We start from the raw sequence: 72,041 nt of genomic DNA, 5'->3' as shown, positions 1-72,041 counted from the left end.
GCATTTGAGATACGAATATGATAAAAAATACGATGTGTGCAAATTTATAAAGTAATTTTGTAGGCTACGGAAGCAGAATTTGACTAATGAGGCGATTTGGCGATAGATAAAATTGTTTTTATCGGCCCTTGTTTTATGCAATCGTCAGGCAGATTATCCGGCAGATAATTATAAAACAGTGACTTATCGTGCACATTTTATCCGGCAGATAATTATAAAACAGTGACTTATCGTGCACATTACGTGCGAACTGGCCATGTAGCTTAACGACCAGATACCCCATTTCGCTACATTCGGTCGTTTCGCTACATTCTTCGGTCGTTTCGCTACACTGTTTTTTTTTCGCATTTGAAATACCAATATGATAAAAAATACAATGTGTGCAGGTTTATAAAGTCATTTTCGTTTCACTACATGGCCAGTTCGCTACCAGCCATTTCGATACCTTGCTCGGTCGTTTTGCTACATTCTTTGGTCGTTTCGCTACATTGTCTTGGTCGTTTTGCTACATTGCCTCGGTCGTTTCGCTACATTCTTCGGTCGTTTCGCTACATTCTTCGGTCGTTTCGCTACATTTTGCTACATTCGGTCGTTTCGCTAGTCTTTCGGTCGTTTCGCTACATTCTTTGGTCGTTTCCCTACATTTCGCTACACTGTTTTATATCGCATTTGAGATACAAATATGATAAAAAAAACACGATGTGTGCAAATTTATAAAGTATTTTTGCAGGCTACGGAAGTAGAATTTACCTAATGGGCGATAAATAAATTTGTTTTTATCAGGCCTTGTTTTATGCAATCGTCAGGCAGATTATCGGGCCGATAATTATGAAAACAGTGACTTATCATGCACATTACCAGAGCTGGGCGCGTTCCTAGGTGAGTTCCACTTTAGTTTGGCCGAGGTTAGCGCTCCTAAGCTATTAAAGCAACATAGGTGTCGGTATAGTATTTGACCTACGAAAAATTTCTTTTGTATATTATGTGGCCTACCGGACTTTTATTTCGGAACGCACCCAAGAACGCGCCTAGTTCTGTACATTACTGTTAGAATGCCCGTTCATTTCACGCACATGACACACACACACACACACACACACACACACACACACACACGACTCGGTGGCGCAGTTGGTAGAGCGCTGGACTGGGAAGTACGGTGGTGCTCGCAGTACCCAGTTCGAATCCTGCCCAGGGCCGGAATTATTTCGGTATCGCTGTGCTTCGGGTCGTTACTCTGACTCTCGTGGGCGGGGAGTTGGGTGTATGTGTGTGTGAAAGGTCATAGCATTACCCATAGATCGGTCATACGAGCTCTGAGCTCTCTTCCGGGAGGGAAATAGCTGTCGATCACGAGTCCAACACGAGTCCCATACAGGGTGGCTGGACGTGGGAGGTTTGGCAGGAGGTGAAGTAAACACTTACCAGTTTCTGATTTCCTAAGAATCCTCCTGGCTGCCTTAAGGAAGTTATTTGTCTCGACATCCACTTTCGCCTGGGTGACTTTGACTTACATAAGATGACTGACCTCCTCAGCGATGAAAGCACTTACACCAAAGTCACCCAGGCGAAAGTGGACGTCGAGACAAATAACTTCCTTAAGGCAGCCAGGAGGATTCTTAGGAAATCAGAAACTGGTAAGTGTTTACTTCACCTCCTGCCAAACCTCCCACGTCCAGCCACCCTGTATGGGCTCCCAAAAACCCACAAGCCCAATCTACCCATGAGACCAATTACATCAGGGATCGGGAGTGCGCCACACAAACTGGCAGGTGCGCTGGCCAAACATTTGTCTCGCCTTTTGGGTACCATCAGCGGTGCTCATTTGAAACACTCAGGGGACCTATTGAATAGAATTAAGGACGTTCCTGTTCGCAACAAAAAGCTGGCCAGCCTGGATGTGACCTCGTTATTCACACGTGTCCCGACCCTTAAAGCGATTGACCTCCTTAGGGCTAAAATCACTAGTTCCCACACTGACCTCCCTATTCCCCCCAATGACTTTGTGGATTTAGTACAGCTTTGTGTCCAATTTAATTATTTCAAATTCCAGGACCAGTACTTTCACCAAAGGTTTGGCATGGCCATGGGCTCTCCTTTGAGCGCTGTCCTTGCCAACCTGTTCATGGAATTTTTAGAAGCAGGGCCTTTCTCAGATATCGTTCCTGGCAACGTAGTATGGCTTCGCTATGTGGATGACATACTATTAATTTCCCCCAGACGGTTTGACATCCCCAAACTCCAAGCGGCTCTGAACGAGGTTGAGCCATCCATCCAGTTCACCTTGGAGGAAGAAATCAACGATTCCCTTCCATTTTTGGATACCCTTATTATCAAACATGATAATTTTTTTTTTTTTTTAATTTACAGTCTACAGGAAACCAACCAATAAGGACGATTTGACTCACTTCCTATCCCACCATGACCTCAGTATTAAAAAAGGTGTAGTCATAGGTTTCTACCTCAGAGCTCTCAGAATATGTAGCCCTGAATTCTTAGAGGACGAGTTTAGGCACATAAAGGAGGTTTTTCATAAATTAAAATATCCAGAGTGCATCATCCACCAGTGTAAGAAAAAGGCACTCAAAATAATGGAAGGGCGGGAACCAACAAAAGATCCAGCTAGGAGGCTTATCCTTCCAGCCAGCAGCGTCACCGCCACCCTCACCCGGACACTTGGGCGTTGCAACATTCAGGTAGTGGGCCAGTCCAGCAGAACTATCAAAGAGCTCTCAAGAAGGAGTGACAGCCAGGACGAGATGTGGGGAAAAAACGCTGGTGTCTACAGCATACCCTGTGATGGATTTTATAAAGTATACATCGGCGAGACCTCCCGTGACCTGAAGACCCGGATCCGGGAGCATCGCTACGATTCCCGGAACAACATCACCACCAACGCCTGTGTTATCCACCGGAACACCAACGACCACCTGATGGATTGGGATAACGCAGAACTTCTGTTTAGTGAACCAGACAGGATGAGGAGAAAATGCCTCGAAGCGGCCGCCATTCAAAGCTTCAAAACCATTGAGCAGAACAGAGGCATGTTTAACATCGCCCCTCCTATCATCCATCTGTTACCCGCATTAAATAAATGTATGAAATGTCCCCCTTAGTCCACTTCAACAAACTGTCCGAAATGTCCTCCTTTGTCTCCTCCAAGTCCCACCCGTCCCCCTCCTCCCCTTCCACCTACCACCCACCCCTTCCTGATAACCTCTCCCAGTTCCTTCCCTGTTGGCTTATATGTGCTCAGAGTGTGTGTCATGTCTGTACTTGAAAAAGCTGTAACAAGCGAAACGTAGTACCAATAAAGGTTTCGATCTCACAAGGTGTTTATTCTCACAGACCTTAGAATATAAGAAAATATATATCACAATAATTGAAAAAAAATTGTGTGTGTGTGTGTGTATGTGTGTGTACGTATGTACACGTGTGCGTGAGAAACTGTCCTCAAGTACTGGCGAGTAGTAACACACAAAGCGTTTGTGTACATCTCATGACGTCACCACGTGACTCGCCAATGAGAGTGACTATCTAACCATGAATGACGTTATGGCAACATCGTCGTGTTGCCATATGACAAACAGATAAGAATCTAAATAATGGTTCAAGAACCCTTTATGATTAAAGGGTCGACCTTTTTATACCCATTACAAGCCTTTGTGGACCTTATTTGTTTATTTATTTATTTATTATATATAGTTATTTTTATTTAATAATCTATTCTATTTATTCATTTATTCTTATTTATTTATTTATCTATTGTTTATCACTTTTGTGCTGTTGTCATTATGTTGCCATTAATGATATCGTTATTGATATTAATGTATAATTATCTAATTATTATTGTTTATTATTGATTACATTATTACAGTTATTATTATTATTATCGTTATTATTGTTGTTGTTATTATTATTATTATTATTATTATTATTATCATTATTATCATTATTGTTATTACTATTGCTATTATTATTATATATATCATTATTGTCATTATCACTGTTTTTATCATTATTATTACAATCGTTCTAAATTACCTCTAACCTGAACCATGTGCTAGGAGACGGGGATGACCTAAGAAAGGGACAGCGAATGTTTGTATATATGCAGTGACACAGCTACCCCGCTTATATCAAGGGGGAATAGGCACTTTTAGTACATACTGTTATTCATGTATTTATCTATTTACTTTTTATTATTTGTTTGTTTTTCATTTATTCATGTTTATTTATTCTTATTTATTTATTTGTTTTTCTATTTATAATCTATTTACCTATCATTTGTTTATTTACTTATTTATTTATATGTTTATTATATATATTTCAATTGTCTATTTATCTATAATTTATTTATATACTATTTGTTTATTTATAAATTTCATTTATTTACTTATTTCTCTAATTATCTTTAATTATTTATTAATCTATCTATTTATCAAATTATTTATTCATTTATTTAGATAAAAAGGTCGAAGTAGATTCTCCACTCTACCCACTTCCTCATTGGTCTCTTAGATTTAATAAATGAAATAATAAATGATAAATAACAAATGATAACGTAAAGTTTATATGTACTTTTTTCTATATTAATCTATATTAAAATTTCGATCTATATTCTACATATTTTTGTTTTTGATTGATGTACATATACTGTATATCTTATGAATGCAATTTGTTTTATTAAGTTTATTTCATTTAATCATTTTATTTATTCATTTACTTATTTACATTTGTTTTATGTATTTTAATTTTTATTAATTCCTTTATTTTGTCTTTATCAATTATATTTGTATTTTTTTATTATTATTATTATTATTATTATTATTATTATTATTATTATTATTATTATTATTATTATTATTATTATTATTATTATTATTATTATTATTATTATTATTATTTATATTCTCAAGGGACAAAAACACCTTTACGGGTTTTTGGGGGGGAAATATCGACTGTATTTAAGTCGATGTGAGGAAATTACTACAGTATTTCTTTCCCGTTAAAGGAACTGAATGTGGGATTTTTTTTTTTTTTTTTATAAGACGCGAATAGAACAAAAAATTAACGATTTTTCTGCCAAATGTGAAGGAAAACATCGACATATAAAACCAAAATCGACGGCATTTTGCCTAGTGTGAAGATGGAAATTGACAGCATTTTTGCCGTCGATTTACATGAAAATCGACGGTAATTTTGCTTAGTGTGTAGATGGAAATCAAAGGAGGAAAACGACGGCATTTTTGACGGCTGTTTGCCCTGTGTGAAGGAGGAAATCGACGGCATTTTTACCTTGTGTGAAGATGGAAATCGACGGTATTTTGGCCTAGTGTGAAGATGGAAATCGACGGTGTTTTTGCCTAGTTTAAGACGACATGAAAGGTAAAGATGTCATGGTATTAGGGAGCGAAATTTTCAGGTCAGCACGTGGCCTTACGTAACAATGAACGAAACATTCTGAGAAAGCCGTGTAGAGAAAAATGTTTTAAGAAGAAAAGACGATGAATTTTGACAATTGTGTTCTTAATTAAACTGAGCTAAACATTCTGAGAAAATCCTTAGATTTATGTAGAGAGAAATATTTTAAAAATATAGAAGAGACGATGAATTTTGACAATTGTGTTGAACGAAACATCTTGAGAAATTTTTTAAACACGTGAAAAAAAAGATGGATTTTGATGCGACATGACGTCATAACGTTGGCATCAGAGCGCGGGAAGATTTTTCGATCCTTGTGTATGGTCATGGCGAATAAAACAAAAAATAAATGTGAAGCAGGACGTCGACATAGAAAACCAAAATCGACGGCATTTTGCCTAAAGTGAAGATGGAAATCGACGGCATTTTTGCCTAGTGTGTACATGAAAATCAACGGTAATTTTGCCTAGTGTGTACATGAAAATCGACGGTAATTTGGCCTAGTGTGAAGATGAAAATCGACGGCATTTTTGCCTAGTGTGTACATGAAAATCGACGGTAATTTTGCCTAGTGTGAAGATGAAAATCGACGGCCTTTTTGCCTAGTGTGAAGATGAAAATCGACGGCATTTTTGCCTAGTGTGAAGATGGAAATCGACGGTAATTTTGCCTAGTGTGAAGATGAAAATCGACGGCATTTTTTTGCCCTGTGTGAAGGAGAAAATCGACGGCAGCTTTGCTTACTGTGAACATGGAAATCAACGGTATTTTTGCCTAGTGTGTGATGGAAATCGATGGCAGTTTTGCCTAGTGTGAAGATGAAAATCAACGGCAGTTTTGCCTAGTGTGAAGATGAAAATCGATGGTATTTTTGCTTAGTGTGAAGATGAAAATCAACGGCAGTTTTGCCTAGTGTGAAGATGAAAATCGACAGCAGTTTTGCCTAGTGTGTACATGGAAATCAACGGTATTTTTGCCTAGTGTGTAGATGGAAATCGACGGCAGTTTTGCCCTGTGTGAAGGAGGAAATCTACGGCATTTTTGTCTAGTGTGAAGATGGAAATCGACGGTATTTTTGCCTAGTGTGAACATGGAAATCGACGATATTTTTGCCCTGTGTGAAGGAGGAAATCGACGGTATTTTTGCCTAGTGTGAAGATGGAAATCGACGGTGTTTTTGCCTAGTTTAAGACGACGTGAAAGGGAAATCAAGATTTTGTCATGGTATCAGGGAGCACGTGGCCTTACGTGACACTGAACGAAACATTCTGAGAAAGCCGTGTAGAGAAAAATGTTTAAAAATGTATAAAAAAGAATATAGAAAAGACGATGAATTTTGACAATTGTGTTCTGAGCGAAACATTCTGAGAAAATCCTTAAATACATATGGAGAGAAACGTTTTAAAAAAGACGATGAATTTTGACAATTGTGTTGAACGAACATTCTGAGAAATTTTGAAAAACGTGGAAAGATGATATAGAAAATATAATGGATTTTGATGCGACGTGACGTCATAATGTCGGCATCAGAGCGCGGGAAGATTTTTCGGTCCTTGTGTATGGTCATGGCGAATAAAACAAAACAAAAATAAACGATTTTTCTGCCAAATGTGAAGGAAGACATCGACATAGAAAACCAAAATCGACGGCATTTTTCCTAGTGTGAAGATGGAAATCGACGGCATTTTTGCCTAGTGTGAAGGAGAAAATCGATGTTATTTTTGCCTGGTGTGAATATAGTAATCGACGGTATTTTTGCCTAATGTGAAGAAAGAAATCGACGGCAGTTTTGCCTAGTGTGTACATGAAATCCGACGGTATATTTGCCTAGTGTGTAGATGGGAATCGACGGCATTTTTGCCCTGTGTGAAGGAAATCGACGGCATTTTTGTCTAGTGTGAAGATGCAAATCGACGGCAGTTTTGCCTAGTGTAAAGATGGAAATCGACGGTATTTTTGCCTAGTGTGTAGATGGAAATCGACCGTATTTTTGCCCTGTGTGAAGGAGGAAATCGACGGCATTTTTGCCTTGTGTGAAGATGGCAATCGACGGTATTTTTGCCCTGTGTGAAGGAGGAAATCGACGGTATTTTTGCCTAGTGTGAAGATGGCAATCGACGGTGTTTTTGCCTAGTTTAAAACGACGTGATAGAGAAAGCAAGATGTTGTCATGGTATCAGTGAGCGAAATTTTCAGGTCAGCACGTGGCCTTACGTAACAATGAACGAAACATTCTGAGAAAGCTGTGTAGAGAAAAGTGTTTTAAGAATATAGAAAATACGATGAATTTTGACAATTGTGTTCATATTAAAACTGAGCGAAACTTTGAGAAAATCCTTAAATACATGCAGAGAGAAACGTTTTAAAAATACAGAAAAGACGATGAATTTTGACAATTGTGTTGAACGAAACATTCTGAGAATTTATTTAAACACGTGGAGAGAAAGATGTTTTAAAAATATTTAGAAGATATGATGGATTTTGATGCAACGTGACGTCATAACGTCGGCATCAGAGCGCGGGAAGATTTATCGGTCCTTGTGTATGGTCATTGCGCGTAGGCAACTTTTTCCTTGACTTTTGGCGATGAAGACATATTTCTGTATTTTGGGGACCAAAAACTCGATGGAGATAATCAGGAAACTTAATATATACATATATATACAAAAATAGCGTTTTCTATCGACGTCACGAAAATAATGACGGCAATGGAGCGCGGTGCATTGTGGGATTAATGACGTCTTTCCCAATGTGAGAATCTATTTTTTTTTTTTTTTTTTTTGGCATGAGCACAGTTGTATAATTAAGCAGTTGTTACACATAGATTATATTTCTGACAACAACATATTTCCACCAAAATGTAAATATTTCTTGTCCAAACTCACCCTTTTTGGCGCATTCCGTGTACTGCAAAGTATATACATTAAATACAATGTCTTCATTTGATTTCTTCTTCCTTAAAGAACCTAATATTGCAAATTAATCGACAAAAGTAATTATAAAGATACCAAGTATCAAGATGATATAATGTTAATCGTCAAAATTAGCAAACACAATAGCAAATGTACTTCCAACCTCTATTTGAATAACAACAATATGACTTCCGTTGCAGACATCTAGACGTCTCTAAGGACATATTCAACAGCATATGACGGAAAGATAACTTATTGTTTGGAACTTTGAAAAAATTGAAATTTGTAACCATATATCAAAACCCCACGAATCGAAATACCATAGTCAATATTATCCCATTGTTCATAATCACACACATAATATTCCAGGATGTTGATAGTATTAATAAACACTATATGTTAAAGTATAATTTCATTGGATAAATTTATTAATGAATATAGGCCTAGGTTAATTGGCGTGGGATTTTTGCCAATGGGATTATGACCTTCTGGGACTCTGTCATGGATTCGACACAGGCAAGGTCATCATATCAAGACAACAGGTCAGGACTCGCAGCAATGGACAAATTTAGATTAAGTTGTTTTAAGAAACGGTTAGACAACTTTATGCACGGGGATGACAGGTGGTAATGGACATGGAACTGCCTAGTGTAGGCCACATGGTCTCTTGTAATCTTCGTTCTTATGTTTTTATCCCACTGGGCGCCGACGACCGTTGAGAGTTTTTCCGAGTCAGAAACGACTTCGGTGCCAAAATTCAAATTTTCAAATATTCAAATAATATTTCCGTTACATCTAGCAAAGATGAAGGATGAACGAAGAGATTGTGTAAACCTAGATACGGATGTTAGACATAGTGTTGAATTGTTCTTAGGGATGTCTAGGTTTCTGTAATAAGCGAAGTCATATTCTAGTTATATTCAAATGTTGGAGGTTGGAGGTAGGAGGATGTCGGAGGAAAAATAGCCCAGTGTGATAACCTTCCTGGAGGTCAGCCATATTGGATTTGCAAGTCTGTTCCTAGATGCTACGCAATATGATAATATCGACGACAATTATTAAAAGATCAAACTATTTGTAACGAAAATTCCCTTAACGATAAGAAATATAAAATAATGAAAATAATAATATATATTTTGGCATCCGGCGAATTCACCGACAACAATTCATCGACACGCTCAGTTCATCGATATACACAATTCATCGAAAAATAAAAATAAAAATATTCTAATTTGAAATATATAACTAGGTCGTGTTTTCATCCTTGATTTAGCATAATTTTACTTTTGATAATTAAATAATTACTTTCATAACCTTTATTTAGGATAAGAATTTCTTTTCGTAGTATCTATCAAGAATAATTGAAATTCTATGACTGAACTATTGAAAATGACAAATTAGTTTAAACTAAACTTACAAATTGGTTTACTTAAAATGATAAAGCTAGGTTATGGGCTATTGCCCGCAAATAATCAACGACGTTGCTATATGAAGGATATCTCTCTACAATGTTTTTTTATCCGTTCAGAAGTCACGATATTTCTTTCTTTGTGGTTGAGATGAAGTACCAGCCAAGTATTGATCGACTTTGACTTCATTATAGTTTTGTTCTTTCTTCAGGCAGTAGAAAAAAAATCCAAATATTAGGGACGTGGTGTCCAGCAACCTGTGTCTCAAATGTCCTATGCCATAGTTTTATGCACTAATTTGTCATTTTCAATAGTTCTGTCATTAAAGAATTTTAACTATTCTTAATAAATGCGAAAAGAATTTCTACCTTGTTTTTGTAGTGTTCTAAATAAAGGCTATGAAAGTAACTATTTCATTATCAAAGGTAAAGTGTGCTAAATCAACGAACAAAACTATAATGAAGTCAAAGTCGATCAATACTTGGCTGGTACTTCATCTCGACCTCAAAGAAAGAAATATCGTGAATCTTCTGAACGGATAAAAAAAAATTGTAGAAAGATATCCTTCATATAACAACGTCGTTGATTATTTGCGGGCAAACATGTTTGTCAAACGTGTATGAAGTGATGTTTGACCGTGTGAATGGTTGTCAGACGGTTTGTCAACGTATTTGAAGTTATGCTTGACCATGGGAATGTTTGACAAACTGTTTGACCGTGTGAATGGTCCTTTATACGTAAATATCTCCCTACGACATGTCGATTTGTGCACAAACATTTCACGTCGATACGTTTAGTCGACACATTTAGTCAAACGGTTTGTCAAACACGTTCGACAAATGTGTTTGAAGTGACGTTTGACCGTGTGAATGCTTGGCAAACGGTTTGTGCAACGTGTTTGAAGTGATGTTTAACCGTGGGAGTTTGACAAACATGTTTGTCAAACGTGTTTGAAGTGGTGTTTGGTCGTGGGAATGTTTGACAAACATGTTTGTCAAACGTACTTGAAGTGGTGTTTGACCGTGAGAATGTTTGATAAACCGTTTGACAAACCGTGAATATCTCCCTTCGACAAACATTTCACGTCGACACTTTTGTCAAACATTCCCACGGTCAAACATAACTTCCAACAAGTTTGACAAACATGTTTGTCAAACGGTTTGTCAAACATTTCCACGGTCAAACATCACTTCAAACACGTTTGACACACGGTTTGTCAAACATTCCCACGGTCAAACATCACTTCAAACACATTTGACAAACCGTTTGACAACCAATCACACGGTCAAACGTCACTTCAAACACGTTTGTAAAACGTGTTTGACAAACCGTTTTGGTTTGACAAACGTTTGACAAACGTTTGTAAAACGTTTGTAAAACTTTTGTAAAACGTTTGTTAAACGTTTGTAAAACGTTTGTAAAACTTTTGTAAAACGTTTGTTAAACGTTTGTAAAACGTGTTTGACAAACCGTTTTGGAAACCATTTGACTAAACGTGTCGACTAAACGTATCGGCGTGAAATGTTTGTGTACAAATCGACATGTCGAAGGGAGATATTCACGTATAAAGGACCATTCACACGGTCAAACTGTCAAACGGTTTGTCAAGCATTCCCGCGGTCAAACATCATTTCAAACATGTTTGAGAAGCATGTTCGACAAACCGTTTGACAATCATTCACACGGACAATCATCACTTCATACACGTTTGACAACCATTCACTCGGTCAAACATCACTTCAAATACGTTTGGCAAACCGTTTTACATACGCGTTAGACAACCAAATACTCCATTCACACGGTCAAACATCGCTTCAAACACGTTTGACAAACGTGTGTTTAAGAGCCACCATTCACACCAGTGCTACACTTGTACACCATCTTACTTAGGTGTTTATCTAAAGATACGGGAGCGCCATTATTCGTACCAAATAATCAAGCCTGAACAAATCAGGTACGCAGCTGTAGGACATCCATTGTGATCGTTTTCTTCCATGCCCTGAGGCACTCAAACTCCTGCATACAAGGTATTCCTTGTCAATTAAATACTGACGCCGTGCGAACTCTAATTATCTTTTTTCGTCAGATATGCAATGCCGAACCTTGTGAGTGGATATATGATTCACTACCATTGTCTTGGATCACGTGTTGGACTCGTGATCGACAGCCGTTTCCCTCCCGGAATTGAGCTCAGAGCTCGTATGACCGATCTATGGGTAATGCACGCACACCCACACACACACACAACTCCCTGCCCACGAGAGTTGGAGTAACGACTCGCGACGTAGCGATACTGAAATTATTTCAGCCATGGGCGGGATTCGAACACCGGACCACCGTAGTGGCGGCTGGGAACTCTATCACTGCGCCACGAATGTGCTACAGAATTAGTGTGTGTGTGTGTGTGTGTGTGTGTGTGTGTGTGTGTGTGTGTGTGTGTGTGTGTGTGTGTGTGTGTGTGTGTATCTACCTAGTTGTATTATACGAGAAGGGAGCTATGCTCGTGGTGATATTCACGTATCTTTAAGCATAATTTTTTTTTTCTTAAAATCTTGAATGGTTTCTTTGTCTAATTTGTTCCAGGTATCTATCACTCTGTGTGGAAAGCTATTTTTTTTTTTCAGATCTCTTCTGTAATTATCTTTTTTGAGTTTCTTTTCGTGTCCTCTTGTTTTTCCATTGTCCCATTTCAATAAATCATTCTTATCTACGATTTCCATTCCTTTCATAATTCTATAGATGGTTAGTAGGTCTCCTCTTTCCCTTCTTTGTTCCAGAGCTGGTAATTCCAATTTTGACAGTCTTTGTTCATATGTAATTTTGGAAAGAGTTGGTGCCAGTTTTATTGTTCTTTGTGTTCTTTCTATTTTTTTTTTTTTTATTTATTCTTTTTGGTACTAGGTGTCCATAGTGTTGCTACGTACTCGAGTTTTGGTCTTATTAGTGTAGTTATTCATTTATCTATTTATTTATTTTTATTTTTATTTTTTATTATTATTATTATTATATTTTTTATCATTTCCTCATCCAAATAGACAGATGCCACTTTTATTGACCTCAATAAATTGTAGATTTCTCCGACTATTTTATTAATATGTTTGTCCGGTGTCATGTCTTTGCTGATCATCACTCCAAGGTCTTTTTCCGAGTTTACGTTTTTGACCTCTTCTTCACCAATTTTATAATCTCGATATTCTGTTTTTACTTTTTCTAAATTCCATTATACTATATTTCTTGATATTGAATTTCACTTCCCACTTTTGAGTACATTTCTAGATCCTGTCCAAGTCTTTTTGTAATGAGTTGCAATCCTCCTCCGTTCTTACTTTCTTTAGTATTTCTGCGTCGTCTGCAAAGAAATTCAAATAACACTCTACTCCTTCATCCATGTCATTTATGTATATGGCAAACATGATCGGGGCCAGTAATGATCCCTGCGGGACACCACTTATCATTTCTTTCCAATTTGAGAATTTATCTCTAATTACTACTCTCACTTTCCTCACAGTCAGGAAGTCTTTCATCCATTCCAATAATTTTCCTCTGATGCCACCTATTGACTCTATTTTCCTTATTAGTTTCTTGTGTAGTACCTTATCAAATGGCTTTTGTAGGTCCAGAAAGGCACAGTCTGCCCAAACCATCTCTCTCTTGAATTATATCTATCAATATCGAGTAGAAGCAGATCAAGTTTGTTGTACATGATCTTCCTTGTCTGAATCTAAATTTATTTGGATTCAGTATAGTTTTTTCTTCCAAATGTTTAACCCATCTATTTTTAATTACATTTTCACAAATTTTTGCTACTGTGCTTGTCAGGAGACCGGTCTGTAATTTGATGGATCTTCCTTGTTTCCTCCCTTATAAATCGGTACAATATTTGCATTCTTCCAGTCCGTGGGTTAGGCCTAGGTCTGTGTTTTGTTTTTAAATTCACCAATATCTTCAAATAAGTCTCTGTATGATACTAAAAGCTTAAAAACAATGTAAAAACGTGTGAGCGTACTAAAGAATAAATGCAAAAAAAAAAAAAAAATCAAACTAAAATGTCTGTAAACGAAAGAAAACAAAGTGATTGTCGTTTACTAACTGTCCTACCCACGTCTAAAAAAATGATAAATCATTCATTTACAAGAGTGTCTGTTTTTTGTAGACTCCCATGTCGTTTTCTTGAATATATGTAATATAAAAGAAAATGTGGAGATATGACGCCACTCAGTGCTGATCGCACCCATCGTTGTTTACGGAACAAAACCGGTAAAAGATGACCGCAAAGACGTGGAATATGTTTATGGGTTCTTCTTTTGCCAAAGCTCCTTTTCAAAATGGTGTTGGTCGGTACGTTCAACAGTTGCAACGAATTGCTTTTAAATTTTGTAAAAACCATGGAGGAAGGAGAGAAATTAGGTAAATTCACAGCCTATTCGTTTTTATACTAATTCTTAAGCAAATAATATAGGTCGTTTCGCTACATTGCCAGTTCGCTACCAACCAGTTCGCTAGATTCTTTGATCGTTTCGCTACATCCTTTCGGTCGTTTCGCTACATTTCTTCGGTCGTTTCGCTACATTCTTTGGTCATTTCGCTACATCCTTTCGGTCGTTTCGCTACATTCTTCGGTCGTTTCGCTACATTTCGCCACACTGTTTTTTTTCGCATTTGAGATACGAATATGATAAAAAATACAATATGTGTAGGTTTATAAAGTACCTGTAACCCATTGGACGTTTCGCTACATGGCCAGTTCGCTACTAACGATTTGCTACATTCTTCGGTCGTTTCGCTACATTTGGCTACGTTGTTTGGTCGTTTCGCTACATTCTTTCGGTCGCTTCGCTACATTCTTCGGTCGTTTCGCTACATTGCCAGTTCGCTACCAACCATTTCGCTACATTCTTTGGTCGTTTCTCTACATTTGGCTTCGTTGTTCGGTCATTTCGCTACATTCTTTCAGTCGTTTCACTACATACTTTGGTCGTTTCGCTACATTTCGCTACACTGTTTTTAAACGCATTTGAGATATGAATATGATTAAAAATTACGATGTGTGCAAATTCATAAAATAATTTTGTAGGCTACGGAAGCATAATTTGCAAACTGGCCATGTAGCGAAACGACCTGTAACCGCTACAATCTTCGGTCGTTTCGCTACATTTGGCTACATTCTTCGGTCGTTTCGCTACATTCTTTCGGTCGTTTCGCTACATTATTTGGTCGTTTCGCTACATTTTGCTACACTGTTTTGTTTTGTTTTCATCGCATTTGAGATACGAATATGATAAAAAATACGATGTGTGCAAATTTATAAAGAAATTTTGTAGGCTACGGAGGCAAAATTTGACTAATGAGGCGATTTGGCGATAGATAAAATTGTTTTTATCGGCCCTTGTTTTATGCAATCGTCAGGCAGATTATCCGGCAGATAATTATAAAACAGTGACTTATCGTGCACATTACCAGAGCTGGGCGCGTTCCTCGGTGCGTTCCGCTTTAGTTTGGCCGCGGTTAGCGCTCCCAAAATATTAAAGCAATATAGGTGCCGGTATAGTATGTGGCCTACGAAAATTTTCTTTGGTATAGTATGTGGCCTACCGGACTTTTATTTCGTTATGAACCTGTCTCTTAACCCATTAAACTCCGATGACAAGATGTCTTGTCATTTGGTCAAATAAAACAAAAAATCATAAAACACCAAAATGTTTGATCAAACACCAGAAAAATATGACGTCAATCCTCGCTTCGCTCGCAGCGAAGCGAGGAGTGACGTCATATTTTTCTGGTGTTTGATCAAACATTTTGGTGTTTTATGATTTTTTGTTTTATTTGACCAAAATGACAAGACATCTTGTCATCGGAGTTGAACGGGTTAGGACGTTAATTGTGTGGGAGCGCTAACTGCGGCCAAATTAAAGCGGAACGCACCGAGGAACGCGCCCAGCTCTGGTAATGTGCAGGACAAGTCACTGTTTTATGATTATCTACCGGATAATCTGCCTGACGATTGCATAAAACAAGGGTCGATAAAAATAATTTTATCTATCGCTAAATCGCCACATTAGGCAAATTCTGCTTCCGTAGCCTACAAAATTACTTTATAAATTTGTACACATCGCTTTTTTTTTATCGTATTCGTATCTCAAATGTGAAAAAACATTGTAGCGAAATGTAGCGAAACGACCAAAGAATGTAGCGAAACGACCGAAAGAATGTAGCGAAACGACCGAAGAATGTAGCCAAATGTAGCGGAACGACCGAAGAATGTAGCGAAACGACCGAAACAATGTAGCGAAACGACCAAAGAATGTAGCGAAACGACCGAAGTAATGTAGCGAAACGACCGAAGAATGTAGCGAACTGGCCATGTAGCGAAACGACCGAACAATGTAGCGAAATGGTTGGTAGCGAACTGGCCATGTAGCGAAACGTCCAAAAGGTTACATGTATTTTATAAACCTGCACACATCGTATTTTTTTTTATCATATTCGTATCTCAAATGCGAAAAAAAAAGAGTATAGCGAAAAGACTGAACAATGTAGCCAAAGGTAGCGAAACGACCGAACAAAGTAGCCAAATGTAGCGAAACGACCGAACAATGTAGCGAACTGGTCATGTAGCGAAACGACCTAGCAATGTAGCGAAATCGTTGGTAGCGAGCTGGCCATGTAGCGAAACGCCCAAAGGGTTACAGGTACTTTATAAACCTGCACAAATCGTATTTTTTATCGTATTCATATCTCAAATGCGATAGGAAAAAAAAATGTATAGAGAAATGTAGCGAAATGAAAAACAATGTAGCGAACTGGCCATGTAGCGAAACGACTGAACAATGCAGTGAACTGGCCATGTAGCGAAACGACCGAACAATGTAGCGAAATGGTTGGGAGTTAACTGGTCATGTAGCGAAACGCCCAGAGGGTTATAGGTACTTTACAAACCTGCATACATCGTATTTTTATCATATTCATACCTCAAAGGCGAAAAAAAGTGTAGCGAAATGTAGCGAAACGACCTAACATGGTTACTAAGTTTATTCCATTCGTCGACCACCCTATTAATGAACCAATTCTTGCCTATTTCCTTAAATCTAAATTTGTCTAGTTTAAAACCATTACTGCGAGTCCTGCCCTGTTGTTTTAATATGATGACCTTGTTTGCATTACCCTTGATAAAGCCTTTGATCCACTTGAACACCTCTATTAGATCACCCCGCACTCTGCGTCTTTCCAGAGAGTGTAAGTTAAGGTACCTAAGCCTTTCTTTGTAAGGCAAATTTCTGAGTCCATGTATCATTTTGGCCATTCTTCTCTGTACTGATTCTAATGAATTGATGTCCATTCTGTAGGACAGAGACCAAAACTGTACCGCATAGTCAAGGATGGGTCTAACTATCGCTAGATAGTTTAATAATTACCTCTGCACTTCTATTTGTTACCGTCCTAGCAATGAAACCTAATTCTCTGCACCCAGGGTCTTCCTCCAATCTCGGGTCGCGTCGTTAGACCCTGGAGACACAATCGGTTGAACTGCAAGATTCTTATGACGGCGTTACGGGGTCGGTACCGCAGTAGTATTTACCAAGGTATGTATGTATATATATATATATATATATATATATTATATATATATATACATATTTATATATATATATATATATATATATATATATATATACAGGGTGTTCGAAAAAAATTTACGTCATTTTAAATGCCAATATCTAGGAAACTACTCAGTGCATCTCAATGGAACCGCACAAACTTTATGTTGAACATCATAAGTTTTATTGGTTGACATTTCAAAGAAAAATACAAAGATTTGTAGATTCTATGACCGATTTCACAAATGTTCAATATGAGCGCCGCCTGTGACTCTGCACACGTCAAGTCGGTACTCAAACTCGTGCCAAACACGCTGCAGCATGTCTTTGGTAACATTCTCCAGTGCGGCAGTGATTCTCTGCTTGAGTTCTTCAACGTTAGCAGGAAGAGGGGGGACATAGACGAGTCCTTTCACATATCCCCAGAGGAAAAAATCACACGGTGTCAGGTCAGGTGATCGTGGTGGCCATTTCAGCAGCAAATTGTCTTCCTCACCACCACGCCCGATCCATCTCTCTGGCAGATTCTCATTGAGATAGGCCCGTACAGTGAGCTTCCATGTTCATTTTCAATGAGCTGATCAAATAGCCAGTTCTGAAGCATTTGCAGATAAACATCCCCGTTCACATTTCCTTCAAAGAAAAACGGTCCATGAATTTGATTCTTGGAGATGGCGCAGAACACATTCACTTTTGGTGAGTCCCTCTCGTGCTCAATTGTGGCATGGGGATTTTCTTCGCCCCAAATGCGAACATTATGCTTATTGACTTTGCCATTCGTATGAAACGTGGCTTCATCACTAAAAATTAGACGCTCATCGAACTCGTCTTCTTCAAGTTTCTCTAGCATATCATAGCAGAATTCTTTACGTTTTCGCTTGTCATCTTCCTTTAAAGCCTGAAGGAGCTGCAGCCTGTAGGGTTTCATTTGCAATCGTTTCCTCAGAACGCGCCAAACTGTTGTTCGAGGAATCTGGGTTTCCACACTTGCTCTTCTTACAGACTTCCGGGGACTTCGCAGGAATGTTTCACGAACTTTCTCGACCTTCTCTTCCGATGTTGATGGCCGTCCAGATCCTTTAGCCCTGCATAAGCAGCCTTCCTCTTTAAATTTTTGGTGCCAGGTCCAAATTTGTTTACTAGTTGGTGCATTTTTGGCAAATTTTGCAAAGAAGGCACGCTGCACGGTCTTGGGTGACTGTGTTTGAGCATATTCCAACACGCAAAATGACTTTTCTTTTGAAGTGAACGGCATTTCTCAACCTGAAAAAAGATAAATGTCAAAGATTAAACATAAAATCTTGAACTGTTTCTATGCAAACTGTGAAAATTTGAGGTCGTTTCAACGAAAATTGCCAAAACTATTGGCTTGCGAAATGACGTCAATTTTTTTGGAACACCCTGTATATATATATATATATATATATATATATATACATATATATATATATATATATATATACATGCATATATATTTAACAACCACAATGAACTTTAATTCTAAGTCATCAACCTCGGGAGACCCAATGGAGGGCACAACTAGAAATTGAAATGTGGTACTGCCCAGGACTCGAACTCAGCTATCACATGACTTTGCAGTGCCACATTTTAATTTCTGGCTGTGGCCTCCATTTGGGTCTCCCGATGTTGATGGCTTAGAATTAAAGTGCATTGTGGTTGTTAAAATGTATCTCTGATCACTGGGACCCATTCAGTGTTGTACACACACACACACACACACACACACACACACACACACACACACACACACACACACACACACACACACACACACACACACACACACACACACACACACACACACACACACACACACACACACACACACACACACGCGGAGACAAGTTGGGTTTGTCTCCTTTCACGTGTAGCCCCTGTTCACCTAGCAGCGAGTAGGTACGGGACGTTAGTCAAGGAGTTGTGACCTTGCATTCCCGGTGTGTGGAGTGTGAGTGGTCTCAGACCTACCCAGAGATCTGCTAATAACGAGCTCTGAGCTCACTGCCGTAGGGTGGTGTCTGGCTGTCTCGAAAAGAGGCTGCAGCAGATCCGAGGTGAATACACACACACACACACACACACACACACACACACACACACACACACACACACACACACACACACACACACACACAACAGAAATACAAGAGGACACGGAAAGAAAATAAAAAAGACAGCTATAGAAGAGATTTGAAAAAGAACAGCTTTCCTCACAGAGTAATAGACAGTTAGAACAAGTTAGATGAGAAAGTGGTGTGTGCAAAAACAATACATGAATTTAAAAATAGTTTAGATAAAATGAGATATGAAGACGGGACCCCACGAGCATAGCTCCCCTTCCCGTAAAATACAACTAGGTAAATACAACTAGGTATATACAACTAGGTAAATACACACACACACACACACACACACACACACACACACACACACACACACACACACACACACTTGCTGTCCCGGTGTGTGGTGTGTGAGGTGGTCTCAGACCTACCCAGAGACCGGCAAATAATGAGCTCTGAGCTCACTGCCGTAGGGTGGTGTCTGGCTGTCTCGACAGAGACTGCAGCAGATCCGAGGTGAATACATACACACACACACACAATACATCAATTTAAAAATAGTTTAGATAAAATGAGATATGAAGACGGGATACCACGAGCATAGCTCCCCTTCCCGTAAAATACAACTAGGTACAACTAGGTAAATACACACACACACACACACACACACACACACACACACACACACACACACACACACACACACACACACACACACACATATATATATATATATATATATATATATATATATGTATATATATATATATAAATATATATATATCATATATACATATATATATATTTATATGTATATCATATATAATTCAAAAATAGGATATACAAAAAAAAACTAGGGGGCATCCCCCCCCCGGCCCCCTCCTAGAATCGCCACTGTCAGATGGCAAGTAAAGGGGTAAAATGCAAAAAATAGATTGCCATTATGGATGTCTATGATAAGTTAATTTGGTTAACATACAGCATGTTGTTCTTTGAAGAGTAAACATTAATAAAAAAAAATCTTTCAGTTCTTTATTTATGCTGTCTGAATGTATGTTATTGTATGTAACGTGTACAGTGCGCTTGAAAAATAGCCTTCATTAAATTACATGGTTGACGAGTCAATACTTTTAAGTATATTTTGTATGTTTTACAAAATATTATACATCCTCTCCTCGTCATACATGTTTAATATAGGCTAAGATATCGACAATATTCAAAAAGACATAATTCCTTTATTTTTTGAGAATTGCAAATGGCCACTAGTGAAGAGTTAGATGTGTGTATCCATTTTGTTTACATTTCTTAGAGGACTACCACTTAGTCTTCCTCGGAACGAAAGTCCAAATTCAGAACTGCATTGCCTAATCTATCAATTCAATGTGCACTGAATGTAATATTGTAACAAATTCTATGTATTCACTCTACAAGTCCACACATATATTAATTGGATACAAACAAGTGGCATAGGAATGGGTAGCACAACCGTTGTGCAGGTAACAAGCGTTATTATGGACACACGTCAATTGTTTACATGTATTTATAGTGTGGATTAATGAGGCATTGTTGCATTGGTGGTCATTAATGCACCCTTTATCCTACGTCGTTTTGTTTAGCTACCATTGGTTCCGTTTTCATCATTGACTTTGCATGGTTAGTGTAGTCGTAGGATAAAACAATATGAATATAGACCGAATAATCGTGTAAATGTATTTAATATTTATTGATGTATTATAGCTTCAAAATTAACATTTAATTTTCTAATGCTATATCGCATAGGAGTGCACTTATATAAAAAAAACAGGTTATTTTCTTTACCTGTTCATTAGTTGATGTTGCCGACCAATTTTTACGAAAATTTCTTTGTAATTTATTTTAAGTGACCGAATAACCATAACTCAAGAAGCTATTCCCACCATACCCCTTATTATAGTAGATGATGAAACTGAGGATAGGGGGGAGGGGAGGTGAATGTAACCTAACCTAGGTATAGGTAATGTTTGGTTAGCAAGGTTATCTTTTCTCACTCAAAGATGATATACATTTTTTTTTTTTTCAGGCCTTTGTGTGTAGGGGAGGGGAGGTGTTCCCTGACAAATCAAAACTAGTAAAGGGCTAAGCAAGGATCATAGAAACATCAATTTCCAACTTCATTGATTGTTGGGAGGGTGTGGACCTTGGCGAAAATTTTACTAAAATTTCTCATTTCCAGTTATCTGTGTTATTGTATCCTTCATCATACTCTGATTTGACTATTATTATCATACTTGGGTGCAAATGTGGCAGGAAATGGAAGAGTGGAATTGGAGGTAGAATGTAGATTGAGAGTAAGTGACTAATTCTTTGTTAATTTTCACTTTATCAGTCTCTGTTTTTCTAGTTTCTATGCCATATAATTTTGACATTTTTCAGTCGTCCATTTTCTTCTTCTTTTTCTTCCTTTAAGCATGTTTGGTACAAGCTGTTTGTTCTCATACAGTGCTGTACTTTGGTTAATTCCTCAGTGTTTTTGTATATTTGCATCACACTTCTAAAATATTAGCAAGTAATATACTTTACATCGGAATGTTCTAGCAATTGTACATACATACATATACCAAGGCTTTTTTCCCCCTTACCAGGGGGGTAGCCAAAAAGGACAAGGCACAAAAACATTCCCACCCATTTCATCCCCGAAAACACTCCACACCCCTCCACCCTCCCTCCCATCTTAGCACCTCCTAGATGATGGGTCATCCCTGCACCCTGTCCACTGCCCTGGGTCAGAAGCAGTGTCGCAGGACACAGCACATCCACAGCAAGGCCGCTTCATTAAATCGGCGACCCCCCCTCTCCGTCCCCCCATATAAAGGAGAGGACGGGGAGAAATCCCTTCGGGCTGCGTCAAAAAATTTTTGCTCATACACACACTACCTCACCCCCATTCCCCCGTCCAATCCACCTCATGCATCACAACATTTTCCATATACAACCATTCTCTATTCACCCCTGTCTTCTGTCCTTCCTCAACCAACATTCCCCTCTTCCCCAAAGCCCCCTTCACCCCATCCATCCATCTCATCCTAGGACGTCCCCTCATGTTCACTCCCTCCACATCTGCCTTCCATACCTCCTTTACTAGTCTTTCTTCACTCATTCTTTCCATGTGTCCAAACCATCCTAATACTCTTTCGTCCACCCTATCTCCCAGCTCCCTATCCACCCCTGTTCTCCTCCTCACTTCCTCATTTCTCACTCTATCCAGCCTAGTAACCCCCATCATACTTCTCAGACACTTCATCTCAAACACATTCAAGTTCCTTCTCTCTTCCTCTCTCATGTTCCATGTTTCTGCTCCATACAGTGCTGTTGGCACAATCACCCCTTCATACAGTCTCCTCTTAGCATCCATTCCCAGATTCCTATTCCTCATTACACTTTTTAAACCACCAAGGCATTTACTCGCTTCTCTCAATCTACATTCTACCTCCACCTTCACTCCACCCTTTCCTGCCACATTTGCACCCAAATATCTACAACTATCCACTTCCTCCAGTTGCTCTCCCTTAATGCTCACTTCCAGATTACTGCCACTTTCACCCCTTGTACATCTCATCACCTTACTTTTACCCACATTTATCTTCAGCTTTCTTCTATCACACACTCTCCCAAACTCTGTCACCAGCTTCCTCAATCCCTCCTCCGATCCTGCCACAAGCGCAGTGTCGTCCGCAAACAACTGGTTCACCTCCCACTTTTCTCCATTTTCCTTAGCAATAGTACTATATTAAAATTTTGTTATTTTGTTGATTTATTTGTAAGTTTGCTATGAGTCACATAGATTCACACAAGCTACTTATAACTCATTTGGACTGGCTGTTTTTACTGAATAAGTATAATTCTAACCATATGCCTTGTTTTAGTATTTGATGGAAGGGAGGGTGTCCTTGGTGTAGTAGGGACATGTTAGGATACATTGACTAGAAGTTCTCACACACAAATATAAAAAAATGAACAATTTATATTTTTTCTGTATGCTTCTGGTGGTATTTCCACAGAATATAATTTGTTTTCCCTCCAACCCTGGCATTAGGGGGTAGGGGTTCACTGCAAAATGGAAAACAAGTTAATTTCTGTAGAAAGAAATACCAGATTCTAATGAATCTCAGATGTTGATTTATGACATCCTTCATTGTTGTATGTATGTGTGTAGTGATCCTTAACAAAATTTTGACAAAAATTCTTATTTTTATATCATTGTATTCTACATTATACACCAATATCTTTTTCGTGTCCTCTATCTCTTTGCAGTATTTATTGAACTACATCAGTGTTGTTATTTGCTCAATTTTCTATTTCATTCTTATTCCTTTAATGTTCTTCTTTGGTATGAGTTGTTTGTTCCCTTCCCCTACTGCATTTTGGTCAATACCTCACTGTATTTGTATACGCTCGTGTTACTCAAAAAAGTTAGATGTCAAACTTGTCATATATTTTCTTTCAGGATGTAGGGTAAACATCAGCATTTAATCAGGAAGGGGTATCAGAAGATTCCTCATATTTGTCATATAACAAAGAGAATCCTGTGTGGCGTCTGCAACATCCCTGTCTCACAAGTCATCTTAAATATCACATGATGACCCATGCTGAAAAGGAACTTTCCGAATATGACTTTTGATGCAGCTTTCTCTTGCATTAGTGTTCTTGAATAACAAGTGATGTCCCACACTGGAGACAAGCCTTTCAAGTGTGACCTGTGTGATGCAGCCTTCACACGAAAGAATAATCACAAACGACACATGGTGACCCACACTGCAGAGAAGCCCTTCAAGTGTGACCTCTGCGATGCAGCTTTCTCAAGAAGGACAGGTCTTCGAGATCACATGATAACCCACACTGGAGAGAAGCCTTTTAAATGTGATATGTGCAATGGAGCTTTCTCAGGAAAGGGTGCCTACGAACGACATGTGACGAGCCACACTGGAGAGAAGCCTTTCCAATGTGAGTTTTGTGAAGCAACTTTCTCACGAAAGAGTTCTCTGAAATATCATATGATGACACACACAGGAGAGAAACCTTTCAAGTGTGACTTGTGCAATGCAGCTTTCTCGGGAAAGAGTGCTCTCAAATATCATGTGACGACCCACACTGGAGAGAAGCCTTTCAAATGTGACCTGTGTGATGCAGCTTTCTCACAAAAGTGTAATCTCAAACTACATGAGGTGACCCACTCTGGAGAGAAGCCTTTCAAGTGTGACCTGTGTGATGCAACTGTCTCACAAAAGAGTTATCTCAAATATCACATGTTGACCCACACTAGAGAGAAGCCTTTCAAGTGTGACCTGTGTGATGCAGCTTTCCCGAGAAAGAATGCTCTCAAATATCACATGATGACCCACACTGGAAAGAAGCCTTTCAAGTGTGACCTGTGCGATGCAGCTTTCATAACAAAGGGTAATCTCAAAGGACACATAATGACCCACACTGGAGAGAAACCCTTCAAGTGTGACCATTGCGATGCAGCTCATTCAACAAAGAGTGCTCTCAAATACCACGTGAGGACCCACTTAGGAGAAAAGCCTTTCAAATGTGACTTGTGTGAGGTAGCTTTCTCACAAAAAAGTGAGCTCAGGTATCACGTGATGATCCACACTGGAGAAAAGCCTTTCAAATGTGACCTGTGTGATGCAGCTTTCACAAGAAAGACTGCTCTCAAACGTCACGGTATGGTCCACACTGGAGAGAAGCCTTTCAAGTGTGACCTGTGCCATGCAGCTTTCTCAGCAAAGAGTGCTCTCAAATGTCACATGATGACCCACACCGGAGAGAAGCCTTTCGAGTGTAACCTCTGTGATGCAGCTTTCATAACAAAGAGTAATCTCAAAAAACATATAATGACCCACACACGAAAGAAGCCCTTCAAGTATGATCTTTGCAATGCAGCCCAGGAAAGAGTGCTCTCAAATATCACTTGAAGACCCACACTGGAGAAAAGCCTTTCAAATACGACCTATGTGAGGTAACTTTCTCACAAAAAAGTGGGCTCAAATATCACACGATGACCCACACTGGAGAGGCCTTTCAAGTGTGACCTGTGTTATGCATCTTTCACAAGAAAGACTGCTCTCAAACGTCACGTGATGACCCACACTGGAGAGACGCCTTTCAAATGTAACCTGTGTGATGCAGCTTTCTCAAGAAAGCATTCTCTCGAACGTCACGTGATGACACACTCCGGAGAGAAGGCTTTTGAGTGTGATATGTGCAATGAAGCTTCCTCACAAAAGAGTACTCTCAAATATCACGTTATTAGCCACATTGGTGTGAAGCCTTTTTTGAAGTGTGGCCTGTGCATTACATCTTTCTCAAGAGAGCATTTTCTCAAAGTTTACATGGTAACACACAGTGGAGAGTCATTTCAAGTGTGACCTGTGCCCTACAGCTTTCCCAGAAAAAAGTAATCTTAGATGTCACGTGGTGACCCCTACAGAAAAGAAGCCTTTTCAGCTTTCTCACAAGGGATTTATTTCAGATGTCACATAGTGACTTATACTTAACCACAAAAGATTGATCTCATCTTTTGTGTGATGACCCATGCTGATGAAAGGTCTCCTCAGTGTGACCTGAGTAATTCAACTTATGTGTATGATTGTACATTGAGCTATTAAGTATTGATACACTGTTACCTGTTTGGTTGATGAGTCGTCATGCACCCATACTCTCAGTTTCAAAAGTTAGTTTGTTTACAGTTGTGCAGTTATTTAAGTGACCTTGGAATGTCCTATTTTGTAATTATATTTTACATGTTCATGATTAAAGTCTTGACTGTTACTTAAAGTGCATGTAATTACCAAAAAATGTTGGGGATATTAGAGTTTCATGACACATTATGATGGATACAATTCTGTTTACATTAGCATTGTGCAAAATTGTCTGGAGTATATGTCAATATTACTTGTAATTTGTTACAGTAAATATATGACTATATATTGAGCCTTGTTTATTGAATCCCTGGAGATACAACACCCACATTTTAATGAAATCTTTTCAAGAGTGATACAAGATGTTAGTCGACTGGGTTGGCACCCCTGGGGCAGGGTCAAAAGGTGCACGCACTTGCCATGGGTGTGTGCAAGTGAAATGGGCGGGAAGCAAGCAGGACTGCTAGGATTTAGGAATAGGTTAGAGTGATTAAGACCAATGGTGCAAAACCAACGAGGAAATGATGACTGAAACAGCAAGCAGGATTTCTACGGAAATCATGAAAGTGATGGACAATTTCCCCACAGCAAGTTTTGTAGACTTTTCCCATGTAAAACTGAAGATGTACCCATTTTAGAATATATATAGCTGTAGAAAAGTAACAAAAAAAAAAATATGCGAGAACCCCTAGCAATTCAAATTAAATTGTGTTATTTTTCTATTTATTTATTATTTGCAACTTTACAGACCAGATGCGTGTTAAAACCTGATCGGTGTCAAAACTAGAAAAAATGCACACATGCCTATACTTAGTTCACTAGAGGCCAGGTAAAACAAATTTTAAACAGTATAATCTATGGTTAAGAGTTGCTTGAGTGTGTGTGTGGGGTGGAGGTGTTGGTTCTTGTGTGTCTGGTAATTGGACCTGATCAGTGTCTGTTGGTTGATCTCTTGTGATTTGACACATTTCTACGCCCCTTATCCGTTTTACCTAAATACGTTTTCGAGGCTTTCATTTTGTATTCAGTAGTGTTACAGTGAAAGCCCTCTTATCCAGCATTCAGGTATTCGGCAACTTCAAGTACCCGGCATATTTGTCCGAGCATTAAGATATATAAAAATCTATATGAAATCGATAAAATTTCCCGCGCGAGGCTTTAATTGTTCCCGCCGTCACCAGAGCGTACCACTGTCTGGGTCAGTTTCGCGCCACCCGCTACAGCCCACTGCCCATGCTTATCAATGTGGTAATTTAAGATTATCCTGAGAAAATGACAGAGGCAGATAGTGAGGAAGAAGATGACCCTGAGCCTAAGGTGGCGTGGAAAGATGCTGCCAATGGTCGAGCTGTCTTTGTTAACCCATTAAACTCCGATGACAAGATTCCTTGTCATTTGGTCAAATAAAACAAAAAATCATAAAACACCAAAATGTTTGATCAAACACCAGAAAAATATGACGTCAGTAGTCCTCGCTTCGCTCGGAGGACTACTGACGTCATATTTTTCTGGTGTTTGATCAAACATTTTGGTGTTTTATGATTTTTTGTTTTATTTGACCAAATGACAAGGAATCTTGTCATCGGAGTTTAATGGGTCAAAAGTAAATGTCAGAAAAAAAAAAATCCTTTGTTTACATTCACTTGGCGGGGGTGCCATTTTGTCTTCCTTGGTACGAAAATGCAATTTAAGAAATGACATAAAATTCGGAGACAACAATCATACAGGTAATAAGGAATCGTTATTCTAGGCACTCGTCATGTATTTATTGTGTGTTAGAGGTTATTTTCCTTATCTGTTCATTACATGATGTTGCCTGGGTTGATGATACTTCCGATTGCATTTGGGAACTGCTAATTTGGTAGTCAGAATGTAGTTTTGTCGAAACGCATATTCGCTGATTACATTCTTGCATGATGATGACCATAGAAACAAAAACCACAAATTAAGTAGTATGTTTCTCAGTTTACTATTTTCTCAGCAAATTTTCTTTAATGCAAAGTTTGCAGGTTACGTGAGTAACATATATTATTTGGGACTGGAATGCACCAAATACTTGCAGTAAAATGTCTCGCAAGAGGAACTGTTGCCTAAAAATATATCAGCAATTGACTATATATCGGAATGTTCCAGAAATAGCGTCATTCTCCATAACCTAACCAAGAAGTAGGCTTATGTTTTAGTAATTTACGAGTAAGGTTGCCACTGGTACAAGTCAGTTTTCATACGAAAATAGTTTTAACTAATTTTAAGTGACTGAATAACTATAACTCAATAAACTACTCCCACCATGTTTCTTGTTCTAGTTGATGGAACTGTGGGGGTGGGAGCGTGAGTGTAACCTAACCTAGCTATAGGTAGGAATAGGCAAAGTTTGGCTGACTAGATTATTATGCTTAAATATATATGATAGCCATGTTCTGCAACAGTCATTACTGCGTGTGTAGGCCCCCCCCCCCACCCAAAAAACCCGTTTTCCCACATTTCCCCCCAGCTCGTTCGGGAGGAGAGGTAGGGAAAAGTACATGTAAAACATCACTTTTTCAATTAATATCTATAAAACTACGCAGTTCCGAAGGATATGAATTACACCATCGTTCATATCACAACATTGTTCACAGGAATAGATGAGCCAGGTACTCGGTTGTATTTATGTGTGAATCTATAATTTGTCCGATTATTCTCCCTCCAGTCTAAGATGACAGATATAAACATTTTATAGTTTTCACAACATCACAGTCGGACAAAAGAAAGAGTTGCATAAGCAAAACTATATATTTCGATTGCTTACTGCAATCCCCTTCAGTAGTACTTCAGACTACTGAAGAGGATTGCAGTAAGCAATGGAAATATATGATTTACAAATGTGTTGCTACATTTCTCATGTCATAATATAATAACCTTGTTTGGGTCACCCTTGTTAAAGCATTTGATCCACTTGAACACCTCAATTAGATCACCCAGCACTCTATGTCTTTCCAGAGAGTGTAAGTTAAGGTGCCTCAGCCTTCAGTAGTAATTCAGACTACTGAAGAGGATTGCAGTAAGCAATGGAAATATATGATTTCGCTTATGCAACTCTTTCTTTCGTCCAACTGTGGTGTTAGTTGTGATTTACAAATGTGTTACTACATTTCTCACCAGTGATTTTATAGTTTTGTTTATGGTCTTCAATTTATGCAAAAATTAATTTGTTCACTCAGTACAAAGGAGAAAGACCAAAAGGATACATGGGCTCAGAAATTTATCTTCAGAAGAGAGGCTGAGGCACCTTAACTTACACTTTCTGGAAAGACATAGAGTGCTGGGTGATATAATTGAGGTGTTCAAATGGATCAAATGTTTTAACAAGGGTGACCCAAACAAGGTCATTATATGAAGACATGAGCAATGTAGTAATACATTTGTAAATCACAACTAATGCCACAGTCATTACCCCAACGCTTATGTGACCTGACAATGACATGAGGTCGGGACAGGGGGAGGGGAGGAAATTTGTTGACAATTTGTTTGGTGATGAGTAATCCTGATATTATATCTGGGGTCCATTGACCCTTGGAAATATTCATTGTGGACATGTATTCATTTAATGTGGATTTCACCATTTTCCTTCTGAACCCACAGCCTGATCTCTAAATGAGGTTGGATTTTCCCCTGTCCATCCGGTGATTGGATTTATTTATGTGTTGAAACACAGCTGAACTTTCTTGACCATACTTAATCCTCTTGGGTTCATTCAATCTTGTCAATCTCTGTCTGGCCTATGTATGAAAGGTTACAATCTTTACATGGAAGAAAATAAACACCTGGGATATGATCTTCTCTCAACCTCTGGTGAATATTAATTTTTCTTTCCTATTATTATCATTTATTCATCACCTAAGAAATTGTCAACAAGTTTCCCCCTGACCCAACCTCATGCCATCCTCAGGTCACATAAGGGTTGGGGGAGCAACATGTCAGTTGTAAAAGTTAGTTGGTTTACTCACAGTTTTGTATTTATTTAAGTGACCATGGACTGGCCTGTTGTGTATTGCTTGTTCATGATTAAAGTCTTGATTGTTTCATATTGTTCAGTAAAGTGCACAAATGTTCTAGTAATTACTAAAAACAGCCGAGAATATTAGGGAGTGGCGTGGCTTGTTATGACGGATGCAGCTCTGTTTCCTTTAGCATTGTGCAAAGTTAGCATTCCTTGAGTCATGTGTTTTGTTATTGAGAAATGCGACGTCAGTAAGATTGGGAGTCTTGGTAAAGACAAGTACCATCATGCATGCATGTGGATCACGTGTCATGTTGTGTGACCTGTTAGGTTAATACATGTGTACATAGCCTCCCTGCCCTGTTGAGGTGCTTCCTTTTACCTTGGGTTAAGGTTGTGACTGTGGGGTTTGGCATTCAAAACTGCAAAAAGATAAAATATGATAATGTGTCATGGCTTTAGTGGGGGACAATGACTTGTAGAATTCATTATTGTCTTTAATGAGTAAAGGGGGCTTGGGTTTTTGTATATTATCATATCTTGAAATGCATTCAATAAGCTATGTAAAACTTACCCTTAGAAATATCTTTACTTTGCACGTATATTCTCTTTCCAATGACAATGTTTGGTAATATGTCACTGTAGTTTGGGATCTCTTTCCAAGGAGATATTTAGTTTCCATTTTCATTAATTCACTGACAATTGGGTGCACTTTCATGCAAGGCATAGCTTTAAGGAATACATGACATCCTAAAAATATCATTATTTGTTTTTTAAGTTAAAACAGTACTGCGTTTGTTGTTATATAACAAAGTAAAATAATAATATAAAATCATATAAATTCTCTTGTGAGAAGTTTAGAGATTTCACAGGTTTTATGTATATAGATGTGTGTGATATAAGTTTTCTATTTTGTATAGTGTTCAGATAGGACTATAGTGTATGACTTTGGGAATATTCTTAATGTATTGACCTTGTTATTTATGTTTTCTGTTGTCTCTGAGAAGTAATTAACATCTGTTCTAATGTTGCATAGATTTTATTGGACTGTTATCATAAAATTGTATTGATTAATTGGTGGGATATAATTCTATTTCTTATTTATTTAGTATCACTGTTAGGAATTAGATGTTGCTTATATTTGTTTTGTAGAAGTTTTGTGAATAATTATTGGTTATATTTTTGTGTGATTTTTTATTTTAAATTATGCTACTATTAGTATCATCAGTTTTATACATTGATTATGGAAATCTGTGGGTTTTGTTCTTTGTTCAATGCAGTTGACTTATGAGTTTAAAAACAATGTAAGTTTGAGATGGGGTATACATTGCATGTATGGATTTTGATTACGGTGAGGAGTTTTACAATTATTTTCTATCGGTGTTTACTAATGAGAGGTTAGATAAAGTACCTGACTGCGATCCGATTTACAGAGGGGATGAAGAAAGTAGTCTATCTAATGTCAGCATTAGTAAAGAAGAAGTAGTCAAGCAGATTGAAAGACTTAAAGCTACAAAATCTCTGGGTCCAGACGAAATTTTTTCAAGAATGCTCAAGGAGTGTAAATTTGAAATCTGCGACCAGTTAACTGAAATATTCAATAAAATGGTAGACACTGGTTTTTTGCCAAATGCTTGGAGGCAGGCAAACGTTGTTCCTGTTTTTAAAAAGGGAGATAGATTGTCTATATGCAACTACAGGCCAATCAGTTTGACATCAGTTATAGGAAAAATGCTTGAATCAATAATAGTAAATAGACTCAGAGAACACATCAAAGGGCATAATTTAATTCGTGATTCACAGCATGGTTTCTCCAAGGGTAAGTCATGTGTGACTAATCTTCTATCCTTTTACACTAAAGTATATAAGGCATCAGATAACAATAAAAATTACAATGTTATTTACCTTGACTTTAGCAAAGCGTTCAACAAGGTGCCTCACCAGAGACTACTAAATAAAATCAAAGCCTTGGCATAGGAGGAAAAGTTTTAGAATGGAATAGAGCTTGGATTAGTAACAGAAAACAGCGGGTCACCATAAATGGAATAAAATCTAGGTGGGGCAATGTTACTAGCGGGGTCCCCCAGGGCTCGGTTTTGGGTCCCTTATTGTTCATTATGTACATAAATGACTTAGACGATGGGATAAATAGTGATGTTAGTAAGTTTGCAGACGACACTAAAATGGGATGCCTAATTAGGTCAGGAGACGACGCAGAGATTCTGCAGGATGATCTAAATGAATTGTTAACATGGTCAGAGAAAAGGCAAATGAACTTCAATATCTCTAAGTGTAGCGTGTTAAATGTAGGGCTACACAACCCCAAAAATAGATACATCTTAGATAACACGTTTTTAGAAAAATCTGAGTGCGAGAGGGACTTGGGAGTTCTGGTGAGTCCAGACCTTAAAACCAGGAAGCAGTACATTAGCGCCTGAAATAAAGCTAACAGAGCATTAGGTTTCATTGCTAGGACGGTAACGAATAGAAGTGCAGAGGTAATTATCAAACTCTATCTAGTGATAGTTAGACCTATCCTTGACTATGCGGTACAGTTTTGGTCTCTGTCCTATAGAATGGACATAAATTCACTAGAATCAGTACAGAGAAGAATGACCAAAATGATACATGGACTCGGAAATTTGCCTTACGAAGAGAGACTTAGGCACCTAAACTTACACTCTCTGGAAAGACGCAGAGTGCGGGGTGATCAAATAGAAGTGTTCAAGTGGATCAAAGGTTATAACAAGGGTGATGCAAACAAGGTCATCATAATAAAACAACAGGGCAGGACTCGCAGTAATGGGTATAAACTGGACAAATTTAGATTTAAGAAGGAAATAGACAAGAATTGGTTAACTATTAGGGTGGTCGATGAATGGAATAAACTTAGTAACCATGTAGTAAGCGCTGAAACAATCAGTTGTTTTAAAAAATTATTAGACAACTTTATGGATGGGGACGACAGGTGGTGATGGTTTCGGAGCTGCCTAGTGTAGGCCTTATGGTCTCTTGCAGTCTCCTTTATTCTTATGTATGGAATAATGATTGGTTGTCTGAGTGGGAAGTTTTATTATCTTGAGGATGTGTCTTTCTTGAATTTTGTGTGATAAATGTATCTTGGTTGGGTTTGTCAGAGTTGAGTTGGTAAGGTGAGAATATTTCGTATGTTGGATTTAGACTAATTTATTGGCAATTGATGGAGTTAGTATTGTTTTGAGTTAAACACACACACACACACATATATATATATATATATATATATATATACATATATATATAAATATATATATATATATTTATATATATATATATATATATATATATGTATATATATGGAAATAAACTCTTCTGCTGGGATTCGAACCCTTGCTTGAGCGGCTTGCGTCTTTACAAGACAAGGACCGAAGCCACTACTCAGGCAAGGGTTCAAATCCCAGTAGAAGAGTATATTTCCAATTGTCAATTGACACAAATATATATATATATTATGATTTTGTGAATGTACAGTATATATTATTCCTGCATCATCACAAAAATTTGAAGTGAATATATTTTTTATATAGATAGAATGGGTTTAATAAGTGATTGTTAATACCTTGTAACCTTTTTGAAATGCACGACGTCTTGCTTCTCTTGAGTGGAATAATTATTGAAGTTGCTGCATGGTTTTTTGGGTTGGTTTCGTTTGTTGTGGGATTTGTCATTGAATATCCTTGGTTTGTCTTATTATGAGTTGGCTTTGGCCGACAGCCTGTGAAATTACTTTGGGGTGGGAGGGATGGTTGTGTGTGTTTGTAGAATATGCTGAACTGAGCATTTTGTTGGGTATGATCATCTAAGGGAAGCACAGAACAACATTATTGAATACAAAAAGGAGGCCTCTAAAGCTAATTTAGGTCGAACGGATAAAGGGAGTAAAAATGTTTTAAGGCACAAGAGATCAACTTACAGACGCTGATCAGGTCCATTTACCAGACACTCAAGAATAAAAACACTCAGGTAACCTCCTCCCCCCCCACACACTCAAGCGACTCTTAACCAGTCACAGGAGGCAGCACTGTTTAAGGCTAATTTTACCTGGCTCCTAGCGAACTAAGTATAAACATGTTTCTTTTTTTCTTTCGACACTGATCAGGGTCGTAACGCTCGTCTGCTCTTAGAAGTCGCAAAAATAAACAAATAAATGAACAAACAAATAAGCAAAAATAAGTAAATAAAGTAAGGAATGATACTTCAACTTGATTTGCCAGAGGTTCTCGCATTGATTCTTTTCTTCGTAATTTTCAACAACCATATGGATATTACAATGTGCATATTTTCAGTTTTATATGGCAAAAGTCTACAAAACTTGCATAAAAAGTTCATAAGACATTGTAGATGTTTTCTAATTCAAGTAATACTCAGAAGTTATAGGATTTTTGTACCTGTGATATGTCATGTTATTGTGTTGTGAATCTGTGCAGAGAAAAATGTCCGTGATAAGCTGAAATAAAAGCTAACAAGTTTGTAAATTTTTATTTTTATTTTTCTACTTGAAGTATACTAATATCTGTTGAGCCATGAAGCATGATAAATAGTGTAAATAAAAATGTTTTACAATGCTTGGTAACATACATAAATGACTGAAATTGAGATATTACTACTAACTAGAAAAATAAAAAAGTAAAAACCATATTGGTTAAAACCATATTGGTTAAAACCTTCATTTTTTCGCTTGAATTTTATGTGTATGAAGATCTACAATGAATATCAGTTGGAATTATTGTATTTGCTAATAGGGACCATTACCCAGCTCTTACTTGGGTGAAATCAGACCAATTGCATTTCTTTCTTTTGAGTTTAAATATGTATCACTTGAGTAACAACATAAATCATACAAAAAACTGGTCTCTGTTGAAAAAGGTGGGGTATCAGTCGGACAAAAAACTAAATTATTCAGGTAGAGAGATGAAATCTCTACAGAATGATATACCCTGAGGGTAATAATGGTGAAGAACTCATATTTTCATTTGCTCTAAGGTTTTCAGGTGAGGAAAGGGAGCATATATGTGCAAAAATGCATACTACAATAAAAATAAGCATGCAATTGGGAAAAACTCACACTAGGCCCATATTAGTATAGGTGCCATATGTCAGACCTACTGTATATACTGTTGGTGAGTTTGTCGGTAAAAAAGAAGTGTCATGTGCTCCAAGAGATATATCTTTATACTCTTTTTGTTTGTTTTCCGTTACCTATCCCCAGAAACACACTTTTTTCACTAAGAAATAATATATATCTATTTTGTTTGAAGAATTACAATGATTTATTAGATTATATTGTCATAATCTGTAGTAAAAATCTGAAAATAATGGGAACTATATGTATGAAGTTAAGGGGCTATCAATGGAAGTTGCCAATATAATAGAAATTAAATGGTCTGTTAATTATATTCAAAGTTAACTTAGAAGTCAATCCATTAATGAAAAGTTTAGCTTTGTTGACAAACGGCATTTAAAAAATGTAATAGTAAATAAATAATAACAATAATAAATATAAATAACAAACAATAATTAGTAACAACTACAGCAATTTTTTTTTCCAAAAAGGTTTACCATCATGGAAGCTTAAAGTTGTCCTAACAAAGACTCGGAGAAGTGTGACATACAGAAAAATCAATTGACAACGGCATTTCATACAGAGCGGATAAAAGTAAAAATGCAAAGGGTAAAATGCAAAAAATAGACTGCCATTATGGATGTCTATGATAAGTTACAAAGGATTACAAAGGTGGAGCATGCAGACAGGAGACCTTTTGGTCCATGTCTAGGTCGGATGCAAAAAAAATCATAATAAATTAATAAATGAAAACTATAATAGTGTAAATAACAGGTATAGTTAAGTAATAAACAAACAGGTAAGTAGGAAATAATAAATAGACATATAGCTAATAATAAATGAAAATCAATAAGGACAAATGATAACAAAACAAAAACAAATATAAAATAAATTATAATAATTACACCATCTTGCTTATGTGTTAATGTAAATGATTCTTAAAGCTTCGAACTGAACTACATTGCACACCCTGTGCAGGAAGTTTATTCCATTCATTAACTACACAGTTGGCAAAGTTGTTTCTACCTACTTCCAAATTGAATCTATTTCCGGACAGTTTGAGACCATTGTTTCTTGTCTGATTCTCATTCAATGTGTAAATTTTGTCACTTTTGATGTTGTCAATTCCCTTTCGAATTTGAAAGACCTTTATCAAGTCACCTCTGAGTCTGCGCTTTTTTAGGGAAAACAGATTCATATGTTTTAGTCGATTTTTGTATGATTTATTTTTTATATTTGGAATCAATTTTGTGGCACGCCTTTGTACTTTTTCCAGTCTGTTAATGTCTTTAATGAGATTTGGTGACCATACGGAAACAGCATATTCCAAATGTGGACAAACTAATGATTTGTATAGCTTGTATGTTAATTGGGTTAACATACAGCATGTTGTTCTATGAAGAGAAAACTTCATATAACATTCTTTCAGCTCTTCATTTATGCTGTATGAATGCATTATGTAATATATAGAGTGCCCTTGAAAATTAGCCTTCATTACGTTATATAGTTGACAAATCAACACTTGTAAGTATATTTTGTAAATTTTACAAAATATATTTCCTCTCTTCATTATATGTGTTTAATGTAAGCCAAAAATGTCAACAATGTTTAAAGATATATATATTTTTTGAGAATTGCAAATGGTCACTTGTGCAGAGTTAGTTGTGTGCATACGTTTTGTTTACATTCTTCTTAGAGACCTACTACTTCATCTTCATCGGAACAAAAATCCAATTTCAGAATTTCACTGCCTAATCTCTCTATTCACTGTGCATTGATTATCATAAATTTACAAGTCCACATAGTATTAATTGTATACAAACAAATGGGATAGGAATTGGAAGCACAACCGTCGTGCAAGTAACATGCGTTATTATGGGCACTCGTCAATCGTGAACATGTATTTATTGTGTGGTTTAAATGAGGTATTGTTTTTGAGATGCACCCTTATTTTTTCTATTATGTTTAGAACGTCATTTTGTTTGGTTGCCAATGCTTTCGTTTTCATCATCGACTTTGCATTTGGTTAGTGTAGTTGTAGAATAGAGAAAAATTATAGACTGAATAATCGTGTACATGCATTTATTGATGTATTATTATGATTTACAAAATTAATATTTAATTTTCTAATGCTATATCATATAGGTGTGCATTTCTAAAAAAAAAAATACCAGGTTATTTTCTTTATGTTCATTAGTTGATGTTGCCTGGTTTCATATTAATTCTGACCAGTTTTCATGAGGACTTGTTTGTAATTTTTCTTAAGTGACTGAATAATCATAAGGTAATCCCACCATGCACTTCATTTTAGCAGTTGATGAAACTAAGGTGGGTGTGTGGGTGTGAGTGTAACCTAACCTAGGTATAGGTAGTAATAGGTAAGGTGTGGTTGGCTAGATTATCTTTTTTCACTCAAAGATGATAGACATTTTTTATTTCATACCTCTGTGTGTAGGGGAGGGGAGGTGTTCCCTGACAAATGGAAGCTAGTAAAGGGATAGCAAGAATCACACATTGTATTCTGACATCATTGATTGTTGGGAAAATTTAACCAAGATTTCTCATTTCAAGTTATCTGTGCATCCTTCATCATACTCTGATTTCATTATTATTATCATATTTGGGTGCGAATGTGGCAGGAAATGAAGGAGTGGAGTTGGAAGTAGAATGCAGATTGAGAGAGGTAAATGACTTCTTCTCCTTTAATTTTAACTATACCCGCCTGTTTTAGTAGTTTATATGCTATATCATTTTGATATTTTTTCAATCATCCATTTTCTTCCTCAACAATTTATATTTTTTCTATCAGCTTCTGTTGGTACATCCACAGAATGTCACTTGTTTTCCCTCCAACCCTGACATTTGGGGATGGGGGTCCATTGCAAAATGGAAAACAAACTATTTGCTGTAGAAATAGATATCATATTCTCAAGAATCTCAAATGTTGATTTATGACACCCTTCATTGTTGTGTGTGTTTAGTGACCCTCTACAAACATTTGACAATGATTTCTTATTTCTGTGTTATTGTATGTTACGTTATACACCAATATTTTTCTCATGTCCTTTCTCTCTTTGCAGTATTTTTCAACTAGATCAGTGTTATTATTTGCTGAACCTTCTATTTCTTTCTTACTACTTTAATTTATTTCTGTGATATGAGTTGTTTGATCCCGTTCCCTACTGCATTTTGGTCAATGCCATACTGTATTTGTATACGCTCGTGTTACTCAAAAAGATATATGTCAAACTTATGATATATTTTCATTCAGGTCCAGGGTAAATATCAACATTTCATCAGAAAAGGGTATCTGAAGATTCCCTATATTTGTCATATAGCAAAGAGAATCCTGTGTGGCGCCTGTGGCAAACCTGTCTCACGAGTCGTCCTAAGTATCACATGATGACCCACTCTGAAAAGAAACTTTCCCAATATGACTTTTGATGCATCTTTCTCATTGTCAGTATTCTTGAATAACAAGTGATGTCCCGCACTGGAGACAAGCCTTTCAAGTGTGACCTGTGCGATGCAGCCTTCACATGGAAGAAAAATCACAAACGACACATGGTGACCCACACTGGAGAGAAGCCCTTCAAATGTGATCTCTGCAATGCAGCTTTCTCAAGAAGGACGGGTCTTAAAGATCACATGATAACCCACACTGGAGAGAAGCATTTTAAATGTGATATGTGCTCTTTCTCAGGAAAGAGTGCCTCCGACCTCAAACGACACATGATGACCCACACTGGAGAAAAGCCTTTCATGTGTGATCTCTGCAATGCAGCTTTCTCAAGAAAGACAAGTCTTAGAGGTCACATGAGAACCCACACTGGAGAGAAGCCTTTCAAATGTGATATGTGCAATAGAGCTTTTTCAAGAAAGGGTCCTCTCAAATATCACGTGATGGCCCACACTGGAGAGAAACCTTTTCAATGTGAGTTGTGTGAAGCAACTTTCTCACGAAAGAGTTCTCTGAAATATCACATGGTGACCCACACAGGAGAGAAGCCTTTCAAGTGTGACCTGTGCGATTCAGCTTTCTCGAAAAGGGGAAATCTGAAATATCACATGAAGACCCACACTGTAGAGAAGCCTTTCAAGTGTGACCTGTGTGATGCAGCTTTCTCACAAAAGAGTTATCTCAAAAATCACATGTTGACCCACACTGGAGAGAAGCCTTTCAAGTGTGACCTGTGTGATGCAGCTTTCCCAAGGACTAATTCTCTCAAATATCACATGATGACCCACACTGGAAAGAAGCCTTTCAAGTGTGATGTGTGCAATGCAGCTTTCAAAACAAAGAATCATCTCAAAGGACACATGAAGACCCACACTGGAGAGAAGCCTTTCATGTGTGACCTGTGCAGTGCATCTTTCTCACAAAGGAATGCTCTCAAAAATCATATGATGACCCATACAGGAGAGAAGCCCTTCAAGTGTGACCTTTGCAATGCAGCTTTCTCGGTTAAGAGTTCTCTTAAAGGTCACATGATGACCCACACTGGAGAGAAACCTTTCCAATGTGACCTGTGCGATGCATCTTTCTCACAAAAGAGTAATCTCAAATATCACATAAGTACCCACACTGGAGAAAAGCCTTTCAAATGTGACCTTTGTGATACAACTTATTCAACAAAGAGTGTTCTCAAACATCATGTGAAGAACCACACTGGAGAAAAGCCTTTCAAATGTGACCTGTGTGAGGTAGCTTTCTCACAAAAAAGTGAGCTCAGATATCACGTGATGATCCACACTGGAGAAAGGACTTTCATGTGTGACCTGTGTGATTCTGCTTTCTCAACAAAGACGGCTCTCAAGCATCATGTTGTGGTCCACACTGGAGAGAAGCCTTTCAAGTGTGACCTGTGCCATGCAGCTTTCTCATTCAAGACTGGTCTCAAACGTCACGTTTTGACCCACACCAAAGATAAACCCTTCAAGTGTAACCTTTGCGATGCAGTTTTCACAAGAAACTGTAATCTCACAAAACACATAATGACTCACACAAGACAGAAGCCCTTCTAGTATGATCTTTGCGATGCAGTCCAGGAAAGAGGTTTCTCAATTATCACTTGAAGACCCACACTGGAGAAAAGCCTTTCAAATACGACCTATGTGAGGTAACTTTCTCACAAAAAAGTGGGCTCAAATATCACACAATGACCCACACTGGAGAGACGCCTTTCAAGTGTGACCTGTGCGATGCATCTTTCACAAGAAAGACTGCTCTCAAACGTCACGTGATGACCCACACTGGAGAGACGCCTTTCAAATGTAACCTGTGCGATGCAGCTTTTTCAAGAAAGCATTCTCTCGAACGTCACGTGATGACACACTCCGGAGAGAAGGCTTTTGAGTGTGATATGTGCAATGAAGCTTCCTCACAAAAGAGTACTTTCAAATATCGCGTTATTAGCCACATTGGTGTGAAGCCTATTTTGAAGTGTGGCCTGTGTGTTACATCTTTCTCAAGAGAGCATTTTCTCAAAGTTTACATGGTGACACACACTGGAGAGTCATTTCAAGTGTGACCTGTGCCCTACAGCTTTCCCAGAAGAAAGTAATCTTAGATGTCACGTGGTGACCCATGCAGGAATGAATTCTTTTCAGCTTTCTCACAAGGGACTTGTTTCAGATGTCACATAGTGAATTACACTTAACCACAAAAGATTGATCTCATCTTTTGTGTGATGACCCACGCTGGTGAGAGGTCTCCTCAGTGTGACCAGAGTAATTCAATTTCTCTTTACGATTGTTCATTCAGCTATTATGTATTGATACACTGTTACCTGTTTAGTTGATGAGTCGCCATGCACCCATACTCTCAGTTTCAAAAGTTAGTTGGTGTACTCACAGTTGTGCAGTTATTTAAGTGACTTTGGATTGGTCTATATTGTAATCACATTTTTGCTTGTTCATGATTAAAGTCCTGACTCTTCCATAAAATGCATGTAATTACTAGAAACTATTAGAGTTTCATGACATATTATGATGGATACAATTCTGTTTACCTTAGCATTGTGCAAAATTGCCTGGAGTATATGTCAATGTTACTTGTAATTTGTTACTGTAAATATATGGTTATATATTGAGCCGTGTTTATTGAATCCCTGGAGATACAACACCCACATTTTAATGAAATCTTTTCAAGAGTGATACAAGATGTTAGTTGACCAGGTTGGCACCCCTGGGGCAGGGTCAAAAGGTGCACGCACTTGCCATGGGTGTGTGCAAGTGAAATGGGCGGGAAGCAAGCAGGACTGTGCTAGGATTTAGGAATAGTTAGGTTAGAGTGATTAAAACGAATGGTGCAAAACCAACGAAGAAGTGAAGACTGAAACAGCAAGCAGGATTTCTATGGAAATCATGTAAGTGATCGACAATTTCCCCACAGCATGTTAATTTGACTTTTACCCCGTAAAAATGAAAATGTACCCATTTTAGAATACATATAGTTGTTGAAAAGTAAAAAAAATATATATATATCAATGCAAGAAACCATAGCGATTCAAATTTAATCAAGTGTTATTTTGCTATTTATTATTATTTTGCAACTTTTAAGACCAGAGCGTTAAAACCCTGATTGTGTTAAAACTAGGAAAAATGCATAAATTTATACTTAGTTCACTAGAGGCCAGGTAAAACAAATCTTAGACAGTATCATCTGCGATTGGTTAAGAGTTGCTTGAGTGTGTGTGTGGGGTGGGGGTTACCCGAGTGTTGGTTCTTGTGTGTCTGGTTATTGGACCTGATCAGTGTCTGTTGGTTGATCTCTTGTGATTTGACACATTTCTACTCCCCTTATCCGTTTTACCTAAATTAGCTTTTGAGGCCTCCATTTTGTATTCAATTGTGCTATTTTGTGTTTCCTGTTCCTCTGAGATGAACCTCAAACAGGGCATCAATTTGTCCTTTTTGGGGCCTATCTAAAAAGAATTATGAATTTCATTAAGTATACTCAAACAGTGAGAACTGAAGTGCACGTGTACAATACAAAATATCAATGAAGTGCACGTTTGAGTCTGAGACTCCGATTCTGACCGTCTGTGGAAAATAATTTGGATTTGTTACTAAAAGTAGAAAAATATTACCTACATTCAATTTACACACTATGCCATTGTGATGTGGATACTGACGACACGGGAGAATTTTATGATGCAGTCAAGGCCTGCTACATTCACGATATTATGAATGAATTATATGAAGAGTATGGGATTGCGGAAGCAATTATCAATACTCCTGAGATGATAGATAATCATATTGAGGAACGTTATTTCAAGTTGTTCAGTAAATCTGGTGGCCCTTTCACAAACCTGAGGAAGGTGAGCACTTATGTTTTCTCTATTCCATGTAGTAATGTTCACACAGAATGAGCTTTTTCAATGAAGAACTCAGGAAAATGAGAATAACCATCTACAAGTCGACTACAAATCTTTAACTATAAATATGTAACAACTCGGGGGGGGGGGTAAAAAAAAAAAAAAAGTCCTTTGTTTACATTCACTTGACGGGGTTGCCATTTTGTCTTCCTTGGTACGAAAATCCAATTTAAGAAATGGAATAGAATTTGGAAAGATAACAAATCATATAGGAAATAAGGAATTGTTCTAGGCACTCGTCATGTATTGTGTGATAGAGGTTATTTTCCTTATCTGTTCATTACTTGATGTTGTCTGGGTTGAAGATACTTCCGATTGCATATGGGAACTGCTAATTTGGTAGGCAGAATGTACTTTTGTCAAAACGCATATTCACTGCTTACATTCTTGCATGATAGATTATTCAACGACCATAGATACAAAGCCACAAATTAAGTAGTATGTTTCTCAGTTTACTATTTTCTCAGCAAATTTTCTTTACTGCAAAGTTTGCGGGTTACGTGAGTAACGTATATTATTTGGGACCGGAATGCACCAAATACTTGCAGCGAAATGTCTCGCAAGAGGAACTGTTGCCTAAAGATATATCAGCAATTGACTATATATAACGGAATGTTTCAGAAATAGCGTCATTCTCCATAACCTAGCCAAGAAGTAGGCTTATGTTGTCTTTGGAATTTACGATTAAAGTTGCCACTGGTACAAGTCAGTTTTCATAAAAAACAGTTTCAATTAATTTTAAGTGACTGAAAAACCATAACTCAACAAACCATTCCCACCATATTTCTTGTTCTAGTTTATGGAATCCTTGGGGGGGGGGGCAGAAGTGAATGTAACCTAACATAGCTATAGGGAGGAATAGGCAAGGTTCGGCTGACTAGATTATTCTCCCTCCAGTCTAAGATGAAATATATAAACAATCGGAATAAAAGGAAACGTAGAAGAAAATATAACTTCTATATTTCGGATAATAGCTATAGCCCTCTTCAGGAAAGTACAGGTTACAAGAATTTGCAGACAAGTAGAAATTCTTGTAACCTATACTTTCCTGAAGAGGGCTATAGCTATTATCCGAAATATAGAAGTTATATTTTCTTCTAAGTTTCCTTTTATTCCGACTGTGGGTTCTTCGTGATTATTGTTTACAAATGTGCCACTACATTTTTGTCCGAGTGGTTTTATATTTTTGTTTATGGTCTTCTGTTTGTGCCAAAATTAATTCGTTCACTCAGTACAAAGGAAAATGACAAAAAGGATGCATGGGCTTAGAAATTTACCTTAGGAAGAGAGGCTTAGGCACCTTAACTTACACTCTCTGGAAAGTGCTGGGTGATCTATCAAGGGTGTCACAAACAAGGTAATCATATTAAGACAACAGGGCAGGACTCACAGTAATGGATTTAAACTGGACAATTTTAGATTTAAGGAGGAAATAGGCAAGAATTGTTTTACTAATAGAGTGGTTAACGAATGGAATAGACTTAGTAACCATGTAGTGAGCGCTGAAACTATCAGTTTTTATTAAGAAACGGTTATACAGCTTTATGGATGGGGTGGATGACAGGTGGTAATGTACATGGAACTGCCTAGTGTCCTTATGTCGACTTGCTAAGGAAAACCACCCGTTCGCGTGGGATCGGTTTTTGTGTGAGGGGAAGAATGTATGAAAACGAAAAGATAATAGTGTATAAAAGAGGGCTATTGCCAAAATACGCTTTTTCGTGAGCAATTAGGGGAATGGTTGATGGTGGCGGCTCGGGAGAAACGGGCAGGGAACTTGGACAGCGGCGCCGACGCCTGGGATTAAAATCACCAAAAGTTGAGAAAATGGTACGAGGCGTAGTAGTAAAGGTTGAAAAACGAAAAAATCATTAGTGGGAGGTAAATTGTAATGAGATGTATAAGAGAAGGAAAGGAAGCGAATTTTAGCCGGAGAAAAAATACGTCTAGATGTTTGTGCATGGGGCGTGGTTATGTTCGTGAGAGGTATGTGTACTGTATGTATCTTACGGGAAGTGAGTAGAGTTCACTTCCCGCGTGTGGCGTTGCTGATTAACCCTAGCTAGGTAGCGCGGTCCTGATTAACCCCAGATTGGGCTTGAGCGGTCCTGATTAGCCCCAGGTTAGGCTTGAGCGTTAAACGGGCGATATTCGAAGCGTAGTCAAGAGATTGGATCCGATGGCGGTGAGGGAGGGGCAGGCGGGCGAGTGTTGTTTTATCTTTCTCCTTCCAGGCACAACTCTGAAAGCAGAAAATTACGTGACTTGGGAGTTGTGTGTAAATGTCAGAAGTGTAAACCCGCTCGCCAGCGTCAGCTAAGAGGTCAGGCGTGGGTGCTGGTTGGTCGAGAGGAGAGGCCCCATATATCCTCCCCCACGATCGGCCGGTGAAGAGTTGAGGGCTCTGAATCAGAGTTGGATTAAGGGCGACCTCTGCTAAGCCAGCGAGAAAATGTGCATGTATCTCTCTTTTCATCCAAGCACAACTCTGAAAGCAGAGAATTGCGTGACTTGGGTGTGTAATTGTCTTTGGTGTAAACCCGCTTGCCGACGTCAACAAAGAGGTCAGCCTTGTGCCAGACCGGCAGCAGCAAAGGAGGGGAGTCTCCTCCGCCGCGACCTGCCGGCGAAGGTTGCTGGGCGCTTGTTGAGAGCTGGAACGGATAGCGACATCTGACCTCTGCTGAGTCGAAGTTGGGTGACTTTTTTTGCAATCTCTTTCATTTTTATGTACTCGCCAGTGTTGTGTGTGTGGAGGGGGGGGGAGGTGTTCACTGACCAATGGAAACCAGTAAAGGAATCACACATTGATTTCTGACATCCTTAATTATTAGGCGGGTGTAGGCCTCTGCGAAAAATACCAATATTTCTTATTTCCGGTCATTTGTGTTATTGTACCCTCCACTATTAATCAAATAATTTATTTTTTGCTTATTTTTCTTTGTAACATTTATTCAGCCACTCACCTAAAGAATTATATGTTAATTTTCAGAACACAAATATTCGTGCAAATTACTTATAACTCATTTGAAGTGGTTGTTTTCACTGAATGAATATAACTCAAGAATTTACTCCGGCTGCGCACCTTGTTTTAGTATTTGATGGAAGGAAACGGGTAAATATAACATATCCTAGGTGTAGGTAGGGACAGGATAGGGTAGATTGACTAGAAGTAATTTACTTCTCACAAAAGGATATAGAGTATATATATATATATATATATATATATATATATATATATATATATATATATATATATATATATATATATATATATATATATATATATATATATGAGAAATGTAGTAACACGTTTGTAAATCATAACTAACACCACAGTCGGACGAAAGAAAGAGTTGAGTAAGCGAAACTATGTATTTCGATTGCAAACTGCAATCCTCCTCAGTAGTACAAAGTGGAAGGAGGATACTGTCTTAAATAGCAACCTCTTACAAAGGGAAAGGGAACTTGGAAAAGAATAAATGTCACTACCCCAACTCTTATGTGACCTGAGGATTATATCAAGGCGGGTCAGGGAGGGGGGGGGCGAGGAAAACGCCAGCGACCTCCCCATTCTCCCTACAGTCACCTTCGTGGGAGAAAGAGTCCGCGGGTCCTGAAAACATAGAGGTGGAGACAGAGACTCCCCCGGTATCTCTCCCCCCACAAACGAGAAGTGAGCTGAAGAAGTTGCGTAAGCGGGGGACAAGAACTAAGACACCCCAGTCTGAACACTCTGATGCCGCTCTCCCTGCACCCCTAACCCAAACAGAGCCCCCAGCACCCAACAACTCCCCGGTAGTTGAAATCGAACTTACCCTAGCAGCTCCCAGCCGTCCAGCGGAACGCACCCCCACCCTCAATAGCTCCATCAACGCCATGCATGACGCTATGCGTGCGTGGCAGGAGCAGATTGCCCAGACCAATCCATAAGCAGCCCGCCTCCTCGATGGAATCTTCGGGATCCTAAACACAGTACTGGACCTCGCCAACCATGGCTGCGGTTAGGATGTTACAGTGGAATTGTCGGGCAATCAACACTGCCCGCGACTTACTAGTCCAACACCTCGCCGAACACACCTACGATGTGGTTGCTCTTCAATCACTAGTTCGTAAGCCTAGGCAACTCCCCTCCCTTCCGGGCTTCCACTACCCACCATTCTACGAGACAGACGCAGACGGGCAAGTCCGTGTCGCCACGTATGTCTCGAACGGACTCTCGTCCCAGCGCGGGACGCTTCCTGCCACGATCGAGGAAGGATACACGGTTGTCACCACTGTAAGTGTGGAAAGCAACCAGAACATATCCATACTCAGCTATTACAACCCTGCCACAACACGGCACTTCGACTGGCTGGCAAAGCTAACCAGACAGTGGGTCGTCCTTGGTGACTTTAATCGTCGAGACGCTTTGTGGGAAGATGGCTATCCTAACTCCTCACCAACCATAGCCTCACAGCTGGATCTGGTTGACCTTGTCCTTCTCAACAACGGCAGTCACACCAGGATCCTCGATGTCTCATCTCACAGTAAGTCACCCATTGATCTCTCCTTTGTGTATCATAACGCAGCTGGACCGACGGACTGGTCCCCCATGGATGACCCCCTTTCTTCAGACCATCTCCCCATACAGGTGATGATCCACCAGGCTCCCACCATCTACCTACGCCCAGCAAGACAGCAGCTCAACCTAAATAAAGCAGATTGGAAGAAATACGAAGCATACCTCGCCAACTCCCAGTACTGTCCGGACCTCACAAGAACAGCGGATGAAATCAATGCAGAATTGACTGAGCTTCTGCTCACCGCAGCACGCCAAGCCAGCCCACTGACGAGAGACCCCAAGGGTAGGCGTGGGCATCCCTGGTGGGCCAACTCACGCAAAGCAGTTCAACGGAAACGACGAGTCTATCATCGCTTCATGAAGGAAGGCTCCGACGCCAGTCACGCGGCGATGAAACAAAGCAGTGCACAGTGCAAAAAGATCATTGCACAAGCCAAATAACAATACTGAGAAGACACCAAAGGGAAGGACGAAGACCTCGGTGCAGCCTGGAGGAAACATAAGGTACTCAAGAGGCGTTACAACCCCCCCCCCCCAGACAGGAACCTGACCGCCACAGAAGGGAGAATCCTTCGCACACCTGAAGAAAAGGCCGAAGGATTCCTTCACTACTTCGGGAACGCTAGTAGCACGGATCACCTACCAGAAGCGCAGCAGAGCAGGGGCCGAGAAGAGGAAAGTCACATGGATCTCTCTCCACCAAAGGGCTCGGACAGCCACCTTACACTGTTTGATCTTCGCAGAGCCTTGAGGGTCACTCAGGGTTCCACGGCATCCCCAGGAGCTGACAAATTCACCTACCCCCTACTGAGACATCTCCCTCTCCCCCTCCAGGACACCCTCCTGTCTCTTCTTAACAAATGTTGGGCAGAGGGAGTAGTCCCGGGTGCCTGGAAGGTAGCCACGGTCACCCCAATCCCCAAAACCAACAAGCCACGTCACATGGTGGCCAGCCATAGACCCATATCCCTCACCTCACGTTGGGAAAGTCTACGAGAGGATGGTCTTAAATCGCCTCACTCACACCATCGAGACCAAGGGTGCACTCCCGAAGCTTCAAGCAGGGTTCCGAAGAGGAAGAAGCATCAATGACCACATCGTGCGACTCGCAGAACATGTCCGCAAGGCCCAGTGGCAGAAGAGAATTCCACACACCTGCTTCCTGGACATCGCCCAAGCCATCGACACCGTCTGGCACGCCAAACTTCTGCTGAAGCTTAAATCTATCGAAGTCTCCCTAGCGCTGTATTCTTTCGTTCGCTCCTTCCTCCCCGGTGCGCTGGAAGGGAGTCTTGAGCGGGCGAATGCCCGTTGACATGGGAGCCCCCCAAGGCTCAGTGGTGGCACCCACCCTCTTCGCCCTAATGCTAGGTGACATCGGGAAAGGGCTGAGGAAGGACACCACTATTACCTCCTGTGCCAACGATATAGCCGTATGGCGCCGATCAAGGCATAGACGCCCGAAGAAGGACTCTGCCCAACACAAGGCAGAACTTCGCCTCTTCCAAAGTCAAGTAGACAGTGTTGTCCACCACCTCGAAAGCCTCGGCTTCCTACTCTCTCCAAACAAGACAGTGTACATGTCGGTGCACCTTCCTGGCTACAACAGAGGCCACTACCCAACCTGGAACGTCCTCAGCATCTGCGGCACAGAAGTGCCCCCTCACCCTCAGTCAGGTACCTGGGCGTCATCTTTCAAAAAAGATGGTTGCTGGACCAGTCAGGTCCGAGAAGCCATAAGCAGTGCCAGACGTGCCCTCAACCTCATTCGGGCCGTCCGACACGAACCATGGGGCCAGCGCAGAGAAACACTCATCCACCTCACCCAGAGTCTAGTCCGCTCCCGGCTTCTGTTTTACGCACAAGCTTTGCATAACCTGCCGATGTCGGCCATCCGTCGCATGGCTACAGTCGAGTGCCAAGCACTTAGACTAGGACTCGGCCTCCTGCAATCTGTCTCTCAGGAGCAAGTATACTGAGAAGCCGGATTCCTCCCACTTTGGCATCGCCTGAAGAGAGACTCCTGCAGGTACCTCTTCAGCTCAGCGAGGGTACCTAACTCCACGGATACTGAACTAGGCGAAGGCTGGAACCCAGCCCCATCTACTGTGCCAGAACGTTGTCTGATCGCTGTCTGCGACCTTTGTTTGAGAGCGGGAATAGAGCCAGCCGACCGCCTCCGTGTCCCCCAAGCCCAAGTTGATCCATATCCACCCTGGATCATGAAGCCGCCGGAGGTGCGAACCAACGGCCCTGGAGTAGCCAAAGAAGATCCCCCACACCAAATCGCCACCTGTATTAAATAACTGCTGGCTAAGGAATACGCGGACGACTTAAAGATCTTCACAGACGGATCGGTGCTCAGCGACGGCAGAACAGGAGCAGGACTGTTCCTCGAGCCCACGTGAGAGCACTTCGAAGTGAAGCTTCCACCCACCACCATCCTAACTGCCGATCTCGTCGCCATCAGAGAAGCTTTAACTAAAGTCAAAGCTCTCCCCCGTCCCCCAGCGCAGGCAGTCGTCCTATCGGACTCCCAGTCCAGCCTGGCTGTAATGCAGAGCGAGTACCGCAAAACAAGACCGGGAATCCTCAAGGAAATCCTAATCCTTTCAGAGGAAATCGCACGACGCGGCCTCCGTCTTCGTTTCCAGTGGGTGCCCTCCCATGTAGGCATCCATGGAAACGAGGTGGCTGACCAAGCCTCCAAATGAGGGGCCCTAACCTCTGAAGAGGATTGCATCTCGCTCTGCTTCTCAACAGGTGATGCCAACAACAACAACAAATCGACCAAGCCACATGGGATCTCTGGTCAGACGAATACACCGGGACTGCCGGTACCCGAGGCTGGCCCATCAAGACCTCTGCAGCACGGGAACCTTCTGGACCCACCCCCCTCCACTTCCAACCCGCATTCTTCACCTCATCTCAAGAATCCGTGTCAATTACTGGCGAACCCGCTTCCTGAAAACCGTCTGTGCCTGCGGGACGGAGCTGGTCTATTTCTTCCACTGCATATTCCTATGCCCCGTCCTTCGTAACCACTTCCAGCCGCTGCTGAACATCCTAGGAGAGAACCCCCCAAGAATGTCTAAGTTATATTCAATCACCGACCACCACAGCATCATCATGGCAGCCCACCTAATCTCCACCTCACCAGTTGGACACTTGTTATAGCGCCACTGGCAGGCCCTGACGCCCACCATTTTCCCGGAAACGGACTAGTTGTACACACTAGTACCCACAACTGTTTAGCAACACACCACACACAACTAAGATTGAGAAACTAAAAGACAGTCCTTAAATCGGACCCCTCCGCTGGGACTCGTAAAAAAAGAAGGAAAAAAAAAAAATTCTAGTATTGAAGAGGATTGCAGTTAGGAACCGAAACATATAGTTTCGCTTACTGAACCCTCGTCCGACTGTGGTGTTATTTGTGAATGTGTCCTCTATTTCTTTGCAGTATTTATTCAGCCGCTCATTTTCCTGTGTATTTGATTATTAAGTATCAATGTCGCAGTCATATGATAAAGAGAAACCTGTGTGGCGTCTGCTGGACTCAGATCGTACAAGTCACCTCAACCCATTAAACTCCGATGACAATATTCTTCTCATTTGGTCAAATAAAACAAAAAATCATAAAACACCAAAATGTTTAATATCACACAATGACACAGACTGGTGAAAAACCTTTCCAGTGTGACCTGTGTGATACAACTTTCTTAAGAAGGATTACACTTCAACGACGCTTCATTTTGTTTTGCTGTCAAGGGTTCCATTTTCATGAATCACAATGGCAAAAGCCGACAAGACTGTGAGAATAAACTCCTTGTGAGATCGAAACCTTTATTGGTACTACGTTTCGCTTGTTACAGCTTTTTCAAGTACTGGATTCCAAGGAAAGACCACCTCGCTTGCGCGGGATCGGGTTTTGTGGGAGGGGAAGAATGTCTGTAGGAAAATGAAAAGATAGTAGTGTATAAAAGAGGGCTATTACCACCGGGCGAATTGCGAGCGATTAGGGGCTTATTTGTTGTCGTGGCTTAGGAGAAATGGACTGGGAGCTTGGAGGGCAGCGCTTGACGCCGGGGTTAGGATTAGGATCATCAACGAAAGTTTAGAAAATGGTAGGAGGCGTAGTAGTAGAGAAAGGTGGAAAAACGGAAAAATCTTTAGTGGGAGGTAAACTGAAATGAGAAGATGTAGTAGAAGAGAAAGTTAGAAAGGAAGCGAATTTTAGTCGAAGAAAAAGTAAATGTAGATGTTTGTGCGTGTGTTGTGGCTCTGCTCGTGAGAGGTGTATGTGTGTATCTTACGAGAAGTGAGTTGATTTCACTTCCCGCGTGTAGAGGGCGTCCTGATAAGCCACAGGTGGGGCAAGCGTACCCTGATTACCCCCAGGTTTTGGGTTTGAAGTCCTTTAGAGTTGATCCAGTGGCGGTGCGAGGGGGGGCAGACGGGCGGTGTACACCCGCCTGCCGACGTCAACGAAGAGATCCGTAACCAGAACGGCAGCCGCAAGGAGATAACTCCTCGCCGCCATCGCTGGCGAGCGCGTTCCTGATGAGCCACAGGTGGGGCGAGCGTTGCCTGTTTATCCCCAGGCTGGGTTTGGATTCCGGAAGAGTCGATTCAGTGGCGGTGCGAGGGAGGGGCAGACGGGCGGGTGTTGTATGGTCTCTTTCCTTCCAATCACAACTCTGAAAACAGAGAATTACGCGATTGGGAATTGTGCGTAAATGTCAGAAGTGTAAACTCGCTCACCAGCGTCAGCGAGAGGCCAGCGTTAGGTTGCGGGCCGGTTGGACAGAAAGGTGCCCCAAGTCTCTCCGTCAACCAGCCTGCGATCAGATTGGGCGTCCTGCGAGAGACGGTTTGGGCCTCTGCTTTGCCAGCAAGAAAGTGTGCGTGTGCCTCTTTTCAAATATAAGCACTAAGCTGTGGCCTTAGTCCGAGCTTCGCCTATATTTCTCATGTGACCCTTCCAGTGTCGCACCTTGTGGCTAATTACCAAAAAGAAAGAGATTAGATATTTTGTGTTGATTTTCATTTGCCCTGCCGTTGTTCCGAACCAAAAACTACTACAACTGCATCCAATTCGCGCTAAACTCTCACAACGTTTGCTGGGGAGAGGGGGGAACACAAATACCAAGAAGTAGTTACTGGAGGCCTTAAGGCTTCCAGCACTTCCATAGAGCAAAGGAAATGTAATAGCCGACGGGGATGAAGACGACGGAAAATGGAAAGCACTAGGCAGTGTGTCACAACGCCACAGTTGTGACATTATGTTGTTCTCTGAAGAGTAAACATTAATACAACATTCTTTCAGCTCTCTATTTATGCTATACGAATGCATGTTGTATGTAACATAAACAGTGCGCTTGAAAAATCGCCTTCATTAAATTATATAGTTGACAAATCAACACGTCTAAGTATATTTTGTATGTTTTGTAAAATATTATATTTCCTCTCCTCATTATACATGTTTAAATAAGGACAAAATTGTCGACAATATTTAATAAGATTGATTTCAAGAATTACAAATGCCTACATGTGCAGAGTTTGTTATGTACACTTTTTGTTTACAATCTTCTAAGGGGGCTGCCGCTTTGTCTTCCTCGGAACAAAAATCAAATTTCAGAAATTCACTCTCTACATAGTATTAATTCGATACAAGCAAGTGGCATAGGAAATGCAAGCACAACCGTTGTGTAGGTAACAAGTGTTATTATGGACACTCGTCAATTTTGTACATGTATTTATTGTGTGGTAATGAGGCATTTGCTTTTGGTTAGTGTAGTCCTAGGATAAAGAAAAAATATATAGGCTGAATAATCGGGTACATGTATTTATTGATGTATTATAATTATTATAATTTACAAAATTATTATTTAATTGCTATATCACGTAGGTGTGCACTTCTAAAAAAAATACCAGGTTATTTTCTTTATCAGTTCATGAGTTGATTTTGTCTGGGTTGATGTTAATTCCAACCGGTTTTCATGACAATTTGTTTGTAATTCATTTCAAGTGCCCAAATAACCATAACTCAACAAGCTATTCCCACCGTGTGCCTTATTTTAGTCGATGATGAAACCGAGGTGGGGGGGGGGTGAGTGTAACCTTTCCTAGATATAGGTAGGGATTATTTTATTTCTTTATTTTTTTCACTCAAAGATAATAAACATATTTTTTGTTTTATTTTCAGGCCTGTGACACAGGTTGTTATTTTTCTTAGTTTTGACCATGGGCGCAATACAGCGCCCATGGTCAACGTAATATGCAATTTTGTGGGTGGAAATGAAAATAAAAAATACCTTGGTACAAGCAAATATGCTAATGAACAAAGTCAGTAGCATAGGATCGGGACGCCATCTTGTCGACTGTCAATTGATGGCCTTGGTACTTCCGACAGTACTTCGCCAGGTCCATTTTCTTGAAGGAATGTTATGGAGTGAAGATACATGCATTCCTTCAAGCTGCAAGCTGAGAGAGTGGTTGAAAAGCCCGCCAATGTCTCTCACGATGACAAGGACGAGCCGAATGATATTTAATTTGCAGGTAATGATTTCTTAAACACAGGTTAGGTTAGACGAATTTATCATCCTTTTCAATTTGACGTCTGCATCTGTCATAACAAACATGGCGTACCATTTGTCCGACACAACTTCATTACTTATGAAATCTGTTTTAGCACCTTTTTTTTTTCCACTCACAAAATTGCATATTACATTGATACATTATAATTTATAAAATTAATAATTAGTTTTCTATTGCTATATTACGCCCATGGTCAAAGCCAAAAATTGACCCACAGGTCTCCATTAGTCAGCGAGGTGTTCCCTGACAAATGGAGACAAATAAAGGGTTAGCAAAGGTCAAATGAACATTGATTTCCAATATCATTGATAGTTGAGTGGTTGTACACCTCTGCGAAAGTATTACCAATACTTCTCATTTCCAGTTATCTGTGTCATTGTATCCTTCATCATCTAACTTTATTATTATTCTCATACTTGGGTGTGAGTGTGGCGGGAAAGGGAGGAGTGGAATTGGAGGTAGAGTGTAGATTGAGAGAAGTAAGTGACTTCTTAATTCTCTGTTAATTTTCACTTTACCAGTCTCTGTTTTTTCTAGTTTCTATGTTATATAATTTCAACATTTTTTCAATCATCCATTTTCTTCTTCCTTTAAGCTTCTTTAGTGCAAGTTGTTTGTTGTTGTTGTTGTCGTTCCCTAGACTGTCTGTCCGAGCAGTCCCGTCTCCCCAAGGAAGGCCACAGCCGAAACTGGGTTTTCCCACAAATCCTTTATAGAGTGTATGTTGTGTTGTTTGCGTGCATGATTGTGTATAATGCAGTCTTCCATTATGTGTTGTATGGTATGGGGTGAAGTGTTACATCCTGGGCAGCTGTTCACAATACGGTCGTCCAGCCTCTTCTGGTAGCTTAGAAGTGCTGGGTGGTGACCGCATCGCAGTCTGGCCAAGTGGACTCTGTCCTTTCATGGGAGAGAGGATTCAGAAGGGTGGATATCAGGGGGTCTGGCATGCAGCAGTGTGTTGTCTTTCAGTGTGTTAATGGAGCGGTGAGTGATATGATTATGAATATGTTTCCGGAGGCTGGTATTTGGTGGTTGTGGAGGAAGAGAAGAGAGTATCTGTGCGTAATAAAGGTCTTTGGGTGTAGTTTTAATGTTTCTTGGTGTGTGTGGGTGTTCTGCTATGTAGTGTAGCAGGTGTGATGTGTTTGTGGTGGCTGCAGCAAGTGTTTGTGTGCCTCTCATGTCGAGGTGGTCCTTGACTTTGAGGACTTTTGTTTCATGGTGTAAATGGTCTGTAGGTGTTGTATTTGTGCAGCCTGTAATTGTTTTTAGGGCTTTGTTTTGTATGATTTGAAGGGTGTTGTGGTGTGTCTCACTGAGATTAGGAGCCCATGCAGGACTCGCATAATTCATCACTGAGCGTATGCATTGTTTGTATATTGTTATATTAGTTTCTTTGTTTTGTCCAAATGTTGTTCCAGTGATTGACTTAAGTGCGTTAAGTCTAGGTGTGCATTTGCTTTTTATGTTTGTGAGGTGTTGTTTGAAAGACATGGATGTATCGTATGTTACACCAAGAATTTTCGGTGTGTTTGTGTGTGGTATTAGAGTGTTGTTGATGTAGAGATGAGGTATGTATTTGTGTTCTATTGTCCAGTTGGTGAGAAGTGTTGCTGTAGATTTGGTTGGAGCTATTTTGAGTCTGTTTGTGATGAACCATGTGTTGAGTGTGTCAAGGTAAGGCTGGATTATTTCTGCAGCTTTGTCTGTGTTATGATGTGTGCATGTGATTGTTATGTCGTCTGCGTAGGAAGAGATTTGTATTTCTGAGGTGTCTGGTGTGGGTAAGTCATGCATGTATAGATTAAATAATGTGGGGGATAGAACTGAGCCCTGTGGTACTCCGTTCTTAATGATTCTGATGTGCGATGATTGGCCATTATATGACACATGAGCATTCCTGCCTGCCAGATAATTGGCCAGCCATCTTTTGGTGTTATTGTGCATGTCTGTGTTATATATTTTATTTATTAGGCTGTGGCGGGGGATAGCATCAAAAGCTTTACTAATGTCCAATGTTATAAGAAGTGTTCTGTGGTGGGGCCTATCTGAATTGATGCCATCTAAAATTCTTTGTGTGAGGTTTGTCAGAAGAGTGTTTGTGGAGTGTAGTGGCCTAAAACCGTGTTGTGAGTCAGCAAGGGGAATATATGGTGTGACAAGTCTAAGTATTAGGCGTTCAATGACTTTAGAGGGGGTGCAGAGAAGTGTGATTGGGCGGTGCGATGTTGGGATTGTTGGGTCTTTGTTCGGTTTTGGAATGGTGATTATTTTACCATGCTTCCAGATGTCGGGTATAGTGTTGTGTGAATAGCTGTAGTTTGCAATGTTTGTGAGTGCGTGTATACCTTGTGGTCCAATGTGTTTTAGGTGGATGTTGCTTATGTTATCAGGGCCACAGGCAGATGAGTGCTTGAGATTATGCATTATGAGATTTGTCTGACTGTCTATGAAGGGTGTATAGTCTGAGTCTGTGGGGAAGTCTTTCTTACGTCGAATGGTGCGTCGGTCGTCAGGGTGAGATGTAAGATGGCTCTAAACTTGCTGTACTCTGGTTAATGCCTCGATATATTTGTATATTTTCATCATACTTCTAAAATATTAGCAAGTAATATACTTTGTATCAGAATGTTCTTGAAATAGTATAGTACCCCTTAACCTAAAAACTTAAATATTTTGTTGATTTATGTGTAAGACTGCTACAAGGCACATAGAGTCACACAAGTTACTTGGAACTCGTTTGTACTGGCTGTTTTTACTGAATAAGAATAATCCCAATTGTTTGCCTCGTTTTAGTATTTGATGGAAGGGAGTGGTGAATCCAACATATCCTAAGTGTAGGTAGAGACAGGTTAGGATACATTGATTATAAGTAATTTACTTCTCACACAGATATGAAAAAATCAACAATTGTATTTTTATCTATTAGCTTCTGGTGGTACATACATATACCAAAGGCTTTTACCCCCTTACATGGGGGGTAGCCAAAAAGAAAAATGCATAGAAACCACTCCCAACCATTCCATTTCCTATATATTCCCCTCCCCTCCACCCTCCCTCTCATCTTGGCATCTCCTGGATGACGGGTCATCCCTACATCCTCTCCACTGCCCTGGGTCAGAAGCAGTGTTGCCAGACACAGCACATCCACAGCAAGGCGGCTTCATAAATTTGGCGACCCCCTCTCTCCATCCCCTCATGCAGAAAAGGAGAAGACGGGGAGAAATCCCTTCAGGCTGCGTCAAATTTTTTCTCATACATACTTCCTCACCCCCCATCCCCCACCCACTCCCCCTCATGCATCACAGCATCATCCACACACAACCCTTCTCCATTCACCCCTATCTTCTATCCTCTCCCATCCTTCCTCCACAGACATTCTTCTCTTTTGTAATGCCCCTTTCACCCCATCCATCCTTCTCATCCTAGGATGCCCTTTCATATTCACTCCTTCCACCTCTGCCTTCCACACTTCTTTTACTAATCTTTCTTCACTCATTCTTTCCAAGTGTCCAAACCATCCTAATACTCTTTCATCAACCCTACCTCCCAGCTTCCTTTCCACCCCTGTTCTCCTCACCACCTCATTTCTCACTCTATCTAGCCTAGTAACCCCTATCATACTTCTCAGACATTTCATCTCAAACACATTCAAGCTCCTTCTCTCTTCCTCTCTTATGTTCCATGTTTCTGCTTTGTACAATGCTGTTGGCACAATCACTCCTTCATATAACCTCCTCTTAGCATCCATTCCCAGATGTCTATATCTCATTATACTTTTTAATCCACCAAGGCATTTACTCACTTCTCATTCTACATTCTACCTCCACCCCCACTCCTCCCTTTCCTTCCTCATTTGCTCCCAGGTATCTAAAACTATCCACTTCTTCCAGTCTTTCATCCTTAATTCTCACTTCCAGCCTGCTGTCACTCTCTCCCTTTGTACATCTCATCACCTTACTTTTGCCCACATTTATCTTCAGCTTCCTTCTTTCACACACCTTCTCAAATTCTGTCACTAACTTCCTCAATCCCTCCTCTGCTCCTGCTACAAGCACAGTGTCATCGGCAAACAACTGGCTCACCTCCCACTTTTCTCCATTTTCTTTAATCATCTCCAACCCCTGAGCCACTACCCTTGCATTCACCTCTCGCACCACCTCATCCATGTAAAGATTGAACAACCAGGACGACATAACACATCCCTGAGGAAATCCCACCTATACCTCAAACCATTCACTCGCTCCATTTCTAATCCTAACACAAGCTCTACTACTGTCGTAAAAACTCTTGACTACTCTTAACAGCTTTCCTCCTATCCCATATATCTGCAGTACCTCCCACAGTACCTTCCTGTCTACCCTGTCGGAAGCCTTTTCCAGATCCATAAAATCCCAAAAAAACATCCTTACCTTTTCCTATTGCTTTCTCACATATCTGTCTTACCACAAAAATATGATCTACACAACCCCTACCTGTCCTTAACCCCAGCGAAAAAGATACATGGGAGCGACATGCGATTTTGCTTGGGAAAATTTCAATGTCGCTTTCGCAAATCCAATAGCGGGAGCGATCCCCCACAAAAAAAAAAAAATCGCTCCCGCGGCAAGATTCAACCTTTTTCATGCATTATCCATCATTTGGCAATCCCTGAATCCCATCACCATTGATGAAAGGATCAGAGCAAACACAACTTACCCATGATCAATCATTGCATTATCAATCGATATCATAAATCCAACGCATCAATCAACTTTAATTTGTTGATGTACGTACGTATGTGTACGCAGTATAGCTGCTAGAGTTCAATGGCTTACCTAGCCTAGCTTCATATCAGCTGCATGCGCGCATATACTAGTACATGTTGACTAAACTCTACATGACTATCTTACTACATAATGTCGCTAGTTGCGAATTACATGGTACCTGTATGCAGGGAAGTTCATTGGTTGCATGCAACTAGCTGCCCAATCAATGCGGTGACTACATGTACAATGCACCATACCCAATACCACATCACTGCATGCATGCGTACACTGTACATATACAAACTCGCTCAAGGCCTAGGAGGGAAACTGGAAATCCCATTTATATCCTCGTTTGCGTATTTATGAGAAAACAAAATAGAATCAAATGTTTGGTTAGTAATTGAAAGTAAATACATTTAAGTATGAATATGAACATTTGATAATTATATATTCAGTTCATAATTATGAATCTTTGAAGGGAGAACAAAAGATACAAAAATGAAAAATGATTCATTAGCTAGCTTAGGTTTACGGTAGCTAGGTTCATACATCACGTCCATGCCAAACTTTCGATGATCATATATCATGGAGCGATTTCTAGTGAAGCGAGTGAAGATGGTTTGCCCTCAGATTCAGTCTTTTCCAAAGCGAGGGAGAGTGTTTTGATGGCAGGAACTGCTTCTGGACCAGCAAAGCCTAATTCAAACTCTACGGGCAAGGGCCAAGGAAAACGAAAACCAGTAAAGCATGAATCTACTATAAACTCGTGGAACCTAGATTGGCTTGAAGTGGATCGGGGCAGTGGTGGTACTCTAACCTGCAAAAACATGGCTCTGGGAGTATCAAAAATGGCTCTGGTAATAAAAAAAATGGCTCTGGTGAAATTAAAAAAAAAAAAAATTAAAAATGGCTCTGGGAAAAAAAAAAAAAAAGTATTTACCCCCTGCTTAACCCACACTGTTCCTCACCAATTACTCCCTCTGTTCCTCTCCTAATCCTCTCAATCAAGACCCTCCCATATGCCTTCCCAACTACACTCAACAAGCTGATCCCTCTGAAATTGCTACACTCACACTTGTCCCCATATCCCTTGTAAAGCAGAATGATACAGGCACTCCTCCAGTCCTCCGGCACTCTACCCTCTCCTAAACAAACATCAAATAACCTCACCTGCCAGTCCACCATAACTGTACCTCCTTTCTTCAGACATTCTGTATAGCATCCATCCAACTCAGGTGCCCTACCTGCTCTCATCATCTTAACAGCTGCTTTCACTTCATCCTTCCCTATTTCTCCTTCATTTTCCTCACTCATCACTCTCATTTTCTTAGTGCTTCCCACTGCAACTACCCTTCCCTCCCTATCCTTCACATTTAGCAACTCCCTAAAATACTCTGCCCACCTTCCTCTCACTGCCTTCTCTTCCATTATCATCTCTCCATCTGCACCTTTTACCTTTTCCTCTCTACTTGATTCGCCTCCTCTTCCTCTTTTAATTTCCTTCCAAAACAGCTTTCAAAATTTTCTGTCTTACTCTTACCCCATTTCACATCTGCTCTCCTCTTTGCTTTCTTTATCTTATGCTTAACTTCCCTTCTCTTTACTTTGTACCTCTCATACGATTCCCTCGTCCTAATTTGTAGCCAATCTATGAATGCCTGTTTCTTCTCTTCTACACCCTTCTTTGCTTCCTCATCCCACCACTCACTACCCTTCCTTCTATTTCCTCCCGCCTTCCTTGTTCCACACACCATCTTTGCACACCTTGTGACTCCCTCCTTGAACCATCCCCATTCCTCCTCCACTCCTAGTTCTACTCTATCCTTTACTCCCTCCCCTTCCTCTCTCAGCTTCTTCTTATACTCCTTCTTTTCTTTCTCATTTAAGCAGTTCACTCTAAGTACCTCCCTACCTTCTGCCCTTTTCTTCTTCCTCCACCTATTCTCCACTCTCAATTTACCTTCCAACAGAAAATGATCTGATATTCCCCCACTCTCTCCCCTCAGGACATGTACATCCTTAACTCTTCCTACCACACTCCTGGTCACCTCTATATAGTCCATTAATGCTCTATCTGCCAACCTTCCATCCACCATCCTCTCCCATGTGTACTTATGCTTGACTTTCTTCCTAAACACTGTATTTGCTATCATCAACTCTCTTTCAAGACACATCTCCACCATCAACTCTCCACTACATTAAGGTCTCCCATACCTTAATGTAGTGGACCATAGCATCAAGGTCTCCCAATACAAACTACATTGACATTTCTTCCTAATCCCTCTATGCATTCATTTATATCTACCCAAAAAGCCTCCCTTTCCTCTATGCTCTTCTCACCACCAGGCCCATATGCACTTACAAAAACCTACATCTCCCTTCCCAGCTTCACCTTCATCCACATCAACCTTGATGAAACCTCCTTCCACTCCACTACACGCTTACTTATCTCTTCACTTGCTAGTATAGCCACCCCTTCTCTCTCTTGTCCCCTCTTCACTCCTGAGTACCTCCCAGCTACACTCCCAAACTCACACTCGCCCCTCCTTTCATTTTAATTTTACTCAAAGCCAGCACATCCATCTTTCTTCTCACAAACATACTGCCTATCTCTTCTCTTTTATTTTCATCTGTACCACATCCATGCACATTAAAAGACCCAAACTTTAGGGTACTGGTTGGAAAACTCCCAGACCCTCTTATGCCTTTACTTTTTTAGGAATGTCCCCTTTTGGGGCTACAAGTAGTAGGACTCCTACTCCCTTCCCCCGTCCCATTTTTTGTTGTCTTTTACGACTCAAGTGGAAAGACTTGGTGGTAGCATTCTCTTCCCCCACCAGAGGGTAGGCGAAAAAAGGAAATTAATATTCAGAAAAATGGTACAGGACAGTGACAAAGCGTTGGGGGCAGCATAATGGAGGGACAGTCGTAGTATAAAAGTGTCATCATTTCCCCCATGAACAGAGTTTTCCTCTATCACAGACAAAATGATGTGTGGCTCTGGTCCATAGGGGCACCCCATATAGACCCTAAAGTATCAACTGCATGCTACTTTGCCACAATAACATGGACCCAATACCCCTCCAACCCTGATGTTAGGGGATGGGGGGTTCACTGCAATATGGGGGGGAAAAAATGCCGTAAAAATGAATAGCAGATTCTCATGAATCTCAAATGTTGATTTATGACATCGTTCTTTGTTGTTGTTGTTGTTTGTGTGTGTACTGATCCTAAATGAAAATTTGACAAAGATTACTTATTTCTATGTTATTGTATCACACATTATACACCAATACCTTTCTCGTGTCCTCTATCTCTGTAATATTTATTCAACAACGTCAGTGTTATTTGTTCTACCTTCTATTTCTTTCTTATTCCTTTAAATTTCTTCTATGATACGAGTTGTTTGTCCCTTCCCCCTACTGTATTTTGGTTAATGCCCCACTGTATTTGTATATGCTTGTGTTCCTTAAAAAGTTAGATGTCAAAGTTATCAAATATTTTCTTTCAGGTCGAGGGTGAATATCACCATTTCATTGGAAAAGGCTATCCAAAGATTCCTTCAATTTGTCATATAACAAAGAGAATCCTGTGTGGCGTCTGTGACTTATCTGTCTCGTGAGTTGTCTTTGATATGATATGATTCACACTGGAGAGAAACTTTTCCAGTATCTTGCCTGATGCAGATTTCTCATGAATTAGTGTTCTTGAATAACAAGTGACGTCCCACACTGGAGAAGACAACACTTTCAAGTGTGACCTGTGTGATGCAGCTTTCGCACAAGGGAATGATCTCAAACGACACATGATGACCCACACTAGAGAAAACCCTTTCAAGTGTGACCTCTGCAATGCAGCTTTCATACAAAAAAGTAGTCTCAAATCTCACACAATGACCCACAATGGAGAAAAGCCTTTCCAGTGTGACCAGTGTGATGCAGCTTTCTCAAGAAATTATGATCTCAAATATCACATCATGACACACACAGGAGAGAAGCCTTTCCAATGTGACATTTGTGAAGCAAGTTTCTCAAAAAAATGTCATCTCAAATATCATATCAGGGCCCACACAGGAGAGAAGCCTTTCAAGTGTGACTTTTGTGATAAAGCTTTCTCACTTAAGAGTGTTCTCAAACAACACGTAGTGACCCACTCTGGAGAGAAGCCCTTCAAGTGTGACCTTTGCGATGCACCTTTCTCACAAAAGAGTGCTCTCAAACGTCACGTGATGACCCACACAGGAGAGAAACCTTTCCAATGTGACATGTGCGATGCAGCTTTCTCACGAAGGAGTAGTCTCAAGTATCACATAAGGACCCACACTGGAGAAAAGCCTTTAAAGTGTGACTTGTGCGATGCAGCTTTCTCAGGAAAGGGTAACCTCAAATCTCACATGATGACCCACACTGGAGAGAAGCGTTTCATGTGTGATCTGTGCAATGTAGGTTTCTCACTAAAGCATAATCTCAAATATCACGTGATGACCCACACTGGAGAGAAGCCCTTCAAGTGTGACCTTTGTGATAAAGCTTTCTCACGGATGAATAATCTCAAACAACACGTAGTGACCCACTCTGGAGAGAAGCCTTTCAAGTGTGACCTTTGTGATGCAGCTTTTTCATGTATGGGTAGTCTCAAACGACACGTAGTGACGACCCACTCTGGAGAGAAGCCCTTCAAGTGTGACCTTTGCCATGCAGCTTTCTTATTTAAGAGTTCTCTTAAGGATCACGTGATGACCCACACAGGAGAGAAACCTTTCAAGTGTGACCAGTGCAATGTAGCTTTCTCACGAAGGAGTACTCTCAAACGTCACGTTATGACCCACACTGGAGAGAAGCCCTTCAAGTGTGACCTTTGTGATAAAGCTTTCTCACAAAAGGGTGATCTTAAATATCACATGATGACCCACACTGGAGAGAAGCCTTTCAAGTGTGATCTTTGTGATGCAGCTTTCTCACAGATGGGTACTCTCAAACAACACGTAGTGACCCACTCTGGAGAGAAGCCTTTCAAGTGTGACCTGTGCGATGTGGCCCTCTCAACAAAGAGTACTCTTAAACATCACATGATGACCCACACTGGAGAGAAGCCTTTCAAGTGTGACCTTTGTGACAAAGCTTTCTCACAAAAGGGTCATCTCAAACAACATGTAGTGACCCACTCTGGAGAGAAGCCCTTCAAGTGTGACCTGTGCGATGCAGCTTTCTCACAAAAGGGTATCCTCAAATCTCACATAATGACCCACACTGGAGAAAAGCCCTTCAAGTGTGACCTTTGTGATGAATATTTTTCCACAAAATGTTCTCTCAAATATCACATGATGATCCACACTGGAGAGAAGCCCTTCAAGTGTGACTTTTGCAATGCAGCTCACCCAACAAAGAGTGCTCTCAAATATCATGTGATGACCCACACTGGAGAAAAACCTTTCCAATGTGAAATGTGCGATACAGCTTTCTCACGAAAGAGTAATCTCAAATCTCACATGATGACCCACACTGGAGAAAAGCCTTTCAAGTGTGACCTGTGCGATGTGGCCCTCTCAACAAAGAGTGCTCTTAAACATCACATGATGACCCACACTGGAGAGAAGCCTTTCAAATGTGACCTTTGCGATGCAGCTTTCTCACAAAAGATTTCTCTCAAACGTCACGAGATGACCCATACTGGAGAAGAGCCTTTCAAGTGTGACCTTTGTGATGCAGCTTTCTCACGAAAGAATAATCTCAAACAACATATGGGTAGCCACAGTAGAAATTAACCTTATTTGTCGCACGTTGACCCATACTGGAAGGAAGCGAGGTAATCCTTAAAGATGGTGGTTTTGCTATTTCATCTAACTAGAAAATATTTCGGTTACAATATTCTAGATTTCCGTAAGAACACCTCAACAATGTGTCAAACATTCGTATAGTACTGTATAGGCTTAACTTCTTTGTTCGTCATTTAGCTTGTTACTCTGACACAAAAGCATTTTGAGATTTAGAAACTTAAAAAACAAAAGATCGTAACCGAATTCGTCTCTACTTGAACCAAGTAGCATGCTAGCGAGAATACCTAATTGGTGTCTTTGTTGTAATTAAGTTCATGGAAGAGGTACCTCATGGAGGTTATAGATGGGTTTGCTGTTTAATTGAATGACCAGGAGCACGGTGATTGTGCATTTTATATGCTTGCCTTCTTTTTACGCTGGAAAATAGTTTTGTTTATAATTGTTGATATGTATGTTTCACAAATAAAGATATGTATATATAGACATGTTTGACTTATCACTTAGCAGGCTAGTTTATTATCATTATTTTATGATGGAGTCCTCTTGTGTATAGATAATTATAATGATAACAATAATGATATGATAATGATAGTAATAACAATAATAGTAGTAACAATAACAACTCAGGCTCAGCAGAGATTAGATGTTGCTCCTAGCCCCAACTGCTGACCGGTCCAGCACATGCAAGACTTCATTGATGTTGGCAAGTGGAATAACCTTTTAGACAGATCTAAACAATGTACTTTCTGCTTTTTACAGTGGTGTACACTTGACACATTTCGCAAGGCGCGCAATTCTCTGTTTTTAGATTTGTGCTCGGAGGAAAAGAGACATACAAGTCTATACTCGTCCCCATTGCTCACCACACAGGACCAGTTTCCGCCGCAGGTATCGCCCATTTCTGTCAGTAATGCTCTGCCCCAATTAGGGACCAACTCTCCCCTTCATCTTAAGGGAGGAGCCACCCGCCGCTGCTTGATTGTCAGCATCGCTCTACCCCGTCAGGGGCCAGCACTCTCTGCTTTCTTCCCCATTCGTGGGAGCCGCCTCCTGTTTGACTCTGACGCTGAGTCTCAAAGACTGTCAATCTGCCAAAAGGGTTGACTTTATTTAAGCGGTGTTATGTTAGACCCTTAAAGAGAGGCTGAAAAGAAGACTACATACAACCATAAATGTGGCAAAGAATTTGGATTTATTACTAAAAGTAGTGTTGCAGCTGAAGTCATCCTGATGGGTTAATACAGGCTTTAATAAAGGTGGTGATGAACACAACCTGCTGCTGTGTGATGTTTGTATTTTTTCCCTCCGAATGACTGCCACACACGACATTTTTGGGTATTAACAAAAAAACTGAAGTCTAGGATGCATACAGTTATACATTTAAAATGTATATAATATTTTCTGCACTATAATAAAAAAAAAAAAGGTAAATTCTATAAACAAAATATGAATACACTTCTTTTATAACTGCACACAGATATAAGTGATGAAAGTTTGTCATCCTTAACACCCCCCCTTAAACTGAAGTCACCCTCTGATTGTGCTAAACTTACACAAAGTACCCTTGGAGAGAGGTTTAGTAAACATATCTGCAACATTTTCATCTGAGGGTACATACACTAGTTTGACAGATCCATTTTCGATCTGACCTCTGATAAAATGATATCTGATGTCTATATGCTTTGATGATACACTGGGTTTTTAGCTAAGGCTATTGCACCCTGGTTATCTACAAACAGGATTATAGTGTCTCTGATATCCTGTAACATCTGCATAGAGCTGAGCTAAAACATTACATTCCTGTACAGCATGACTGATCTACATATTTTGCCTCACAAGTGGAAAGAGTAACTACTCTCTGTTTCTTGCACTTCCAGGATGTAAGTGGACCATGAGTACTCATTTTGAAACAATAACCAGTAATACTACGGTGGTCCTCAGCAGATCCCCAGTCAGAATCACAGTAACCTGTCAATTTCAATCCTGCTTCTGATTGACCAAATTTCAACCCATAGTCAAGTGTTCCTTTAACATACCTTAAAACATGTTTAGCTAAACCAAGATGATTTATAGTTGGGTTTGACATGTACTGTGATAAATTGGTAACCATAAAACATAATAAGTCAGGTCTGGTTGCAGTCATGATATAAATTAGACTACCCACCCACTATTCTCCTATAGAGCTTAGGATTATCTAGTACGCAGGATTCACAGTCTATTGTTTTACAGATACCAGGATCACATGGGATACACTTCGGTTTGCAGTCTGACATGTTGAATCGTTCTAGAACTTTCTCACAATACCTCTTCTGATTCATCATTATACAACGGTTGTTAAATACAAAGTCAATGCCAAGGAACCATGACAGTTTGCCCAAGTCTTTCATTTTGAATCTCTTATTCATACTCATCTTGACAGAATTTAGCACCTTATTATCACTAGCAGCTATGACTATATCATCAACCCAAAACAGAATCCATACAGTAGATGTTTCTTTCATCTGTCCTCTGATATACACAATGGTCTGCTTGTGATTGTACAAATCCCTCCTCAGTTAGACTGCCATGTAATAAATTGTACCAATTTCTGCCACTCTGTTTTAAGCCATACAGAGACTTCCTTAGTTTACAAAGTAGCTTATTGCCATATTCATCAGTTTTTACAAATCCTTCTGGTTGCTCAAGGTAGACCTCACAGTCAGTATCTGCATTTAGATATGCAGTGCTGACATCCATCTGATGGACTAAATAATCACTTTGTACAGCTAATTGCAATAACATTCTCAGTGAAGTAAGCCTGGCTGTTGGTGAAAATGTTTCATGATAGTCTATATCTTGAACCTGGCTTTGTATCTGTCACCGTTATCTGGGTCATTTTTCACATTAAAAACCCACTTGCCCCCTACAACTGATTTACCTTCAGGTAATATTACCAGGTCAAAAGTGTCATTTTCTGTTAGGGCATCAATTTCCTCTTCCATTGCTTTTTGCCATAAGTGTGACTCTGGGGACTGCATAGCCTCTAAATAAGTCCCTGGGACCTCGCATACCTTATGACAATAATAGATGGTGTACTCTGCTAAATCATAATCATCATCATCTTTCTCTACGACATAGTCGTTTAGATACCTAGGTGGGTTCCTCACTCTTGGAGGATTTTCCCTTTCAATGTTTGGCTCGTTAGTTTTGCTCTCATTCCTTGTCTGTTCAGAGTCCTTCACTGCTGGCTGATGAACTTGTGATGTGGGATGACATGTCACTTCATCATCACTATCACTTTCATAGACTTTGGTAGTTCTACTACATGTTTATCCATAAATCTTACACATCTTACTCTCCTTACTTCCTCTTGGTCAGGAAAATACACAAGATAAGCAGGGCTCTGCCCATCATACACCACAAATACCCCCTTTTTACAACTTCTTACAATTCTGAATGTATGCATAGCATATTGTGCCAAATATGTGCATGTTACTTAAGTTAGGTTTTCTCCCAGACATTGCTTCTACAGGTGTCTTCCCTATCCTTGAATTATAACACCAGTTCCTTATGTATGCAGAGGCTTTCAATGCATATGGCCACACCATCTTGGGTAAATTAGCCTCCAGTAACAAACATCTTGCCATTTCACACAGAGTTCTCCATGAATATTCTGCTGTGCCATTTTGACGTGGGGAATAAGGGGCTGTGTGCTCACTCCTGCTTTATCTAATGTTTCACCATCAAAGACCTAAACTATTTGGATATATACTCACCACCATTGTCAGTTCTCATATGTTTGATTGAGACCAAAGGAGCAGTATCAGCCAAATACCTTTCTGTGGCTGATAATGCATCTCTCTTGTCTTTCAATGAATAGACCATAAAGGTACCAGAATAATCATCAACAAATGTTATAGCATATTTGAATCCACCTCTACCAACTACATTCATTGGGCCAGTTATGTTACTATGTACTAGTTCTAAACTCTTTATAGCCCTTGCATCTGGTTCCTTATTTCTAAACTTGCTCATCTTGCCTAAAATGCAGGTTTCACAATTTGCATCCCCTCTGTCACCTGAAATGTGCATACCATCTACTACCCCCTCAAGCTTCCGAACATCCTTCATGTTACAGTGACCAAGTACCTTATGCCACTCTTTGGCTGTGCGGTTACTGTGTTTCTGGTTATTTCCAACATTGTTCATAAAATACAGATTACCCTGCCGTTCCATGTTGAGTATAGAGCCATCTGATGTCATGAGCTCTGCATGGTTTGGTTCAAAGTTTACACATACACCTTTTCTTGTGGCAGCTGGAACAGAGAATATATCAAACTTGTATGATGGGATATATAAAGCATCTTTCATAATCATTTCTTTTTGGCATCACCTCTGCCAAACATAGTCCTAATTTGCTTGCTACCATCTGCTAGTTGCATCACTTGCTTGTCAAAGTTTTTGTTGAACTTGATAAGCCTAGATTTATCAGTCATAATGTACAGTGATGCACCACTGTCTACCAGCAATGTGCTGGTACCTGCCTTAGATCTAGTTGATTGAGTGCTGGTCTGGAATACGAAGCTGTGAGTGCCGTCTCCGTTGCTGCTGTCTCCTCCAGTTGCTCCATCTCCCTCACTGTTCACTGTGTGTGCTGTGGTTTCATTCGTCCTTCTGCACTGGTGTGTGTTGTGGGTATCAGATCTGCACAGACTGCACCACTTGCTAGGTTTCTTCTGGTCACCACTAGTTCACCTGGGACATTGATAGGCCTTGTGGCCTGGCCTGCCACACTCAAAGCATTTTATCACATGCCTGCCTCTGTCACTGTTTGCATTCATCACGTTCTCTTCGCGTGAGCTTTTCAACTTTCCTGATTCTTCATAGCTCATGAGTGTCATATGCTGTAGGGAGTCCACTGAGCACCATAGCAATAAGTATGCTCTCACTTATATCTTCTCGTGCTTTCTTGAGTGCTGCTACCGCTGCCTCTGCACGTATAATGTAATCGATCAACTCCTCATCACCAGTTAATCTGAGTGTCGTCAACTTCTTGTACAGAGAAATCACCCTCGGTTTACTTGCACCTAGATAATAATTTCTTAGACATCTAACGCTTCCTTGCCTTTGTCAACTGCATCTCGATGAATAAGGGCTATACTTCTATCATCCAGCAGTTGAATCAGCTCGGCATATACTTCCTTATTCTCGTCTGCACTCGGTGATGTCTTTGTCAAGACCCCGTCTAGTTTATTGGTAGTCAGGTAACCTTGAAATTTCGCTTAACACACCTCGTATTTATCCCCATCTCCATCAAACACTAGCCTGTGCCTGGGCCCATAACCTGTTGCAGCTGAAGTCATCCTGATGGGTTAATATAGGCTTTAATAAAGGTGGTAATGAACGCAACCTGCTGCTGGGTGATGTTTGTATTTTTTCCCACTGAATGATAGCGCCACACATGACATTTTTGGGTAATAACAAAAAACTAAACTATGATGCATACAGTTATACATTTAAAATGTATACGATATTTTCTGCAATGTAATAACAAAAATGGTAAATTCTATAAACAAAATATGAATACACTTCTTTTATAACTGAACACAGATATAAGTGATGAAAGTTTGTCATCCTTAACAAGTAGAAGTGAGGATCTGCATGCATTTTACACACTATGCTGTTTTGATGTGGATATTGATGGCACAGGAAAAAATTCAGTTGAACAGGACACTGTAGTTATATGTAACTCCATATTGTGTAGTAAAAGTTGACAAAGAAATATACGGTGACTCAATGATAAAAGGTGTAACATGTGAGAAAACTAAAACAGCATGAAAATATTATAATACTTCATTCTATACAAGCACATGTGGAGTACATCAAATAATGTGCTTTTCCCTTTTCAATAGCAACTGATGCTTGCAACAAAGTGATTTCCAAAACTTCTGAGATACTTTTGATTTTGATAATACAGCTCACCATGTGTAACGTGACTTTTACACCAATAACAATGAATCATCTAAGGGTACTATCTAAACTAGAGGCGTCAGATCTGGATCTGAATAAAATGTCTTTATACACTGCTGACAATGCAAGTGTGTGGCTCAATAGAAGATTTTTGCTACAGACTGCCTGGCTCATATTTTGGACAATGCAACAAGATTCTCTATATCTAAATGGAAATTGATGCTGAGAATATGGACCTCAGTGTATGGCTATTTCAGCACCTGAGCTAAAAGAGCAGCACAGTTGAAGGAATTCTGTGAACCTTTGGAGGTTGATAGCTGCAGTCTGTTCTGTCATGTTGTGACTAGATGGCTCTTTTGCCAGCTATTGACTGAATACTTCAGGGGTGCGAAGTCCTAAAAAGCTATTTCCTGAGCTGTATTCAGGCGTGATCCAAGGCATTATGTGTTATTGAAAGAATACTTAAGTGCTGGGAAGTCCTGAAAAGTTGTTTCCAGAGCTTATGTGAATAGGATTGTCCCAAGGTACTATGCAAGTGCTATGGAGATGAAAGAAATGTAAGAATCATCAGAGATCTGTTTCCTATTCCTCAGTCACACTCTTGAATTATTCTGACAGTACTGAAGCACTAGAAGCCAAGATATTCAGCATAACTTCAGTGCTCAAGTCCCACGATGTCCCACTTGCTGCTGCCTAGTTCTTCCATTAAAATCTCCAGGCCGTGGTCTTATGAGAGGGTGCTTACGTTGTAAGTGTATATCTTCATTTTCTTCAAAGATATTTAATGTCCAATGTAAGAGACTGGTAGATGAAGCTGTAGAAAAGTAGGTAGGTGGCGAGAAATTCATTTTACGAGTTAAATGTTTTGAAAACAATTGCTGCGACGGAGTTGTGGGGTGGCATAATCTCGCTCACCGTCGCGACTTGCAAGAAAAGACCACCCGCTTGCGCGGGATCGTTTTTTTTTTTTTTTTTGTGGGGGGGAGAATGTCTGTAAGAAAATGAAAAGATAGTAGTGTATAAAAGAGGGCTAATGCCACCGGGCGATTAAGCTAGCGATTAGGGGTTGGTGGTCGTGGCTCGGGAGAAGTGGACAGGGAACTCGGACGGCGGCGCCGACGCCGGGATTAGGAGGCGTAGAAGTAGAGAAAGGTGGAAAAACGGAAAAATCTTTAGTGGGAGGTAAACTGAAATGAGATGTAGTATAAGAGAAAATTAGAAAGGAAGCGAATTTTAGTCAAAGAAAAAGTAAGTGTAGATGTTTGTGCGTGGGTCGTGGCTAACGGGAAGTGAGTAGAATTCACTTCCCGCGTATACAGCGCGTTCCTGATAAGCCACAGGCAAGGCCTGAGTTGCCTGTTTTCTCCAGGTTGAGTTTGAGATTCTGTAGAGTTGAGTCAGTGGCGGAGCGAGGGGGGACAGGCGGGCGGATGTTGTATTATCTCTCTCCTTCTAATCACAACTCTGAAAGCAGATAATTACGTGATTGGGAATTGTGTGTAAATGTCAGATGTGTAAACTCGCTCGCCAACGTCAGCGAAGAGGCCAGCATTAGGTTGCGGGCCGGTTGGACAGAGGCGTCCCCATCCTCTCCGTCGACCAGCCTGCGATTAGATGAGGGCTCTGATTAAGAGTTGGGTTGGGCCTCTGCTAAGCCAGCGAGTAAGTGTGCGTGTGCCTCTTTTCTTCCAAGCACTACTCTGAAAACAGAGAATTACGTGATTTGGGAAATATGTGTATTTGTCTTGGTGTAAACCCGCCTGCCGACGTCAACGAAGAGGTCGGCCTGTGCCAGACCGGCAGCAACAAAGGAGATAAACACCATATGAGGACGG

At 40.0% G+C, this 72,041-nt stretch overlaps 3 protein-coding genes across 7 annotated transcripts; all 3 read left to right on the top strand.

The window, feature by feature from the left end:
- The first annotated feature begins 20,684 nt into the window (after positions 1 to 20,684).
- LOC143031614 (uncharacterized) lies at positions 20,685 to 25,570 on the top strand. 4 transcript variants are annotated; one of them, XM_076195701.1, is made up of 2 exons: positions 20,685 to 20,703; positions 23,908 to 25,570. In XM_076195701.1, exon 2 carries the CDS (start codon positions 24,122 to 24,124, stop codon positions 25,376 to 25,378), a length of 1,257 nt encoding a protein of 418 aa, XP_076051816.1. In that variant the 5' UTR covers positions 20,685 to 20,703; positions 23,908 to 24,121; the 3' UTR covers positions 25,379 to 25,570. The 4 variants fall into 4 exon arrangements, with proteins under 4 accessions (XP_076051816.1, XP_076051813.1, XP_076051814.1 ...); XM_076195698.1 differs by lacking the exon at positions 20,685 to 20,703 and adding an exon at positions 20,713 to 20,920; XM_076195699.1 differs by lacking the exon at positions 20,685 to 20,703 and adding an exon at positions 20,713 to 21,077.
- Positions 25,571 to 27,747: 2,177 nt separating this feature from the next.
- On the top strand, positions 27,748 to 40,212 carry LOC143030731 (uncharacterized). The gene is made up of 2 exons (XM_076193931.1): positions 27,748 to 27,831; positions 38,459 to 40,212. Exon 2 carries the CDS (start codon positions 38,671 to 38,673, stop codon positions 40,210 to 40,212), a length of 1,542 nt encoding a protein of 513 aa, XP_076050046.1. The 5' UTR covers positions 27,748 to 27,831; positions 38,459 to 38,670.
- A 12,464-nt stretch (positions 40,213 to 52,676) lies between these two features.
- Positions 52,677 to 64,995, top strand: LOC143031613 (uncharacterized). Of its 2 annotated transcripts, XM_076195697.1 has the most exons (3): positions 52,677 to 52,841; positions 53,339 to 53,691; positions 61,993 to 64,995. In XM_076195697.1, exon 3 carries the CDS (start codon positions 62,287 to 62,289, stop codon positions 64,243 to 64,245), a length of 1,959 nt encoding a protein of 652 aa, XP_076051812.1. In that variant the 5' UTR covers positions 52,677 to 52,841; positions 53,339 to 53,691; positions 61,993 to 62,286; the 3' UTR covers positions 64,246 to 64,995. The 2 variants fall into 2 exon arrangements, with proteins under 2 accessions (XP_076051812.1, XP_076051811.1); XM_076195696.1 differs by lacking the exon at positions 53,339 to 53,691.
- The last annotated feature ends 7,046 nt before the right edge of the window (positions 64,996 to 72,041 follow it).

Source organism: Oratosquilla oratoria, chromosome 12 (assembly GCF_046742065.1).
Source record: "Oratosquilla oratoria isolate Oo_2021 chromosome 12, ASM4674206v1, whole genome shotgun sequence".
NCBI classification, from domain to species: domain Eukaryota; kingdom Metazoa; phylum Arthropoda; class Malacostraca; order Stomatopoda; family Squillidae; genus Oratosquilla; species Oratosquilla oratoria.
Note: the sequence above shows the minus strand (reverse complement) of the source record. Positions and strands in the feature narration are given on the sequence as shown.

Excerpts from the sequence above, each read along its gene's own strand:
- LOC143030731 (XM_076193931.1), top strand. The coding sequence starts at position 38,671 with ATGTCCCGCACTGGAGACAAGCCTTTCAAGTGTGACCTGTGCGATGCA.
- LOC143031614 (XM_076195701.1), top strand. The coding sequence starts at position 24,122 with ATGTCCCACACTGGAGACAAGCCTTTCAAGTGTGACCTGTGTGATGCA.
- LOC143031613 (XM_076195696.1), top strand. The coding sequence starts at position 62,287 with ATGATGACCCACACTAGAGAAAACCCTTTCAAGTGTGACCTCTGCAAT.